This window comes from Caloenas nicobarica, chromosome 2, assembly GCF_036013445.1.
Source record: "Caloenas nicobarica isolate bCalNic1 chromosome 2, bCalNic1.hap1, whole genome shotgun sequence".
In the NCBI taxonomy this organism is placed as follows: domain Eukaryota; kingdom Metazoa; phylum Chordata; class Aves; order Columbiformes; family Columbidae; genus Caloenas; species Caloenas nicobarica.
This window is the reverse complement of record NC_088246.1, coordinates 104,234,389-104,306,477: the sequence shown is the minus strand read 5'-3', so window position 1 is coordinate 104,306,477 and position 72,089 is coordinate 104,234,389. Positions and strand designations below refer to the sequence as shown.

Here is a 72,089-nt window from a genome sequence, read left to right as displayed (position 1 = left end):
AAATTAGCACGTCCCACCTCACCCTGGGGATGGGTGGCTCCTTCAGCCACCATGTCTCAGTTGCACCCAGTCGTGTCCATAAGCCCTTCTGTTTTTGCTGTCGCCATAGAAAAGGTGATAAGCAGAGTCTGGAGCAGAGGTCTATAGCAATGGAATAGGATGTTTTTACGGCATCGTTTAGCAACAGCTTGTATCGGATGTTTGCAAACTCCCATGCACTGCAAGCAATTGAAAAATTTGAAAAAATTACCAAATTGCCTGAGGTCACCTGTATAAACCGTTTAAGTTGCACAGCTAGTGCTCTGCGGGTATGCTGGGGAGAAGGCTGCCAGCAGACAGCAGTGAGGACCCACCGACATCATCACCTCTTCCCTTGGTGCACAGGTCAGGAGAGGATTTATTTCCATGGCCTAACAACTGAAACTCCTTAGTTTTAAGCCCCGCTCAGACTCTTTAAATCCACTCTGATGTCTTTAACAAGTCTCTTTTTCCAGTTCTGAGTTCCCAATGTGGTAACTGGATTAATTGGTGTTTACACAGAGCTTTGTGATCGAAAGAATTGATAAAATGTGTTCTGTAGATTTAGCAGTGTTAGGACTACAGATTCAAAAAATTGCACTACGAAGTTGCTTAAGGGTCCTCATTCAGGAAAATACTCAAGAGCATGTTTAACGTTAAGGATTTGGGTTAAGAACTCAACTAATTACGAGCCTAAATTTATTAATTTCTTTTATAAAATAAGCAGTTTTCCATGTTGGCAGGTATGCCAGATTTCAACCATGTTTTATTTAAAGTTGTAAGCAAATTACATTTTTGTCAAACATCTGTAAATCCTGCTGAAAACTTGTCTGAGTTATTTTGCATAAGTAATTTGCAGACGTATATTGGAAGATTCACAATGTTTGGAGACAGATGCCTGTTCTAACTCCCTGAAGAAAAATTGAGAATAAAAGTGTCTTTAACTGTTTAACACAGATGGTAGGGCAATAAAAGTGCTGAAGAGCTATAAATCAAGCACCAGAAAATGACATCCATCAAAGAACAGCCAGTAGCAGTGAAATGCACAAGTACAGATACTAGAGAGAAGTTAACTTAAGAGTAAAGAATGAGACCTTTTATCCCACATGTCATATTCTTTCAGCCTCTATGTCATTTTGGTCATCCTGATGCCAGTCTGCCATTGAGCGGTGAACAAAAAATACAGTTAATTGCTTTACTGGAAACAGGTCCAGCCATATTCAGCATTCATCCCTCACGAGCAGCGGTGGTTGTATGCCGTACATGCAACTGATTTCTTCACTTTACAAGTGCTGAAAACAGTGAGAATTTTTTGCTGTAAATTCCAAGTATTCTATCACACTGGTTTTCCTGCTCTTCCCTGTCTTGTGCTCCGACTTGTCCTGGTACAACTTCCACGCAGAACTGGAAGAAGCCAGGTTACCCTGCCTGGCTGTTCAAGGGCGACATTCAGCACCCGAGGTGCTCACGTATGTGTTCATTAATGATTGCATTAGCACAACTGGCTGTCTCTCTGCTATCACCTGACCTTCTGTGGCTTACGGCAACTGATTTTCAGACTTCTGTAAATAGTATTTTAGTAGTTAGTAAAATTATTAATCATTACATTATTAATTTTACAGTTACCTCTAGCACTCCAGAGCTTAGTGAAGAGCTCTAAAGCAGAACACTTCTAAACTTTTTTCTACCTACTCTGGAAGACCACTAATTAAGTAGGCTATTTGACAAGGTAAATGGTTTCAGAATTTTTCATTATTTGTTATCTTCAGACTTTGAAAGTGTCAGTAGAATTCTTAGGTCCAGCCTCATCTATTCCAAATACCCAAGTGTCTCTATAGGACTTTCTTACTTGGTGGCCTTGTTGCCTATTCAGATTCCTCATGCTCCACATAAATCTTGTTGTCTTCAGCTGTTTGACTGAAAACTTTGGAAAACAAGAATCTCCATAAGGAATAAATGTTATGTTTCAGAGGACATTTCTAGATTTTTCAAGCCAAGAATTTAAGACTTTGAAAAAAATAAGCCCCTTTTATGAAAATGGAGTTTTATCAACACTAACACATTTTTTTAAATGAAGTGATTGTTTTAATTTGTCGCAAACAATGATGCTAATACTGCCTATTCACAAATTTATCATCCTTTTATTTTCCTTATTTAGATTTGGATATGCTTTGGATTAAATTTTAATATACTCTGATTTTCATCACAGTCACAGAGCCTACATGTAAACCTGTAAACCAAGAATCTTGGATAAATCACTTGGCTCCAGAAACAGAAAATTTATGCACACCTCTTCAAAAAAAGAGTAGCACGGCAAGTAAAAGTCTGTAAATAAAAGGGAAAGAATAGTTAATTTTTATTACCCAAGTTTAGTCAAATTCAAGGAGTAGATAAGAAAATAAAGTAGGAAAAATCTATTAGATAATTTAAGTCTTTCTTTTTGATATAAAAACTCTTGGTATACAAGATAAGGATTATTTATAACTGAAAGTATAGTTTGTTTAATCCTCACTGTTTTGGTTCCACTGAGAGTGATTAATCCCATGTATTGCCCATGGAATGGGTGTCTATGAGGCGGCACAGAGCAATGAAAATCTTATGGCAATTCCTAAAGATGTGGAGTTAGGCCGCTTCTTTCTTGCAGTATAGAACATTTCTAAGTTCCTTTCTTCCCTAGAAATGGAAAATTCTCTTCCCTTTGGTGGTTTCTTTAGAATTTACAACATGCAGATGAAGGCTTGAACTTCATTGACAGCAGGAGGGTTCACATCAACTGAGGGTACACAGTGATGCCTGCTGCCTCAGACCTCCCGATGCTCCATTTTCTTTGAGATTTATCACCACATAAAAATCAGACCTGTGAATTATGTCTTTGCTTCAAAACAGTTTTGTGGTTATCAACCAATGCTTCACACTACATTGCAGTGTTGCAGTGACAGGCATTTTTTTCCTGAATGAAAAATAGATGAAAGGTATCTGGAAATGCAGTTTCTCTGGTTTTTTTTCTGAACCAGATCAATATTTTTTCTCTATTCATAACCTAACTTGTTCAGCTGATCTTTAGAAAAAGCAGGTATACGATTTCAGAGTGCTTTTGTCTGCATCACGCATCACCTTTTACAGACCTACAGTTACATACTATAAAATGGGAAAACAGGTCCCGAACAAGGCTGACAAGTTCACAGACCTTTCCTGATGACCAGCAGACTTGGCTAGACCTTCGATATTTTTCTTTCTTTACTGTATGCCAACAAACTATGACTCATATCAAATTCACGTAGCCCCTAAGAGGATAATATTAATTCCGGCTAAAGCCAAATAACTCACCCTAAGTTTTTGTGTCTGAACGGGAAACAGATTCAGCACAAACCGTCTGTTATAACTGAGATTAACACAGCACGAAGGGGCTGTAGCAGGCAATGGAATGAGCTGTTTTATTGGATATGCCTAACAGTTTCAGAGAACTGAAGAAGTATCTTTCAGAGTCCATGGGTAGTACCTTAGAGTCAATAAGTCAACGGCAAAACTCCTACTGACTTTGCTGAACTGCCTCTGACTGGATGGATCTTCCCAGACATTCAACTGCAGACTTGCCTGTAATTCATCCCGGCAGGTCAGCCTGCAGGGACCAATCCCGAATAACATAGGAACAAAGAATTTCATAGAATCATAGAACCACAGAATGTCTCAAGTTGGAAGGGACCCATAAGGGTGATCGAGTCCAACTCCCTGCTCCTCGTGGGACCACCTAAAACTAAACCACATGACTCAGAGCATCATCCAGATGCTCCTTGATCGCTGACAGGCTTGGTGCCGTGACCACTTCCCCGCGGAGCCTGTTCCAGTGGCCGACTGCCTTCTCAGTGAAGAAAATTTGAAATATGGAATTGCTACATTGGCATAGATGCAAACATACTGATTAAAATATGTTCATTGCACAGTAACCATCAAGAATGTACACAAGAAAATATAGTAACTATTGAGAAATAACTACTATTAATCCTTCTCTGTCGGGGTGCCACTAAAGCAGAAGTAGCCTGTTAGTTCAAAACATGTGCCTCTTTTCCAGTGTAGATGCAAAATGTTTTAGCATATCATGGCAAAATTAAAGAGAAAGTGCACACCAGTTTACATGATGGTATAGCCAATGTACAACCTCTGCAATATTTCTTAATGGAATTCTTAGTCACTTAGGAGAAAATGTTAAGAATATCAAATGATATCACAGTAGCTTTTAGCACTTGTACAGTCCTCTGCAAGTTCCCTGAAATGCAGTCATCCATTTTTCAACCAGCCAGCCCCTCTACTGTACACTCAAAAGGGCTTAAAAAGAACACAAAGCACATATACGCTGAAGGCGTGTACCTCCTGGTGTATTGTGGCAGCATGTAAAACTAAGGCTGTGTCTTCACTGAACAACACAGTACTGGAGAGACCTCTGCAGCAGCTGAGACAGCTGAAGCAGCACAGGTGTGTTAGTGTCGTGCCGTGACGATGTTGAATCACGCTGTGGCTTGGGCCAGACATCATACCCGCTCAGCCCAGTGCAAACACTTTGCACTGTATAGACAAAACCTCAGAGAAAATCAAAATGGACTTCAGTTTAAGAAGTTACCAGCACCCACAGAAACTATGGTCAACAATTTTCCTCCAGCTTTGCCAAAAAGCCTGTGCAGACCCCGTGTGAGGTCTGCCATTTTTGCACGGGGCAGGGAGGACACCCAGAATGTTTTCTGAATCCACAGACCACACGACCAGCACGTCTGTGATTCAAATCCCTCATAGCTATGGCTTGCCTCAAAGACTTTTGCTGCAATCTGCTGTTAACACTGCCTTTGACCTTAATGCTCAGACTCGCATTTGCTAAATTCATCATTACAGGCAAAAAGTAGCTATAGAACCTCACGAGGTCAGTGCAACCAAACTATGTCAGAACAACGTATGCAAAACGCCAGGGTATGTAACCCCACAACAAAATCTGGTCATCACACACTGCTCGGTGCCCCAGAGAAGGTGACAGTGATGCCCTCGCCCCTGCCCCCTTGCTAACGCATCCCCTCTGCTTTGCAGGCACCAGCCATGGCTCCTCTCAAGTCTGATTAAGGCACTTACTCAGTCTCTTCTGAGCAGCTGTTCTCAGCGTGGATTTAACTTCACAAGTTGCCAAGAATTTAAAATCCAAAGACCTTTCGCTGTACTTGCACAATAGTGGGTTTTTTTTCAGAAAGCCAGGGCATGCATACCTACCATTTCAGCTTCCACCGTATCCCAAAATTGTGAACCATGCTTTTAGACCTGAGGAGTCACGAAAGAGACAGACTTATCAAAGTAACATGAAGCTAACACATCCTGCACCCAGAGCCAGCACTGCCAATATCCAAATAAATGGTAAAGGAAAGCAAGTGAAACAGAAACTGTCGAAAATATGTTGTAACTAAAATGTCTGCAGCATGTTTATTAGCAACAGCTAGGGACTTTCCAGAAATGTAAAACAGGATCATCTTTTCCCTGAAGAAACTAATAAACAAGGGCAGATAAATGTTGGGGGATTCTTATACCCGAGGTACACTAGAAGGTTACAAGAAGTTATTTAATTAGAATTTTAAAAAAAAAATAATTTTTGTTAACAGTGGGAAAGGTCTTAAACAACCACTGAATACAATTGAATTATTTTTCACCTGAAGTTACCCTTACAAAATTTTTCATTACATGGCATAACTTTGAATAAATGACTGAACAGTATTTTCACATTAAAAAAAAATACCCCAACAAACATCTGAGATCGCAGGATAATTCTGGTTAGAAGGGAGCTCAGGGCACCTCAGTCTAACCTCCTGCTCACAGCAGGACCAGCTCTGAGCTCCAGCCAGGTTGCTCAAGGCTTTGTCCACTTCATCCACTTCTTACCACAATGGATTTTTTTCCTACTCGAAGTAAGAGAAAAAGAAAAAACATCATGGGAAGAAGCTGTACTGATTCAAACCAAGGAACCACCTAGGCCAGGATCTTGTCTCCAGTGGTGCACCACCAGTTGGGGCGCCAAGAGCTGTCTTAATTCGTGTCCTTCACAATGGTCCCAGGCAGCTTCACCTGATGTCCCACTGCCGTACTGGGAAGGAGGGTGGTCAGTCCTTCTCTAACTTAGCCACACCCACCACAATTTTGTACTGTAAGGGAGCCACATCACCAGAATTCCTCCTTTCCTTTCCTTGATTGTTCCATTCCTTGGTTTAATTAAAAAATACTCATTAATGAGCCCATAGACCAACAGTACCTGGTGTCTGAGCTTTCAAATACGACAGAAAGGACATATTCAAACATGACTGGATTAAAAGCAGGCAAATAATTTCCTAACAGAAAATAACACAGGTCTGGAAAAATGTAGGTTCTTGTTAAGACATTCTGGGTGAGAAGTCTGCATGAAAGGAACATATCATTTTTTTTTTCCCAAAAGATGAAATTATAAGAATGAATAAATATACATGCTTTGGAAACTTTACATGATTTGATATTAAATTGGGTCTTCCAGAAAAATCTAACCTGCCATGTTGAATAGCAAAAGGGGGCATTTAAGCTTAAAAATGCTACTAATTTAAAGTTCATCAGTACATCATTAATTGCTATAGCAAAGGCGCCTAGCATTGTTGCAAAATAAGTGCTTTCGAAGGCCACAAGAGAGGTCCTCCTTGAAAGCTGAAGCGAACTGGGGAACTGTACAACCACAGTGCTGTTCAGTACCTTCTCTAGGATATACGCAGCATGAAACAGATATCTCAGAACCCCTCTTTTGCAAATACCAGCAAGCTCACTCTGCTTGCATTAGTTTCATGGAGGATACTAGCTTCTGATCTAGTAAAAATGCTTGCAAAAACTCTTTTTATTTACAAAAATTAAGTCCCAATAGTTAAGGCAACTCATTCTGGCTGCAAAATCCATGTATGTATATTGCTGTTACCTTAAATATTTTTGAGCTGCAGATACAGACTATTTTTCCCCCTGGGTTTGAGAGAAAACACCCTTTCAAATTTGCCATTAACTCATATTGATCAGCAGCTTATAGATGGGCCACTTGTGAGACTGGGCTGCTGCCCAATCTACTGCCATACTGCGAAGAAAGTTTTGACAGCACTTATCTCAGCCATGTCCTTTGAGTTGATGGGTTGTCCTGGATCACTCCCAGCTCCCACCAAAGCCTGGGATGGCAGTTTGCTAACTGCAAATAAGGGAAGAGAATAAATCTGAAAGAAAAAGAACTGCTGGCCTATTTTTACATGCAATTTATTTGATAGTTCCAGGCAGAGTTCCATTCCTTTGTATGTTACTAGCAGAAAGTTAATCACCCCTTTCTTCTGCTACAAGGGCAACAGTGATAGCTGCTTGTTTCTCAGCTTATTTATCAGGAATGAGTTCAGATGAGGAGCATTTTGGATCCTATTCTTTAGCTGAATAAATCATGATTAATTCTTTTGAGACATTTTAGTCTGGTTGTGTTTTATATCCTTCTCCAAAACACACACAGTGACACATCTCTGGAAGCTGCTTATCTTTACAGGCAGTTTTGTACACCTTGCCTTATAGTACTCTGACACGTGAATATCCACTGAAATGCACTTAACAGCTTTCCTCTGCTCTTATTTATATAAAGCTTTTGCGGTCTGTTTTTTTTCTGTCATCCCCTAACACAGGAGTTATCACCACACTACGCAAAGCTGCATTGGCATCTTACTGCTAAAATGTAAAGCTGTAAAGCGCACAGAAATTTGAGTCTCTTGATTTAAGGATTGCTACCCTGTGCTTTAAGTCAAAATGGTTATAAGAGAACAACTCTTGGCTTAAAGAAACCAAAATCATACAGCATTGTGTAGAAGGACTTAAGAAAAGGTACAGACACAAAACAAGGTATTTTGGACACAATTCAGTAAAACAATCAATTTGATCAAAATCTACTCAAATACAACCTCTGATACAGTTTTTAATGAAGGTTTTTATATACCTGAAGATACAAGTTCATTTTGAACAGACAGGTTTTAAGCAAGTACGGCAATGAAGGTGGGCAGCTGCACTGTCTCTCAGATGCATTTTAAATCTGCTGAGTTTACAAGGTCAAACAGCTCTTACATAGTCCTGCAAAGCCTGCCAGAGAGCTGTTAAATCAGGGTGGGTTTGGTTTCTTTTTTTTTTTTTTTTTCATCTTCATTAATGAAGGTCTCACAGGAGAGAAGGTTTCCACGTTCCAGCAGCAGCAACTGTATCCTGCTCTTCATTAAGCTATTTCAACCATGCTGAAAACTGTGAAGTGGCTTGGCAGTTTTTTACTGGCTTCCTGATTGCAATGTAACATCAATTTTGGTCCCCAGTGCACTTGCAGGAGAAAAATGATTTGTTCTGAGCTCTGAGGTTATGGGTCTTGCCTACATTAGGGATTTTTTACACAAAAATCCCCAGTTATCGTAAGTAAAGCTGAGTAGATACACAATTTCCTGCTGAAAAAAAAACCACAAGGTGCCCTTAAGTTTTGTATGGCAATATATCCAAAATTAACATTTGAAGATGTGATTTCATTAGAGTTAATGATAAAGATCTAATTACAGTTGGGTCTTTCGACTTCAGTTTTGTGATGCTAACAACTCTAAAAGACATAAATAATTTATTTTAATTTCTAAAATATGCATAATTGACTTCACATGCAGCCTGGATGCAAATTTACTGACACAGAAAACACTGTTCTTGTTGTCATGTGCAGCAGAAGAACTGCTCTTTAAATATAATTAAAATCCTCAGAGAGAGAAGTTTAAATATTTGATGATTTTCAGGTCTTGCTAAAGCGATGCTGATTATTTTTCAGATTCAGCACCTTTCCAGCTTTGGGAGATGTTTTTCCTGTGAGTGTTATGTGTTTGTGTAAATACCTTATTACCATTGAGACTGAAATTATCAGGGTGGTGGGTTTTTTTCTAATTGTAATGACCACAGCGCACAGGATGTGCGTAATATCTGGCAACTATAATGTTCCTCCTTCTGCCACCCCAATTACTGATTTTGCAGAAAATACTGCCTTTCAAAATACATAAAGAAATCAGTGGAAGCTCTTTAAATATGTGTTAACCCTGTCTTTCTGCACATGCTGAGTATTCTGTGGATGAAAACACGTTAAATAATAAGAACATAATGTGCGTGGAGAGAGATGGGGGCTGGGGAAGAGACAGATTACTGAAGGATCAAACTGGAAGGAAGAAACGAGGTGATGTATCATGGCTGCAGGTAGACAGCTGGTCCCTGTCTGCTGATGCTGTCTCAGCAATACATGGATTTCACGCAGGGGTGAGGGGAAAGCACACAAGAAAGGGCCAAATGTGACAGCTGAAGGTTGCACAGGGGACTTTTGTACCTTGCAAGGCCAACAAGGTCTGGGGATCCACCTCAGTAAAGTCCTCTAAGGGGGAGATGGTCTCAGTAGTAGTATCACAAATAGCAAAACTGAGGTGGGATGCAGCAAAACTGGGAGGAATGAGGAAAACATGATTAGGGGAAGGCTGTTTATCTGGGTGGAAATAGGGAGAGGTGGAGAAAGGGATGTAAAAGAGCAGCTAAAAAGGTGATCAAGAAATAAGAAAAAGGAAGAAAAAATATACAAACAATGTGATCTGTGTGGTCTGGAGGCACTTATAGAGCAGCCCAGCACTTGGTCACCGGGATCACAGGACCATTCAGGCAGAAAGGGAGTTCAGGATGCCTCAGTTCAACCTTCTGCTCACAGCTCTGAGGTCAGACCTGGTTGTTAAGGTCTTTCTCCAGTTGGGTCTTGAAAACCTCCAAGGATTGCCAAAACCAGGGTGCTTAAACCACATCAGTTGTCTTGCCCACACAACATCTTGGCCCTATTGCCATGGCCCGGAGGCTGGGGGATGCTTTTCCCCCCACAGCTGCAGGTGGTCCCTGGGGGACACATCAAGTGTGGACCTTCCTTACCAAAGCTGCATGTTATGGCAATGCAGGCCTCCAAAACTGTGTTTGGCGTGTCCCTGATGGATCTCTGAAAGCTCTTTATCCCTTCAGCCCTGCCTTGCTCCCTCACACAGGTCAGCTCGATGGACACAGACATAGGGCAGGGTTTAGCCAGTGGTGAGTGACTGTATAACTCAGAGTCAACCAAAAATTTGTTTGCAGGTAACTCCCCTTTAGCCCTTTGCATCAAGCCTTTCCTACAGAACTAAGGATAATGCACAAAAAAGTGGTTTTAATCAGGATTTATGCAAACCAATCTAAGTATCCAGTGTTTCAACATTTAGTAATTGGTGACTCATTGAAAATTTTGGCACCTAATTGTTTAATCAGTCAGTTCTCTGCACTCATCAAATTAATCAGGACTAGAGATGCCCTATTTCATTACGTTTCATTTTTTTATTGGCTCTTTACATTAATCACTCTAGGACTGCAATGCCAACGCCTCTTGCTCGGGCTTCAGAAATTATGATTTAGCCACAGCAAACATCATTCATGTAGCCATAAGGCAATAAAAGAAGAGCTCAGCTAATTTAGGCCTAGTTTCAAGGCCAGGGAAAATTACACCTAAAAATAAGCTGTCTAACCTAAAGACCTTTGGCCATGGCAGCTCCACCATCACCCATAAAGTCTCCTTCATTGCTTCCTACCCTTGCTATGTTATTGCAGCACTCCTGCACAGTGCCTGCAGTCCCCAAATGTCCTCTCATCTTTTCCTGCAGAAGAGAAACAGCTGTTCTCTGTGCAGTGACAGTACTACATGATTCCTGCCCAATTGTACCACCTTTCTTCTATCTCCATGATGAAAATGGTCCATATCTCCGGTTTCTCAATACATTTTAAACTCTGACTTTGTTCCCCTGTGTTCACATCTTCTTGTTTCCAAGAAACTCTGCACAAGAGACACCTTGAGCAAGGCATAAATCCCCTTTTCTCTAATCAGGCATGAGGCACTACTGAAGGTATCTCTGAGTACTCTCATGGGCACTTTGAGTCCACACAGACTCTGCTCCTACACTGTTGTCCCTCAGAACGTGCATTAATAGCTTTTCCTTTGTAGCTGGCTAGATACTTTTACAAATAGAGTCAACATTTAACACCTCTGAAACCTTTTTCCTACTGCCAAGTTTATTTGACAATAATAGCCATCAATTTCAACATTTTTCAGGGGAAATAATATACAATTTTGATTCCAAAAGTAACAATCCTTTAGAAAATTATAAGAGAAAATGATGGGTTAATGCATTTTGTGCTCACATTAGGTAAATCATTTCTTCAACAGCTAAGCAAAATTACATGAACGCACACCTGAATCTAACATTTTCAGCCCTGGAACACCTATTTCTGCTACAGTTTTTAAATCCTGGCATAGGACAACAACTCTTAAAATAGCAACAGTCTCAGGCCTGGAAAAAATGAGGTATTTTCTAAGCACTAAGAAAAGAACTCATTAAAGAGTTACCTGTTCCATCAGAAAATGCATTATGATATTCATCTTGCTTTCAGAGATAGTGGTTTTTTATTCAGAATAACAAACCTGATGTGAATGCATATTTAGTGCACAACATTGTTTTTAATTAGAAAAAGGTTTTTTGTTGTGGTTTGGTTGGTTGGTTTTCTGTTGTTGTTTTCTTTATTGTGGTTTTTGTCTGGATTTGGTGGGCTTTGGCGGTGGTGGGGCTTTTTGTTTTTCGGTTTGGGGTTTTTTTGGTGCTTTTTTGTGGGTTTTTAAATTTTTTTTTAATTATTTTTTCTTTTAATGGAAAAGAGTCCTATCGTTTATGCTTTGAATAGTATTCCAGATCAAATAAACTTCTGGTTCTTTTTTCCTCTCTCATCAAAGTGGCTGTTTGGAAGAAAGAGAGAAATAGCTACTCCTGCTGCACCAGTACTTTAGATATGTAGAATAATCTGTAGTTGACATATTTCATCACTAGAGGGAAATCATTACAGTGCTCTGGTCAGTAACACTGGTAGGCACACTATTCTCCAGAGCTGCAAAATGTGCAACAGTCTTGAGTTTGGACACCAAAGTTGTAGCAACTGAGTATGACATAGGGAAGAATGTTTTTCCCTTTCTCAGAAGGATGCCCGGGTAAATTGTCCTTAGTCTCATCACATCACATCGGAAAATAAGAAAGAAGATTGTGGACCACAAGGGTTCCCAGGAAAGAGAAAATCCCAAACTGGGCCAGCCTCACCAGCCCAGTTGTCCTGCAACAGTGTCTCCAAGCCAAAACCAAGACAGAAAGCTGTCTCCCCAAGGGGAGCACAGGAAAGGAAACGGTGATGCCTATTTGCACCACCAGCCCTCAGACCACAGATATTTGGGAAAATACAGCAGCATTTGAGACACTTCTAAGTACCGTCTCCAGCTGCTCTTTCTCTAGCTGGTCTCTGTCTTACACCAGAGCTCGCGTGGCTGTTGGCCATCAAACAAGATACTGAAGACAACTCGTTCTGTCTAGTTTCAAAGGCTGTGTCTCTGGGACCAAAAAGCCAATTTGGAAGTTAATGGTCACAAAAAAAAAAGCGTGGCAAGCGGCGAGCTGGGGTGCTGCAGGGGCAAACCTATTGCACTCTGCCTCACGGCCTCCATGTCCTCATATGTGTTCCTGGACTTGATCTCTGCCTGCGACACACGCCGCAGGCTCTGAGGGCATGACCACGTAGGGTGTGTACATCCCCGTGAGGACCTCAGCCTCGCTCCTCGCCACCCCCAGGCCTGCTGGCTGACTCGCCCCCGCTCCTGCCACCCACGCCAGTGCAACCAGAGCTCCTCGAGGTGAAAGTCCCAGGTTGCACCAGGCCCAGGCACTGCTCCAGCCCTTGCATCGAGGAGGGTGATCCGCGTCGCTAAGAGAAAGAACGACATGAAAGAGAAATGCTAATGAGGGAGCAAACCTGATTTTCAGTGCTGGCTCTTAGGGATTTTATAGTATACTTTATCTTGGACCTCATTTGCGGGGTGTCAAAGCAAGCCGATGAGAGAATAGAAAAGGATGGCATGAGCTGCTGCCATTTTGCATCACAGTTTGTCCGTTACTAGTTTAAATGCTTCATTTCAAGATAATAAATTGAACTCATCTCCAGAAATGCCATTTCATGCTGTTTTAATAGTGACCTTCTGCAGAAAAGCACTATAGAAATCAGTATTGCCTGTGTAGCTGGTATTAATTATGCTCCTTTCAATCAAAACCTCATTTTTAATGAAACACAGTCACCACCATTCAATGCTTACTACTTTTATTTTCCTTTTAAAATAGTGTTACACTCCTTACCATTCAAATATTGCATCTAAATATCAGGACATTATAAACCCTGAACTTCATGCTATGAATGAAATAAATAATAAAGAGCTGTCTGCGTGATTTCTTGATAGACCGATCTTCATTGCCATCCATACTTTCTGTTTGTTTGTTTCTTTTTTTTTTCTCTCTCCACTGTAGTGGTATACACTAGTAACTATTTTGCTGCTCTGGCATCCTACACACAGATGCTGAAAGACAGAGTAGATCTTTGGATCAAGACGGGGTTATACTGACTTGTACTGGCAACATCCTCAGCTTTGATCAGCCCTCTATGTAATTTCCCAATTATATTGTTCCTTTAACTCACTGCAAAGTGATTTGCATCTTCTTACACAACTTACTTTGAATGCAGCTGAGAATTAGATTACAAGATTTTCAGGCTTCAGAGAGAATGCCTGAACTTAAGAATCTTCAAAGCCTTGGAGATCAGACTGAAGAAATACTTGCGTAATTCTAGTTTTGAACAGCTGTCAAAATCGATTGAACTTTCAAAGTTTCTTATTTTGTTCCAAAAACTGGAGTAGCTCTGTGTTTGCACATGGAACAGCTGAAAAAACAAGCAAACAAACAAAACCCTAACACCACACAAGAAAACAAGACACATTAATACATGAGTCCTAGGAAGCTTTTTCTCCTAACAGTATTTTCTTATCCTATGAATATATATTTTAGCACACATATTATGGCCATTTTAAAAGGACTTATATGGGATTTATGTGCTATTCCTAGATGATAGCAACTGGCAGAGAAAAGAAATAGATAAAGTAGACCAGGAACAGAAGAAGGAAAAGAAAAAAACTGGGGAAACCACAAACAAGTGAAAGTGGATCAAAATTGGTTGGAGGAGACACCAACAAGCCCGTCTCCACCCTTAGGCTGTGACTTCCATCCAGTGGCTGCAGGTCACTTTTTGCTGTGGGGACAAGCAGGACTTCTAGATTTGCCTGTTTTGGAGCTAGAAATGCCAAAACATCCAGGATTCAAACTTGTTTCTAGATTTTTTTTCTTCCAATAAACAAGTATCTTGGGAAAAAGAAATTTACCTTGCAGAAATCCATAAATTGTAGCCCCTTACTCACATGGGTTTGTTGCACTATAGCTCGTTTTCCATAGTTACATGCTTCAGAATCACAAGATAAATGAAAATAATTTTCTTTACTCACTGACTTTACCAGAATGCTTTATGACAAATTTCATGCTGTTTTCAGGGAAAATTATATCATTAGGCTGGAGCCAAGGAGTAACCTTTTTTCAGTGCTTGTTTGCATACACATATATACACAGGTACAGAGAAACTCATAGAAAAACTTCAGTTGGAAGGAACCTCCTGATCTCAGCTAGTCTGATCCCTGTTCAAAGCAAGGCCAACCTTGAAGTTATATTCAAAGTTAAAATTAGATGGGATTACTCAGGGTCACATCCAGTTGAGTTCTGATTATCTTCAAGGATGGACATATATGCTCTTTCCATGATAAACAAGTAGCTTAGATCCAGAGCACAGGCAGCTCAAGGACTTAACCTTTTGGACTTTATCTGCAAAATAAATTAAGAACACTAATGGAAGGTACCATGTGAAAGAAAGACACTTCATCCCATTCACTAGGCTCAGATCTGGACTTGGATTATAATCTACTGTTCTGTGACTAATTTCGCTTTTCCATTTCCAGTGTTTTACTCTCACCCCAATATCACAAAAATCACGGGTATTTTTTCCTTAAGGGGAAAAAGTTAATTATATTAGACACAAGTATGAAATTTAAGGGCTAAAATTAAAATTGTATCAAGATGTTTCCTTTTATGTTCTCTCTCACACAGAGCCTCTGAAAAACTTCCTTTACTGATTAATAGACTTCTAGCAATCAAAAAGTCCAAAGTTTTACTGGCAGGACTGAACTCTCTTGCTCTTTATCGATGATGAACCTTTTCAGAAGCTGCAAAAGTAATTAGTTAGGCTTTTTTATAAATTACCCAGGGAAAAATATCTCCTTTTCACCAGCTCAGAGTCGCCAGTAAGAATAATAATGAAGTCAATTGGCAAAAAATTAGGTTAATTTCAAGACAAGTTTCAAAATGTTGTGGCATTTGATGTGTTCCACATTTATTTTGAAAGGCTGAGGAAAATGTTGATATTTTGCTCTATAAAATGTAATTGCTTAAAAATATGAATTGTTTTGGAAAAAGTTACCACAGACAATGTTTTAAATACACAAAATACTGAGTAGCAACATGAAATTTTTTCAGCTAGGTTGGACCCAGGTGAAATACAGGACCAGATTAGAAAACAAGGGCTGCTGTAGCTTAAGCCAAAGTCATTTCAGATATTCTTGACCCCAATGAAGGTCTCTATTCACTGCTGAAGGTCGCTGAGCCCGTCGCTGTCTCCATTCTTCATCCATCACAGTCATGGCCATTGCAAACCTCTCTTTTATGAAGATGGACTTGAACTAATATGCTGATTTGTAAACTGGGATATACACAAGCTGGCACTGGCACAGAGCTGCAACCTCCAGCAGAATGGGGCTAAATCCACTGCTACATCTGTCGGAGCCATTAGGCTCAGCAGCACACAACGTTAAAGCATTTGTCCTCAAATGAAGAACAGACTACAGATTCCTTCTTCCTTTATCTGCCCCTCATCTCTTAAAAGAAAAGTCTTCCTCCACCTGTGTATCACGCTGGCCCTCAGCATGTCCACATTCTCAGAGGATACCAAGGCCATTCCTCTCAGACCAAGCCCTTGGGGACTTTAAGAAGACAGAGGTCTATTTTACAGTTCACATGATCAAGGTATCAATTTGCTTATCCTGGTTAATGCTGGAACATCTCTGGATGAACAAACAAATGCTACTGTAGTCCTGGGGGAAACTTAAGTCAGACAGAAAGATTTTTCTATGGCTATTAAGAGACTCCAGGGTTAAGCAATGCCCAAGCATGATTTTCAGGACCTTTTTTTTGGACATACGCAATACCTTAATCTGGCTTCTAGCCCCAACAGCAACAGCACATCGACAATAGGAAATAAAACAGGCCCAGGGCACAGGTTGCCACAGCATAGACCCAGCCCAGGCAGCCTTATGCAGGTAGGAGGGTGTGTGTGTTTTAAGCTTAAGGAGGGGAAATTCAGGCTAGACACAAGGAAGAAATTTTTTACAATGAGGGTGGTAAAATACTGGCACAGAGAGGTAGTAGATGCCCCATCCCTGGCAACATTCCAGGCCAGGCTGAACGGGGCTCTGAGCAACCTGATCTAGTTGCAGATGTCCCTGCTCATTGCAGGAGGTTGGCCTAGATGACTTTTGAAGGTCCCTTCCAACCCAAACTATTCTGTGATTCTATGGATGGTAAATTGAAATTTCCATTGGCTCCTCTTGTCCTCATTTCCAGGCAGAGTATCCAGCACATCAACCTCTCAGTAGGTTGATAAGTGTGATCCTAAATCCATCCTTTAACAAGGCCTCATTTCTCATTGCCTGAGCAAAGGCAGCCCTTACTGTGAGCCTAACCCAAGCCCTAGCGCAGCCAGTGCCATACTGTCCCTGAGTTGTTTGCATGCCATTTCCCTGCTGGAACATCAAAAGGCTGCCATGACCCACCGGGACACTTGTCCTGTGCTCAGTCTCCAGCCTCAAAAGCCAAAACCATAATTGCAGCATGAGCCATGTGGGACAGAACATGGCAAGAAGTCTCAAACTTGATCCCTTGTGGCTTCTTCTAACTGAGACCTTATTCTTGTTTAGTGAACTCACCCACACATCTTACACCCTGCCCCTTCCCCCACAAATTGACCTATGCTGATTTCCCATTCCACTCCCTGTCTGTCCCAGCCCTTATTCATGTCAAATGTCCCATCATTGCAGCCCAAAAGCAAAAAGCTGCAATTCCCTCCAGAACAAAATGTTACTTGATCACATCAACTTCCAAGAAACCAAATATATTTAACCATAGCCCTAATCTTTTACACATGCTTAAAAAGGCAAACCTGATCTAGCTGTCTTCCTCAACACGTTTCACTCAAGATATTCGGAGACTCCAGATTTACAACTCAAAACCAAATAACTAATAGCTCAATAATTAGAAAATTATGTCTTAAATATTATTTTATTTCCCTAACTCCCCACTTATTTAACTGAAACCGGTAATTAACTTTAACTACAAATTATCCAAGGGAACTCCTATCAGCTCAAGAGGAAAACCAAGCTAGGACAGGTGCAATAAAACTTGGGTTTTTTTCTGAATGCAAGATTTACCTTTATATTTAGACCACTGAAAAAACCTACTCCTGCAAAGTCCAATCAGACTGTATCTATTACTAGCAAAAAAGGTGCTTTGCAAGCCCGAAATAATGCCCTCAGACCATGGCAGTGCTCATCCATAGTTCGGTGTAGCCATCCTTTACACCCACCTGCTTCACTAGAGGGAAGGGTGATCCTTCTAGAAGAGGCTCAGAGGAGCAGCCCCATGAGTTAACCTAAACTCACAGTAGCCCAGGAGAGTCATTTTTTTAAAAGCAACCAATGTGTGTCAGAAGCACTCTAACAACCTTATTTCGGAAAACCTGGAGTCTGAAACATACAGAAATAAATTTAAAGCTTCCTCAGACCTCAGCCTGGAGCCCTAACATAAAAATTATTTCTACCTGCATCATCCCCCTCCAAATTGTCAAATCGCAAACCAAACCCTCAAATAAGTCTTATTTATTCTAAACAACCAGAAAACATAAACATCCCTCAAAATACGACTGACTTAGAAGAAAGACTGATCAAGGAATGATACTGGGGATAAAGTTAGGAATGGAAGTTACCAGAACAATAGCCAAATTGTTGTATGTTCATTGCAAAATAAATGAAATGCCCCCTTCCACCCAACAGGATTAAAAGTTAGTGTCTGCAAAAACAGAGCCACCAAACCCATGCTTCTTTGCAAAGCTGACATGGCAAGGAGACCCCAGCACATGACCTGTGCTGAACTTAGGCCAAAACAGAAAGAAAAGAGCTTATTCTGATATTGCCAAACCAAATGGCAAAATAATAAATGGATTGTGCAGGCCACACTGCGGGTGCAGCCTTGTAAAGACAGCACAGCTGTTGTAGGTAACCGGGCATAGGCTTTGCTTTGACCCTGGCAGAGCCTCAGGACAGAGGTTTATCAGGTTTGCTTTGCCTGAATTTGTCCAGACCTGCCTGGAGCTTTCCTTTTATCTGGTTTGATTTGTTACTGTAACAGTCGTTTTTCTAATGGCCAGGTAGCTACTCCTAACTTGCTTTGCATATCTTCATACAGTATAATCATAGCTTTTATACAGGTAGCAGTAACACACAGCTGTTCTGTGTAGCGTGAAATATTTATGACCTTAGCAGAATGATGTAATGCAGGCCTGGTATGACAGCAGAGGCCCTGAAGGTTGGCTTGCAAGTGGTGGTGCAGAGGAGTACGGGCACAGGATGAGAGCTGGGTCATGGGGTAATGCTGAGGGTTGCAAGGCCGTAACCCACACACCAGTGGTCAGATAGCAAAGTACAGACCTGGGAGCTGAACAAAACCCGTCTCAGGAGTAACAAAAAGAGTAAAGAACAGGTTTCTAACATAGGTAAAATGCACCATATATAATAAATTTAGATGTGATGTAGAATTGCAGACTGATGAAGAAAGACAAAGCACAAAACTTGTTGGGAAACATGAATATGACTGTAACTGGATCCTAGAAGAGGAGGAAGAAACCACCCCACCACACTCCTCCCAGCAAAGGACTCAGGATGCTGTTGCCTTGTCATACCTGCTCCCCCCAGGCAGAAGCCATCTACCCAGAGGAGCACTGGAAGGGTGAGCAGGACACCAGGGAAAAGCGGTAGAGCTTAGACAGTGCGTGCATAACAGTTTTGAATCTATTATTATTATTACTACTGTTACTGAGGCTTTCCATAAATGATAATGTTCCTAATATTTTTCCTCTTTCTTCCTGTTTTAAAAAACAAACGAATCAATCTGCATAATAATAATTATTTTATTAGACTGCTAAGACTTCAGTTATACTAATACTAAATTCTCAGCATCCCCTGCTCTGCCTCACACCCCCCTCCCACCCCCACAGGGATTTGAATGTCACAAGGCTTAAACAAGCACGCATGTATTCAGGTGAAGGGCAGCAAGGGCTGCTAGACTGGCTGAGGCTGGAGTCAGAGTTTGATTTCAGGTTGGGTTCATAGCTCAGGTCTGAAGGGGCTCTCCCAGAAAGTGTAGAGCTTGGGCTCCGAAAGGTCTGTCAGGTGTGGCTGAACTCAACCAATGTCATTCACTGGGATCCCTTCACATCTGCAGCTACGTTTCTGCAGTCATCCCTAACTCTAACAAAATCATCAATCCTTGTTGAGTGACCCTGAGCAGAGGCAGAGTTCAGTGACCCATGCACGCATCAGCTGACAGCTTTTTTTTAACTTATCAGTTGCCCCGGTGTATCCCAAATCCCAGCTGCAGCCAGATTGTGGGCAAGGATGATGGCTTGGGCTTGCATACACCCATGAGCAGGAGCAGGCTAGAGGTGAGCCCAGCTGGAGCTGCCAGCACTCCTGCATCCTCCTGCCTCCTCTGCCCAAATCTGGGAGCCTGAAGCTTGGAAAGGGTCACGTTGTGCCAAAAGGAGGGGAAAAGGAGAGAGGCTGCTCAGGAAGAGCCCGAATCAGTTCACTGTCCCCAAGAACAGTCTCAGCTTTCCCTTAGGCTTTCTGCCTTCTGGTGTCTCTTGATTTGACTTAGGTCTTGGGGGATTCATTACTCTGGGCGTTTTTCCTTCCAGTTTGGACACTGGACCATGACAATAGCTCTTAGGCAACAGAAATAGCTAATTAAGCAGCAAATCCCTGAATGGAGTTGTCACGCAACAGGGTCAATTTAAGTCATTTGCCTTGGACTCTGTCCCAGGACTGCTGTCACCACACAGTCCAGAAGGACACAGTCAATGTTCAAGTAAACAAAAGATTATTGGTCTGCTTGGGAAACTGGGAAGAAGGGGAAAGATAAATTGAACTGCCTGGATAACCATAAAAAGATTGATTGTTGTTACTAGTGCAGGGCAACAATAGAGGGTAAGAGCTATATCCAAGTTTTGCAGTGAAAAAAAGACAGAAAAACCACTAAGAACAAAGCCTTCCTACTTACATGAAAATTATTCTACACATAGACAATGAGTTAAAAAAGTGACTGAACGAGTAGGAAGGGAAAGATTTTTATCATTCCTCCTCTTTTTCAGAAGGAATCGAAATCAAATATGAAGACCTTACTTTAAATTAATCACTTTATATTCTTTTCTTTTTATACACTTTGTATTTACAGGTAATTTACTAAGACAGAAAAAATATTTTCACTTATCATTACATTGAAAGAAAAATTAGATCTTAAGGGGTTTTTTCCACCTTCTTTCATCTTTGGATGTTTTAGTAAATGGCAATTTTTACAGAAGACAACACTACTCTCATTCAAGATGTCATCTTCATTATGTCTCTCCAGGTAAGCCCACAGCCTGACACAACTATATTCCTCATCATGGTAGAAAAACCTTTTTGACAGTTAATCAACAAGATTCCTGCAAGGATCCCAGCATATGCTGTTCCCTTTGTGTAACTTTATGATGTCTTGCTTCTAAGGTCACTGACGTTCTTTTCATCAACATGCACTTGCATGACACAGTTGGTCCTGGCACACCTTCAAAAGAAACTCCCCAACAGCCTGTCACAACCCACAGAGAAATGTTTGCTCTGAGAGCTTAGCAGTATTCAGAGGTGCCCATGAAAGGAGTCTTGCAAATAAAACCATACTAACAGAAAGGAAAGAATGCTGCACAATAGGCAGCCCTAAAACATCACCTCTAAAACCCAAGGTCTCTACTGTTGGATATTTGTTTAAAGAACCCTCAGCTGTAGCTAATTAAACCCAGGGCCACAGAGTGAATCAGCAAGCGCAACAAGCCAGCACTGGCAAGCATTGAGAAAACACACATGAACACAGAATTTCCTCTTCTGTGGTGGGTGTGTGGTATTTCTTCCCCCTCTGAACCTTGAGTACTCGAAATAAAATCCACTAAGAATGAGGGAATCATCCAAAAACTCCCCTGGGCAGAGACCAGGCCCCTCCATGACTCAGAGCCCTGTTATTTCAGCAAGGTCAAGGGGAGTTATCCTGAACTTATGGTCAAGTAGCATTTGGCCCAAAGGTGGTTTTTTTGTTGTTGTTGTTTTTTTCTTCTGCCTCTACTTAACTTTTAATTAAAGGCATAATAAAACTGGGGGAGTGGGACTGAGTGGTGTACTAACAGTGGCCCCCCAGACACTCCTGCCTGTGTCATACTGTGCTTTACCCACACTGGGGAGAGAAAAGCTTTGAAGGAAGAAAACACAGCAGCAGTGCTTGCAAAAGCCAGGTAAGTCCACATGGCACATATTTCTGTAATTTTATCTTGACAGGGAAAAAAATTAATAGATCATCTCAACCTCTTACAAAACCTTTTGTTCCTCACTGGTTGTGTTGTCTGGCAACAGAGCAGCTCTGTGTTTGGCCTGGAACCTGTATCTGAGCTGTGTTTTGGCACAGCTACAAAATCCAGACACAGGTTTTGCCCCATGGAATAAGGCATTAAGGACTTGAGGAAGAAGGCAAAAGAGGGCTACTCATTCTCAGGTAAAAATTTGAAAAGATGTTTTCAAAAAGAATAAGATTTTTCAGTGCTCAGCTCTCACGGATGAGCAAACAAGTTTCAGAATTGTTTTTTTCTGAGAGAGCTTTCCCTGTTTCTGTTACTAACATATATCTAGATATATGAAGCTAGATAAACAATTAGGAAGATATCTAGGTCCATTCAGCAGCACAGAGCAATAATCCAACTAGTTTTCAGCATTAAGCAACCTTAAGACCCTGATACCTTAGCTTAGTAAATCTGCTTTGCTCAAGTATTGCCTGTAAACACTGTGTCTCCTTCATGGCTATGCCTCTGGTAAGAGCAGCTACCCCAGCACTAAGCTGCAAGAGGTTTGGAGTATAGATGGAACGAGTGGGTGAAGGTGGCCTTGTTTTACCAGCACGAGTCGTCTTGTGAAAGCAGCTTCACTGGTACAAAGCGTCTTTAAACTGAGGCAACAGTGCCCATTTTAGGCAGATCAGCCTGGTCAATGGAACCAAGTACCACCAAATTGCTCTGGAGGACTCTCTGACATCTGAGGAGGCTTCAGCAGATGAAGCATGGTGGCTTAGCAGAGTACAGGAGCTGCAACACTTGAGGAGCTGGGCATGAAGACTGCCAGTACTCAAAGATAATTCCAGAAATGCTCTGCTTTTGAATACTGGCACCAACAAAATGTTCCAGGACACTCAGAAGGTGACATAAGAAAAGCAACTCTTATTGAGAAGGGTTTCCAAAGGTTTTCAAATACATGTGCTTTGTTTTTGATGCTCACTGCCTGGAGCAAACCCTACTTTTATTTTACCAATTAAAACTTGTTAAACTTGCACTTCCATATTATTTTCTATTGCCAGCAATTTAAAGAGTCCTGATGAGCTCCCTACACTGTTTCTGTTTTACTGTGATACTTCTAATCTCTGAACTGCTTGGTGACATGGTAATTCACAATATCATTAGAGATTGGAGAAACTTTTAGATGCAAACTTCAGTATTTGAAATACTACAATTAAAAAAAAAGGTAATTAAATATGTTAGCGAACCTTTCATTTTTCTTTTAGAGTGGAAATCAAATTAAGTTCTGATCTTGTGAAGTCATTGACTGAACCCTATGAAATTTTTATTACTAGGGGAGAGGTATGAAATGCCTGCACTCTGGCTTGGGCACATTAAACTGTAATAATAAGACTCAAACTATTTCATGAAACTGAGAAATTGGGAGGAGAATGCTAAAAAGGGTATAGAGTACATCTTTCACTAATGTCTTAGCCACTTAAACAAAAGCCACTAAAATTTGTTTCAATACTATTTTATATTTATACTATTTATAATGCAACACATTGGTAAAGATGAAGTCTATTTTGTTACACTCCTCGGAGACAAAACTCGTCATTTGCTGAGCAGCTGCTTTAATGGATTTGTGGTCTACACAGAGGTGACTTATGCAACAAGATGCTAAGAAATATGTATGCCTAAGCCAACTTGTTTCTGGAAGAAGGCTATCCTTATTCCAGAGCATTTTGACAGCACTTTATTGCATAGACTGGGTATATCCCTCTAAAATGAACAATTATCTCAGTTTAAAGTTCACTTAAATTTAAAAAAAAAAAAAGTATTTTTATTATATAGCAATATAATTTCTGTGGAAGTCCTATTTTCCTCATTATATTCCTGATCACTGATCTCCATCACAGCCAGGTTATGATCAATAAATACTAGAACTCGTAACAGTTATATGACACTTTAAAAACCTAGAAGTCCTTTTTAATTGTGTTAATAAAACAAGTATTATAGTAAATTTACACTTCTTCTAATAACATTGTATGAGTATATTCAAAGTAAGATTAGAGGAAGGTTTGCCCAAAGACAGAATGGCTAGAGTGCAGTATGCCAGAAGAAATAGCATGCTGAATGACATGTGTACTCCTCTTCCTTACTTAGAACAAATGCTCCACAGCACTACACAGTTCATCACAATGTTCGCATGTGGTGTCTCATTTTGTGCTCAGTTTCAAGACCAAGTTTGCAGACTTAATTCATTCCGTACTTAAGATTTTTTTTAATTTGTTCTTGTAGTTTACATAATAAACAACAGCAAAAAAAAAATCTAACACTGACATGCACAAATTCGTATTTATAATGGAATTTAGACTCATCCACTTGCCTGCAAGCCCCATAACTGGTACCCTTTTCAGCAGTGTTATTAGAACTACTGAGCACTCCAAACAAGATCAGAATCTGTTTGTACTAGGTATTTTTAGACACAAGAGTAAAGTCCCTGCACCAATGGGTTTAAAATACATGGATTTTTAAAGTACAAAAATAATGTAGTTCAGTAATTTGCTATTAATGTTAACCCTCTGCTCCTTTTTTAAAAATTCATATTAGCAGTTGCAAATAAGGAGGTAATCTGTTTTAAAGGATTCATAATGAGCTCACACCAACCTCAAGATCAAACAGCAAGGTTCCCACATGGAAGTGTACGACAAGTCCGGAGCTGTTATTCATGCAAACCAGAAGAGAGGCCTTGCAGAAATCAGGAAGGTTTTGCCCAAGGGAATGATGCAGACATCCAAGCTCTCTCTAAACTAGGCCAGAGTTCGCTCAGGCTGTAAAACTTTGTCTAAGTACCAGGGTAAATATTCAAGCAATTCATCTGTTCCAGTAGAAAAAACAATGCTGGATTCATAGCAGAGAGGAAAGAGTGAAACTCTCTGCAGTTTAGCAGTTAGGGCACAGAGCTCAGGAAAATAAAAAATCCTGGGTAGCCCTTGCTTCACAGCCTGTTTCTGTTTTCTCCAGTGACTGTTCCTGCTCTTTCTCATCTGCTGACACTTGCAGACACCAACTCACTGTATGAAGAAGCATAAGTTGTTGTGAAGAGTCTGATCGTGTTGATGTGTTATATATATGATCTGAGACATCATCCTGGATCAAGACACTCACAGAACTTTGAGCAGGAAAGTTTTGTTTGGTCAGAGACATCTACTAGATGTTGAGCTTCTCAAGCATGTGATCATATATCCTTCAGCAAAAGTGGAATAAGTTGACAGAGAGTTGGGGTTGTTTAGCCTGGAGAAGAGAAGGCTCCTGCGAGACCTTGCTGCAGCCTTTCAGTACTTAGAAAGAGTCAATGAAAGAGATGAGAACAGACTTTTTAGCAGGGCCCGTTGCGATGGGACAAGGGGTAATGGTTTTAAACTAAAGGAGGGGTGGTTCAGACTAGACATGAGGAAGAAATTTTTACACTGAGGGTGGTGAAACACTGGCACAGGATGCCCAGGGAGGTGGTAGATGCCCCATCCCTGGAGACATTCCAGGCCAGGCTGGACGGGGCTCTGAGCAACCTGATCTAGTTGCAGATGTCCCTGCTCATTGCAGGGGGTTGGACTAGATGACCTTTGAATGTCCCTTCCGAACCAACCTGTTCTACAATTCTATGAAATTATCTTGCACACAACTAAGAGCAACCCATCACCAGGAGATGCCAGGGAGTAGCTAGCTTTAAATCTACACACCCTAGCTTGTATTTTAGTTAACTTATTCGCTCATATCCTCAGGTCTAGAGATCTCATCATGACAACAAAGTAGATAATAACCTGTATTACTCAAGTGTCTTTGTTACTTCAATACTTTCAAAAAGTAGTTCTACAGAATCACCTAAAAATAAATCAAAGTTGCCTCATTCTAATCCCAGAAGCTGTGACTGCTCAAATACCAACTTCCCTTTATTATTCATACATTGCTTGTTCTCCTTAGGCTGATGCAGAGAATGTTACTCATTGCAACACTACTCTTAAAATTGATACAAGTAAATACAAGTTGGGAATCCCTTCAGTATTCAAATGAAAGGACATTTTTTCTTGTTCCCACTTATCAGCCCACCACCCTGCAGGCTTCCAAGCAGCAGGCTAAGCTCTTCTTTCAAGTCCATCCTCAACACCTGTGTAGACAACACACATATCATGCTCTTATGATCAGCCCTGCAAGTCATGTTAAGACTAGATGAGTGACACTAAGAGCACCAACTGGCTTCAGGAATCTGTGACAACCAAATGTGACAGGAGAATGATCTTTCCTTATTTTCAAGACATCACTTAGGAAAGCACTCCCCTTGCTTGGCCTACGTTCCTCTAACCACCTCCTCCTACACCTTGAAGCAGTGCCCAGAACACATTCTATTTAAAGGAACCTTTTCCCACATCTGCTGTGTAAAAACTTGTATTTTCAAACAATACAAGGCTGCATTTATCCAGGACCTAAACAGGTGGAAGTCCAGAGATACCTGCAATAGGATCAGTCAACCAGCTTTATCCATAGACCAGGGTCTATGAAAAAAGGAGATATTTCTGAGGTAAGTGTCCTACCGGGTGTTGTTCCTAGACTCTGGGGGTCCATGTGAGCTCTGTGGTGTTCTGTCTGGGGACACCAGAAAAATTTCCCTAAGGTTTTCTTGGGCGCATATCTTCTTGCCTGACAGCGCAACCCTTCTCTCAGTGAACAGAACTGAGAGCTCTTGGCATTATGCTGTCTGCTTAAGCACAATAAATTGTAACACACAGGCACAGAACTCATACTACACAGGATAAAAGTAAAATTCTATTCCTGATACATGAGACTCTGCAGTGCAATCTAGTCCATTCTGAGCTCTCTTTTAGTACTTATCAAGACAAGCGGTTGCAATGCACGTCCCCAGTTTTAGAAAGCTGGTAAAGAAAATGTCAAGGATTGTTTTATGCACACCCTTACATGTAAGAAGATTAAGAACAAGTCTAACTAGCTTTCGGAAAGAACAGAAAATCCAGAATTAATCATCTACTGAGGTCCAAAGTTCCAACATTTCTCATGAATTCATGTGCTTGTCTGCCTGCCCACTTATAAGCCAGGTCATTCAAAACTCAAAATATTTCAACAAATAATGAATTAATCATGACAAGTAATGTAATATAGTATGAAAGTGAAATGAGGGAAGTAAAATTCAAGTATATGATCCATCAGCTACTAGCTTCACCTCAGATCTAGCCAGGTGTTATAGCTAGGCCTGCATGAATATCAGCTTCCTTCCTCTCCTCGTTCCTTCTATACTGTTTCTGAAATCCTGTTCTATATTCAAGACAAAACACTGTATATGATACTTTGATACAGCCCATTCGTTTTCGCTCCGGTTTCGGCTACTAATCTTTATTGCCAGCCTGCAGAAAATACAGGAAGTTTTGCTCAAAACAGCCAAGAATTTATAGGCATTCATTTACCCTCTGTAGTCAAACACTCAGAGAATAAAAATAGCACCTTCGGAATTTTTTGCCTCTGAAGAAAATTTGTCACCAGCTTCCATTTTCCTAGCTTTTAGCCCCTTGGTGTTTTCTCTCTGGCATTCTGCAAACTCCTGACTGCAGCACAGCATTCAGCACTAGAAAAAGGCACTGGAGAGAACACAACAACATACTATTTTTTTTTTCCTCATCATAGCAGAGGGAGCAAGTGAACAAGTTGTACTGGCTTTACTCCACAGACACCATGAGGAAGCCAAGGCCATCTCCATTTGAGGGAGCTCTCTGCTGCTACGCATTCTTGTGAACAACAGAGGAGAGGCAGATGAAGGCCAAAAATGTAAAGCCCAAAGAATTTATTTCAGGATACAAAGGCAGTATAAACATCGTGAGGTTGTACAAGTAAACAACATAACACAGTATCTGATGTAAAGCATCAAATACCAAAACCAGCTTCTCCAAGCAAAAATTAGTATTAAAGCTAACTGGCAGACCATTAGAGCAAATACCTGCAGATTGTACCTCAGGACAAAAGATTTTGTTCTGACAACAAAGCAGACTGTCTACTTATTGCTGTCAGACTGTAAAAACATTGACTACCCTTAATGCACTTGACTTTTTTTTCAATAGAATAGCTATTGATTCCTCATCACACTCATATACCTTTTTTCTTCCTCTCATATTCATAATCAAAAGCTAAAGTCACACAGAAACCCCCTATCAAAAGCAGCTCTATCTTTAGGGTATTAAAAAGGAAAATTATAAGCCAGCTTGTTTTATTTTTTAGTTTAACCAGTTTACATTTGAAAACCTGAAACGGTCATGTCCACCTCTGAGGAACAACTTATATCAGCACTGGTGGAAGGGAATCTCAACAGACCAACTACAGGGAAGGAGCTGTGTACATCTGCATTAGCATTTTAACTTGTATCAGCTTTGGGAGCATTGCCTGCTCACCTCCACTCACTGCGCTTTTGACTCACATTGTGGAACTTCCCTGCATGTGCCAGTCCAACTGCTTTTAGATGGGAGTTAGCTTGCTATAGGTGTTCCAGGGGATTGCATAAATAAACATCCAGTATAGGGGACCCAAACAGAGTTATACTAAAACTCCCAAAACATACACGGCATGGAGAAAAGGCCTTTTACAGCAAACGTTTTGCCTTATGGATCTACTTTGACTGCACTACCCTGCCTGCTGATGTGGACATAATTATCCCAGGCTGAAATTCTTAAAAAAAAAAAAAAAAAAAAGTTGTTAAGCTTTCTTAAGTTGCTTCCACTCGCCCCCCCAGACATGTGAGCTTAAATGTTATTTTAAAAAGTAACAGAAAATTCAGTACGTGAAACTTGATTTATGAGTCTAAATACCAACTCATAGTTAATACATACTTTTGAAAGGTTATTTGTAAAAAGTCACTAGAGCCTGAATTTTTAAACTCCGCTTCACCACATTCAGAGGAAAAGCTAGGGAAAGAACAGAACAAAATGAGATAGTGCTAGACACAATCCCCAACACTGCCATTTTTACTGCAGGTTAAGATATCTAACATCAAGAGGTTGACGGTATCTACTGTAAGTGTGCATGTATATTTGTAAACTAAATCAGACAGAACACGTGAATACAAATATAAGAGGTACTAAACACTTTCACCATCGAAGCTATATGAGATATCCTTACTTGCTGTAACAGTAAATGAATTCCCAGAAAAAGAATATCAAAATATGGAATTCTTACAGGATACCTCTATTAATATATTTTTACATATGCACAAGATTATCTCCTGAAGTCACAGCACTTTCCTTCCCCCAATTATTATTATTATTATTTTTTAACAGCTGCTGTTCAGTGTACTGTCTTTCAATTTAATTTGACTTGTCACAGGGCCTGAACTGCATGCATCTTCCCTAGAGCTGCAAGTCCTGATGGCTGTCAGGGAGGCAGAGCTTGCAGGGCCAAACCACTGTTAACTCATTACTTGGTGCTGAGGTCACGCTGATGAAAACATTCACTTACGCCAACTGCTCCAGAATACACCTTCCCACTTTTTACATGCAACTTCCCCACATAAAGAATATGTCTTGACTTTCAGGATGCACCATCAAACAGATGTCTCAATATGAAAGAACATTCCTTCCAAGGACTTCAAAAAAAGTTTGAAATGAATGTATTTGAGGCAACAAGAGTAAGCAATTAAACTTTTATTCATGATCATTTACATATGACTAAAATGTTCACCACAAAATGCAAACTTTCAGTTATCTTGTATTTAGCAATGAAAATAGTAATCTCTTCATAGTAAAGCACCAAGGAGCATATCACAGAACAGTAAGAAACAGATTCCATGTATCAGTTTTTCCCTTATAATGTACATGACAAAACTGAAGATTTTATAAAAGTCTAAAAGTTCCAAAACAAATTCTACAGTCACCTGAGTGCTTGGCAGGAACAGTATTATTTAGTAGCAGTTACATTACCTGTAGTGGGATTTACATAGCACTTTTTTTTCTGCCTTTCTTGGAAAAAAAACCAAAACAAAACCCCAATTTTTCACAAAGCCAAGACAGACATCATTGGGCCAAATGTTGGATTTTGTATTTTGCCTGTATTTTTCAATGGGAGCCAGACAGAACAGTTTGCTAGTAGAAGTATCTACAAAAACTATAAGAGCAGATGTCAACAAGAAGCAGGGGGGGGGCAGAAATCAGCTCATTATAGCCTGATCAGTAGGGCCCAACTGCTTACAGGCACCTATACCTACTCCTCCACTCAGCTTTTTCCATTACATTTAATTAGCATTTCATTCAACACACTACATTTAAGAAGACAACATGATTTTTTTAAGTTGTGTACATGGACAGATTCATGTACACACTTTTGGTAGTCATTTAAAGCTGTAAAATTTATATGTAAAGAGAGTCCTATGGACTCCATTACAGATGAAAGAAAAATAACCAGAATCAGCGTTACATACAAAACAATATTCTAACACAGAAACCAATACAGTTATCAAATCATTCATTAGAGAATAAAATTGTTATACAAAAAGAGAAATGCTGCCTTTTTATCACTTCAGAACAGCAAATAAGAAGGCAACATTAAGAAAAGTGCACAGCAGAATAGAATTGTTCAGTTTTCAGAAAAAGTTGAATTTTTCTTCAGACATCAGGCTTTTGTCTGGAAACGTACTGGGTTAAGATTGCTTATATCTAGATCAGTCTCTTCTTGCATTAGTTCTCAGCAAGGCGCTTAGTCTGACATGTAGGAACGATACATCAGGGCCACGATGATTGCTACTATTGCTGGGATCACCCAGTTGGACCACGAACTAGAAAGAAGTTTTTGAAACAGCAGTTTAGGAAGTAATAACCAGCAAGTTAAAAAAAAAAAAAAAAGAAAAGAAAAGAAAAGAAAAGAAAAGAAAAAGAAAAAACACCCACAACACCAAGTCATTGCTTAAAGACTACTTTCTTCTTCATCCCAAATACTTGAAAGATCAACCCACAGAATACCTAGGCTGGCCAGTAACACTCTAGCCAAGTAAAAAAGAAACTTGTACTGTTAAGGCTTTGGACTAGAGTTTACAAGAAGTTTGCTTACTAGAGAAGAGTAGGACTCCAGACACATTTAAAGTCATGGCATCCTGCCCAGGCCCAGAATATCATTCATTCAAAAGCTGTTTAAGAAGCAGCATCACATGATACTTTCAAGTACCCAAGCTCCCTACTCAGAGGGGCATGGAACAGTCAGCAGGATATAAATTTGTGAAGTTTGATTCAGTGGTGTCCCAAAGTGTTTTTTCCCTCCTCCCAATTCTGACACGGATTTTCCTTCTTACAGACACAATCCTTTGATATCCCTTAGATGCAATACTTGTAGTAAGTCTTAAAAGTGAGGACTACATATCAATGAACAAGTCAGCAAGAGCACCAGGTGCCTGCTGTTCACCTGATAGGCTCCAGAAAGGAAGGCTTGTGCAACATAAACCATTTGGTAGATATTGATACATATTGATGTGGGGAAAAAAAATCTGGACAGTAAGCTAAAATGCTTGTAAGGTGGTAGAGTTACCAACTTGGTCTTCATATAGAACAGAAATTTTCCTGTACCATCCTCTGACAATTAAGCTTCCAGCAGATAGAAGCTATTCAGCTTTCTAAGCCTCAGAAACATAATCATTAGGAACTTCAAGTTTGACATCAGGTGCCATACTATACCTGGACTGAGACTGAGCAGTGGTAATAAGAGTTTCCTGGAAAACAAAGCATAAAAAGATATTTACACAGGCAGACATCCCTCTCCATCTTAACTAGCTCCTCAATTTCTCAAAACTCATTAAGTGGGACTAGTTTAAAAACAGCTCAGTGCATTGCACTTGGAAAGCATTTTCTCAGATTTCCTATAACAGACTGTTGTATTAGAAGGCAGCTAGCAGCAGCTTCTGTAATCAACATTGCATCAAAAGCTATTAAAATATTATCACAAGGAATTTTGCTGCAAGTTTTCCCATGAAGCTGTCTTTAACCTCAGGTTACATTTGAAATTTTTAGTCACCTAAAAGACAAAGATCTCTTATTTGCCTAAAACCTATTTGAAAGGACTCTGAGTGTTTATTGTATGTAACCTGCGTGAAGAAAGCTACTAATTTACATCCACAGGCTTATTAAACTCAGGGTTTTTTAGTGTGGTATTTCACATTGCATAAGAATCAGTCAAATTATTACAGCTGTTTCCAATATTGATTTGGACTTTTTCTTCAGTTTCCACAGAAAAAGAAGCACCACAAGATCAAATTCCAGTTGGGTACGTATGTGCAATTTATATGAAGACTTATTAATTGGAATACTACTAAGCGCACAGGGCCCTAACTGCATTTAAAAGATCCAAGCATTAAAACCATACTTAAATTTAGTGGTACAACATCCATCACCGCAAAATGAATCGCTCCAGTATCAGAATATTTGCAATTCATTTAAAGAGCAAAAGATTCCTAACATCCTCTCACAGGTTTAAACAGGCTATGTTTTCAAGCACACAAATTATCATAGGTTTACACATGACAAATACCATGTTTAAAAGAATAAGACTTAGTGACTATGCCTATATTGGTTTTGACAACACCTCCATGAAAAACTAATCCCAAAGCCAAACAGCATGGAAGAGCTGCCCTCACCATCAAGGTCAACACCTTCTACAACAGGCTTGCCACTTCCAAGGCCAGTGGGTGGTTCCCCCCACACTAAGACAGCAAGAATATGGCCCAGCTCATTTAAAAAAATGGCTTTGAACAGTATGACATTGGACATGTACACTGAAGGTACTTTAAATACAGGGGAGAGGACATTTGAAAGCACAGGGCTTTCTGATGGCTCCCAGTGAGGCAGGGCAGAGGGCCTAACCTTGTGTTACCCACCCAGAGCACAGTGCACAGTAAAACTGTCTTATCAGCTACCGCCATGCGTCCTGCTGGAGGAAAGTGCTCCAGCTTCCCTCTGGAATGACGGAACACACACGCAGTGTAGATAACTATGAACAGTGCTAACACAAGGGAATAAGCCCAATAGGAATTCAGTAAAAAGCAATCTGCATACACCTTAGTGCTCAACTGACCACATTTTGGCCAAGCTAATATTCTAAGTGCTTCAGTTTAGTAAGTTCCTGTTAGCTTTATTAAGCGATTGTATTACTACAAGTTGCACTGGGCAGTCTGTTTCTGAGTTGCATTTACAGCTCCAGTTCTTGCAGCTTAAGTGTAAATTGCCCTGAATTTCCAAAGAAATGTGACCAGCGGATGTTAATATTGGTGGGAAGAAGCTCTGAATTCCAGTTGCCACTCCATTACATATTTTTATTAGTATACCAGTTCCAGTCCTTAATTAATAATAAAACTGATAATTGCTACGGTGACCATTTCAGTATGTATATTTTTTGTTTACTTTCTTTCCTTTAACTTATTAACATTATTGGAAGATCTTACAAAAGTGATTGTTTCTTAAAAGTAACCTCTCAAACAGCAAGAGTAATATCCTATTCCTACTACGTTTCATTTAAAAATAATCTTCAACTACTTGCTAAGTGCACTGCTGTACTGTTAAGCCAGCCCTGAGCAAACATCCTCTATACACACAGCAGCATGAACCGTACAAATTAATCTCTGATGCACTTGCTCCTTTAAGGGACATCTGTATTTTATGAGTTTGATAGTTGAGTTTCAAGACAACTTAATTCTATTAAAGATAGGGAAAAAAAAAAAAAAAGAGAAGTGCAATACTGCATTGACAGGACACTTAGCAAAATCTACTGAAACAATCAGGAAACAAACAGTATTTTCATCTTGAAAAGGGTTCACAATTGCAAATTAGCTCATCTATAATAGAGCAAGCAAATGCCTCTACTTTAATAATATATTGGTAGCACTAGTAGATAAACATCACATTTTTTTCCCCCAAAAACATTTAGTTTAATCCATTCTGTCTATAAACTGATTTTTTATTAAACCAGATACTAGAAAATCACTGATTGATTCTAGACTCGCCTTCTTGCTATAGTGTAATGTCAACACAATTAGTAACCTCTTGGTTTGGAACCATACAAATTAAAGAAAAACGAACAAACAAAAAACCAAATCCCACAAACACCAAAACACAGCTAACAGGAAGAATAAGTTGAAGCCAGATCAACACATTTAAGAGATTTATGACAAGAAAAACTATACTTAAAATAAAGCTGAATTATTTTTGCCTCTGGGGAGATACCATTTACAGACACTGTCCCTAATGCCTAAAAGAAACAATGTGGCATTTCAAGAAACACACTTACTGCTGGTTTCTGAAGCTTCCCTCTATCATCCTGCAAGAAAGCAAGCAAAAAAACCCACCATTTAGACAAAACCAAAAAATATTTGGATAACATTTATCAATAAATTCAGTTTACAATTCTGTTCTGTTAATGTGTACCTACTTTCACCTAGGAAACAGATGTGCAAAAGAGCAGATGTCTGTATGATTTTGAGCTACCATAAACAAGATCACTTCCTTAAATACTTGCCAATATACAATAAAGTGAAACCCTAGTCTCCAACATATTTCATTATTTCCTGTGCCCATGTTTTTGCATTTCCTTTGTCTCTAAACAGTACACATAACCTTAGCTTATACATTGATTACAATCATATTAGTTTACTTAGCCTACTTGTATTACTGGGCAAAGTCATCTAACTAGTTCTGATCCAATGTCCAGTACAAAGGTCCCAAACTCTATGGATCTTTCATAAACTCATTAAGTTTTACTTGACATAGTCACATTTATTACCAAAAAAAGCCCAATAGTATATAATCTTGACAGTGCTGCATTTGTACATTAAAGTATCAAGCTGTTTGTTTCATATAAAACGAAAACAGGTGTTTATCAAACGAGGAAGAACTGGACTGGTAGCCAGGTTAAGTACAACTTCACTGTCATTAGCTGCCATCTGAAATAGATTACAAGCCTGCAAGGTCACAAGTGTGCATCAGAGCTGCATTATTTCATACTAGGAGAAGCTACACTAGTAGAGTTTATTAACAGAGGACCTAAGACAGATACAGGATCAGGAATCTTACTGTGAAATACGCTACTGAAGACAGTGATACTTATGCCAAATGCAAGATAAAACATACACAAAACAGACAGAAGAGGAAAAAAGAAGCAGGGATGGGCAGTAGAGTAGAGCAGATGGGCACCATTAGGGAATAGACTGCCTTAGCATAGCAGCTAAACTAGGAGCCTAAACCTCTACCAAGTGGTTTTCAACTATTAAGATGCAGGAGGGCTTAAATAAGGCCTATCTGTAGGAAGCCAAGGCAGCAGCTCTGTAGCTAGAAATACATCCTTCAAACCTTGAGGCAGCAGAAAGGTGCTTGTTGGAAGTACAGGAGATGGTAAGCACAGTATAAAAAAGAGGAAGGGAGAGATGATTCCGTGGGAACCGATCATAAACAATCCTGACAACTCCAAGTAGGGAACACTGATACAGCTCAAGATGGGGGGAGCCAGAGAGGAGGAAGACAGAGCATCAAACTAGAAGCAAGATGCTTTCATAGCCATTTTCTAAATGCACATATCAAGAGCCAGGATTGTACTTTTGGATGCAGATGGAAGCCTGGCATATACATTTACAATGACGAAGACATGAGAGCAGCTGTCAGTAATTACTCTGCATACTGATGTAAGAAAAGACATTCTGACATTTCACTTTCAGGGGTTATAGAGTCTCATTATAAAGCTCACAGGGTACACCAGAAATGGTACGATTCCATGTTCAATTTATTCAAGAACTAAGCTGTAAAATATTTCAAAACAGCAAACTTTTTGATGTGACCATTTTTATGCTACACTAATCAAATCCTTTCACTGTGGGGGAACCTATCTCCAGTCCAGGTCCACCCATAAACAACTGCAGAGGTGGCATCCAACCAAACTAGCAGCTCTCCTTTATTTTGAAGTAAATTACCAGAGAAATAACTATACGCAAAACCACTATGGTAAACAGCAAGTATTTGTAGTCTCACATACTCACCGGATGAAGTTCCCCAACAATAAAGGTTTCTGACAGTGCCCTTGCATCTGTGGAATGGCCAACATCTTCAAAGTTCTCAGTAGCATCTCCCCCAGCTTGCTCCCTTAGGACCTCTTCACCACCTGGGTGCTGCAATTTGTAAAAGGTTCAAATTTATTACTGAAAACCATTCCATGTGCTAAAAATGGAATTGTTAGTTTCTAAATTTCTAAAAATAATAATAATTTTTAAAATGTACTTGCAAAATCAGCTTCTAGAGTTCCTAGAGCAAACATAAGCCTCTCTGAATAACTACACATTTTTATGTACTCTCTGAAGCAAAAACCAAGGAAACTAAGTCTCCATCAGCAATGGAGCAGTAAGAGGCATCACCCCTAGCAACTAAAGCATTTAGAACACTGTAGGAATCAGTCAGTCTTTTGATAGCCCAACTATTATATAAAGTTACAGTCCACGTTCTCACTTGTGCAGGAAATGTATATTTTTATCCAAACAACATTTTATGCAGCAAAAGCATAAAAGCCGAAAGCAGCAAGAACATTCCAAGTAGATACAACAGAAAGCTATTCACAAGAAGAGTAATCAGGTACTGAAATAAGTTTACAAGGGAGCACACAGAATCTCCATCCTTTGAGGTTGTCTAGACTAGGCTCTAAGAAACCTGACCTTCAAGTTAATCCTAGCTGGGGGTTAGACCAGATAACCTCCAAGGGTCCTTTTCGAAATAAATTATTGTATGATTATCTAGTAAGCCCGTTACTTTGAAACTGCTTAAGCACAACTGAAAGTTCATACATGACACTAGAATAGCAATTTGGTTTTAGCAGACTATGGAATTCCAAAACCACACTGCTGATAAAACCCTTGAAATGTTAGAAGTCATCTCCCAGTATCTCCTAATACTTCAACCCATCACCATTGCCTTAACCTAAATCCCCGTTCTTCATTGATTTTTATTCTTCCCCAGATGCACTCTTGGGATTGCATTAAGTTCCACAATTCCACCCATCAAATAAGTCAGTCCGTATGTACTGCAAGATACGGCACATCTTCTAGTTCAGTGAATTTTCTCAGCTTCAAGTTACTCGTTTATATAATAGATAAGTAACATGCCATAAAAATTCACCACTGAACTTCTACATAGGAAACTACTACATAGACACTGGGAATGATTAGATAAGCAAGCTGAAATCACTGTATTACTACCGCCTTGGATTAAGGCAATCACGAAATAAATTCTAACACAAGAAATAAGGCTTTGGAGCCTCAATTCCACTTTTAATGCTTCTGACTACTGGATCTAAAATGATGAAAATAAATTAAAATTCTATTATTTAGGGTCATGCTGCCTGGGGTACAGCTGAACAGCAAGGCTATGCTTAGATACTAGATGAAAGAAATGGCATAAACATTTCTACTAGTCTAGGCAATCCAGGTTAGCATTTACTCAAATCTATCGTGTTAGCCTCCTATAGATCCCTCTCTTTCAACAAGACTTGTTCATACAAATCATGAAAACACTATTACTGCCAGTTTCCAACAGTACCAGAACTCCAGAACTTGGACCTCTGTATTTATTTTTAATAGATTTAAAAAGTTGCTTAAAAAACCAAAACAAAACAGAGACTCAAACCAACCCAACACTTTTTTTTTTTTAAAGAGTCAAGATACCACAGCTAGAAGAAATCCCTACCATGACTAAGCAAAAACAAGTTTAAGCAATTGATAGCGAGATTAGGCACAGCAGCTGAGCCAAAAAAGGTTAAAAGAGTGCATGAAGAGTAAAGATTATGCAAGCAGACGTGCAAATATGGCATGCTCACCCAAATCCTGCCCTTGAATCCATTCTGATAAGTACTTAGGGAAAGGACTGGACAAAAGTTGAGGGATCACTCAAGTTCAGTGCCTTGAAATGCATGAACTTTTCATTTAGACAGCACCTCTGCTTAAAGATGCAAATTTGCAAACCCTCTGCAAACAACCAGCATGTAATACAAGCAATTAATGAAAAGACATCACCTCCCCTAATGAGAGGAGCAACTGTAATGTCTCAAAGGACAAGAAGTGACTTTTCTATCAAAAGCTGAGCATTTTCCATGGTTGGATGAGTTTCTCGAAGTTTGTTTATACAGGGCCTTTGTTCACACTTTGGCATGGTAAACCAAGCTTGCGACCAGAATTTCTACTTTAATGAAGAGCCTCTGGACAGACCCTGGGACTGGAAGCCCACAAGACAATATACAGATGACGACTCCTAAACTGAAATCCTGCCGGTACAAATAACTAAAGTGTTTTTGCAGGTAAAATTGTGGTTCAAGAGAAATGAAAAAGCTTTTGCTGATAAATTAAGCCAGTCTAGCTCAATCCTAGGACATTCCCAATATAATAACATAAATATTTAAGTTACACCTGTAACACAAATGTGCACAAAGCCAGCACTGATACATAGCATTGACTAATTCCTAACAGAATCACATTAGAAAGTTTTATCTAAAAGCAAATAATCAGTTAAATTCACTGCTCTCACCGGGATCAGAAGACTGTGATTACTTCATCCTGAACTCCTATCACCTCCCCTTCGCTAGTCATGCAACTTCCTCAGTGTCATAGTTCAAGACTCTATTAAAATATAACTATCATAATTCACAATTCCTGCACCCTTCCCCTTCCCATACTGGCAGAATCAAATCTAGGGTAAAACGTAACTTTCAGGGAGATTAGCAAAGGTCTCTACCACAGGCAGTCTCATAAATTCATGTTTTGCTTTCTGCACTACAGGGAATGAGAAGCAGAAAGGACCAGCAGAGCCAAAAAGACCCACAAAACCTCTGCTTTATTGTGCAAGACAGACAGAATAATGCCTGTTTGTTTTAAGGACACTTTCAGGTAGTCTGAAAAGAGTCCTCCCAATTATCTCCATCATCTCTTTAAGTTACAGGACGGAAATTCTGTACTTACGTAAAATTCTTGGAGCCTAGGAGAGGCTCCTCCACTCTCTTTATGAGAGTGTATTTTTGAAAACCATTATTAAGGTTTTAGATGAAGAGCAAAAGAAATGCCCAGTAGCTGGGCACCCAGTTCCCTGCCTATGAAACAACTACAGTTTCCAGTATCTTGCACAAAAGACTGCTAAGAATTGCTATTTTTCAAAGCATTTTCAAATCTTCATTCAGTTCTTCAGAGCTTAAGGAAGAGATAACACTGGTTTTGATCCTTAGACTGCAAGGTTCTGCAATAAAAATCGGCATGATACACTAACAGACAAAACGTGCTAGTACCAGCACCTTTCAATGTAAGTCATTCATTACCTTCTACATGGAAGGTGTTAACGCTGCTCCTCCACAACATCATCATACTCGATGAATATAACTTATCGCCACATAGTGGGCAGAACATTTTTCATTTCAACAGAGTAAATCAATATTTGTTTTTCTGCACTTTATTTGATCAGAATTACAGAACAAACTTCGTGGGAGCTGTCCGTTCTGTTTAGAAAGAGCACTACGAAAGTGCAAGTTCACACCTTATGAAAAATCCATTTTCACTGGCCATTAATATTTTCACTAAATTATGAAACCACCAACAAGTGAAGTAACAAAAAAAAGTCTGTATTAGATGAATATTAAATACAGACCACAGTTAGTTTCCAGAATAAGGGATTTCTCTCAGGTAGAGATGTTCCTATTCTTATTAGCTTCTCTGCCTAGCTTAAAGAATCCAATCAAGTTTCCACAAAAGCCATAAGGTGAACTCTCACTACAATGGGAAGTGGATCAAGACACTGATCATTTCATTCTTATTTTTATAGGCCCAAGTACTCTTGTTTAGCTCATTAGATTGATGTAAGAGCCTGACTAGTGGGATTGCTTTGTTAAACTACGGAGAAATACTATCAAGCATTACCAACATACTTAATCTATTAATTGACATTTAACACCATTCACATATGTAATTACAGATAATTACATAAGATGCTGCTGTGAGTACACATGCATTTCTAGTAGCTATTTTCTGTTAAATCATGTAGGACTTGAAACTATGAAAAAGCTTCAGAATTTTTCTGTCATACAAGTCTGACAGCCTTTGAATGAAAAAGATGATATACCAGTTTCTGGTCTCAAGAAGAGTCTTTCATGCCAAGAGCTTTCAGATACTGCACTCCAAAAGCTGAGGTCTCTGGATTTTCTCTTCTAGAGGATATACTTTAACAATCAAAGAAAATTCAGAGATATATATTCAAGTTATAAAATTTTCCTAACAACTGCCATATATATATATATATGTACATAAAAATATATAAATTGCTGGAATCTTCATCTTCAGTAACCCCTAAGAAAAGGTGTCAAAGTACACAATCCTTTCCTCCTCCAGCACTTGATCTCTATTTCAAATGATCTTTTTTAAGACTTGTCCTTAGAAAACCAAGCTATATGGCCCCACTGTGCAATGCCTCCACTCCCTGTCAGCCTCACCGTTCCCAAAGCATATACATCACCATCCCCAGTCCACTGACTATCTAACTTCAGTTAAGAACGAACCAGCAAGAGGCTAGCTCCAATTTCTCCTTATCTGTTACATGTAAATGCCTCAGTGCCTGGCAGTATCAAAAGAATTATTGCATCATTTGATAAATTCACCAGGTATAAAAGACATTAAAAAATGGTAAAAAAAAAAAAAGTGTCCTATGAAATGAACATGACAATATCCAAGAGCCTTCCTTAGGACTGTAGTGTCTATCAGAACCATTGTTGAAAACAGTTACCTAATCTCATTTATTTACCATCTCAGAATATGAACCAGAAATTTCAGCTCCATAACCAGCCATTGAAAGCTGTGAGACTAAATTTTGACCCATGTCTACCAGAGTGCATCAGACATCCCACAATTGTCCAAGAAACAACTATTTAACTGCTTAAAAACTGAATTCTTTTGATATGCTACTGAATTAGCAACATTGTTCTGAAAACTGAAATGAAAACTTTCATGGAGAAATTCACACATGGTGGTGCCTCCTTTCAATTTCACCACATACTAAAGAAAACGGCTGTCAACTTGTTTGCGCAACTACTTAAACCCAAAAGCTCATTAGATCACAGATTTTTTGCCAAGTGTGTTTTTTTTTGTTGTGCTGTGTTAGGTTTAGGGGGTTTTTTTGGTTGGTTGGTTGGTTTTGTTGGAGTTTTTTGTTTGTTTGGGTTTTCTTATTTTGTTTTTGTAGGTTTTTTTGATGGGAGGTCCCTCCCCAGTCTGAAAGCACTCACATAGTTATGTATCAACGAAAACTTATCAAGTTTCCAAGAACAGCTACTTCAATTTCTCAGGCTGCATGAAAAACTGCATTATCCTCTAGGGCTTCTATAATAAAATTAGTCTATAATAAAATCTGCCTTGCTGAAAAGCCAAACAATATGTGCTGGCACATGGCTTAAGAACCAAATACTACTTGTGTCAACAGTGTCTCTGAAAAATTGTTCGTTGACCTCTAATTTGCAGAATGCTCAACTTATACTTTAAATTTAAAGCTTTTACAACCACAAAAATCAAGATGGGATTACAGAACTAGAGAGGCTTGAATTCTGCCATGTCACTACCAATCTGAAGTGTAGTCTCAAAGCAATTAATGAAAATCTGTAATCACACGTTTTGATTGGATGCTAGATCTCTGCAGATAATAGAGGTGTGGGAGAAAACTCAAAATATCACTAATAAAACCTAGCTACACTTAATACTGACAAAAATGGCTCAGTACTTGCATTTATCATAGAATCATAGAGTGTTCTGAGTTGGAAGGGACCCACAAGGATCATCGAGTCCAACTCCTGTCCCTGCATGTGACAACCCCACAGGTCACACCATGTGTCTGAGGCCTTGTCCAGTCTCTTCTTGAACACTGTCAGGCTTGGGGCCGTGACACCTCCCTGGGGAGCCTGTTCCAGTGCTCCACCACCCTCTGGGGGAAGAACCTTTTCCTCACGTCCAACCTAAACCTCCCCCGGGCACATCTTCCTGCCATTCCCTCGGGTTCTGTCATTGGTCACTAAAGAGAAGAATTCGGTGCCTACTCTTTCTCCTCCCCTTGTGCGGAAGCTGTAGATTGCGATGAGGTCTCCACAGCATAATGTTTTGGTCCACTAACTAAAATGTTTCTTTGTTAACCATGACTATCAATGATTACATCAAATGTTCACTACCAGCAAGTGACCAAGAAAACCAACCGTTAACTGGGAGGCAAAAAAACCCAACAAACACAAAAAACCCCAAACAAACAGAAAACACAACCAAAAAAACCCCACCAAAAAAACCCCAAAAAACAACAAAGAAAAAAAAAACAAACAAAAGGTGCTCAACTTGACCGCTGTATTCTACTAGAGTTTGAACGTTTGCAGCTCCGCAGAACGGCGTCGCACACCCCAGCAGAGCGCCTTAGGACAGCAGTGAGAGAACAAAGCCTCCGGAGAACTTCGGTTTCTACAAGAGCAGAAAGTTTAAATGCCGGGGAAGGCAGACAGCAGCTCCTAGCAGCGGATCACACACCAGCGGGTCCGGCACACCGGGGTTCTCCCAGCCCGACAGGCGCCCGCTGCCCCGCGGGGAAGCCCGGAGCCCACCCGCGCCGGTACAGCCGCGACCCCGCCCCCAACGGCCCCCAACGGCCGTTTCTCCAGAGCAATACGGCGGCAGGCCGAGGGCGCCATCCCGCTGTGCCGCTCCCGTCCCCGGTCATGGGGAGGCCGACGAGAGCCCGTAAGGGGCAGCCCCCACCCCGCCCCGCCCCACAGCGCGGGGAGCCGGGAGAGCCAGGCGGCGAGCCTGCACCGCCCCACGGGGCTCGGGGGGGCTGGTACCCGCAGCGGCCCGGCAGCGCGGCGCCGGGCTCCCCGCTCCCCCTTCACCGTCCCCTCCCCGAGCACTCACCTCGTCCAGAAACTTGGTGACATCGTAGATGCGGTGGTGCAGGATGATCCAGGTGCTCTGGCTGTTGTTGTGCTTCTGCACCTCCTCCAGCCGGTAGTACCGGCCCCGCCACGACTCACCCCCGGCCTCGCTGGAGCCCACCATGTCCCCCACGGCACGACAGCACCGACCCTCTCAGCCCCGCGACAGGCTATGGCCCCGCTCCCCCGCGCGCACGCCGACTGCAGCCCGCCCGCAAGCCTATCGCCGCCCGCCACCGCCCCCTCCCCTCCGCCCTCCCCCTCCTTGCCGGCTTCTCATTGGCGAAGCGGGACGCCTTTCAAAGAAGGCGTCAGGCTGGTGCCCGAGGTGGCCCCGCGGGGGCGGGACTTGTGGGGCGAATCGGCGGCCTCGTTGCTCTGCCCTCTCTCCGCGCTGCGGGCGGAAGCGGCGCTTTCCACGTGATCTGCCGCTGCGGAGGGGCGGGTGACGGGCGGGCTCTGAACCCGCGGGTTCCTACCACACAGCCTTGCGAAACGTGCTGCCGGGGGAGGTCACGCCAGCGCTCGTCACCTTTGGCAGCGCTTGGCCGCGGTGCGTCCCGGGCCGCGCAGCGATGAGCTGACCATTTGCTCTCGCCTCCTTTTCATCCCGGCGGCTGCCGCCGGTTTATCTCCGCAGGAGCGGCGGAAAGTGCGGTCGGGCGCCTCCCGTGCCGGCGAGGAGCACCGTGCCCTTCCCTGCCCGCTTTTCCACCCGGTCAGGGACCGGCCGGGAGGGTCTCACACGCCCCGGTGACCCCGAAGAGCTGCCGGTGAGGCCGCGCGGGGTCCCCACAGCGCCGGCAGCCGCCCCGCGCGCAGCCCCGCCCCCTCCTCGCGCGCGGCCGTTGCTCGCGCCGGAGGCGGGAGGCTCGAGGCAGCCCCGGCGGCCCGCCAGTCCTGTGAGGGAGCCCGGGCGGGCTCCCTGAGGCGCGTCCCTGCCTGCCGGGGCTGCTGCTTTCGGCTCCTCTCAACCCCCCGGCTGGCGCAGGAGCCCCTCGCCCGGCCCTGGGAGAGCTCTGCCGCGGGCCTCGAGCCGGGGCTGCGCTGTGACAGCCTCACCCTCACATCCCCCCTTGCTGCCGGGCGGGCTGAGGGCACAGGGAGCAGCACCTTTCCCCGCGCTTGGTGACGCCCTTTCACCCAATGCCCACCCCGTTTTCCTTCAGTTTTGTTTAAGGTAAAACCTAGTTCATTTGCTCTGGTCTCAGATGCGTTTCATGGCTTTGTTTGCTTGTTGGGCCGGAATGGACCTCCCTGTAGTAACAATTTTCAGTGCTCCGAACTATTGCTACCGTTGTGGCAACCAGGCTGCAATTATGGAACTTGATGATACTCTAAAATACACCTTTTTGCAGTTTGATCCAGCGCTGCGTAGAGGTGAACCGCATGTTACTCATCACGCCCCAGACTACTTCCTGTAAAGAGATTTTAGACCCGTACAGTTTTGCCATGAACCATATGTTGACCTAAAGAAAATGGGAAGAGAAACAGTAACTCCAAAGTGTCGGAAAATATTTAACATTCAAACTTGTTTTCACATGGACCAAAAGACATGCCGTATTCAAATACAAAGCCTCTTGTTGTCAATAACTGACCACTTTAGAGTGAACCAGTTCATTGCATGCTGGAGCAACATTGTTGGTCAAGAAACCAGTTTCTGGCATAGCACTATTTGTAGTTACTTTTGCTTTCTCTGAGAGACTGCAAATAGTAAGATGTAGACATTAACACCTTGTGAATACATTTAATTTTCCATTTAGCTGTAGCTTTATTCAGCATGACTGTAGATAAGAGTAGCAGCAAACAATCATTGGACCTTAAAGAATATTTTTAAAATAAATACCAAGGTCTCATATCTGTTTAATTTAATCGTCATGATTTTTCAGGGCAGCACCCTCTGCTGTGCTACCAGTACTGGGTCATGCTCATACATTCCTTGAGCGCCTCAACTTCATTGGCCTTGTGTTGTACACGCTTCGGCTTGATGACACACTGAGCATTTTTTGTGGGGTTTGTTTACACCATAACTTAAGTGGCATAAAGTTTACCCAACATGACCCATGGAGACCCTTTTACTTGAAGCTAGTGCTTTGGTAGGGGTTTTTTTGTACCTGATGCCTGTGCTGGTTTTTACACTGTTTCCCCGAAAATAAGACAGGGTCTTATATTTTTGCTCCAAAACTTATTACATTTTTACATGTATAGCTGGCTGGACACTATTTCAATTGACTTTTTAATGAACTGTACCTAGGGCTTGTTTTTGGAGTAGGGCTTATATTTCAAGCATTCTCAAAAATCCTGAAAAATCATGCTAGGGTTTACTTTCAGGATAGATCTTAGTTTCAGGGAAACAGGGTATCACAAGACAGCTCCGTACTCCCTCACTGAATGCCACCATGATCTTCTCCAGTTTGTTACAGTCAGCCTAATGGGCAGAGTAGGTGCTGCCCCACACAGCTTGGTGTACTTCTCAGCTTTAATAAGGTCGTTACTGAAAATAACAAGTATCGCCACAAAGTTCTTGTGTTTTACCTGCCTGTTCTGACACAAAACCAGCAGTAGCCATTCTCTGATATCCTGTTCAGCTTAGCAGGAGCTTTGTGGTGGTTTCAAGTTCATGTGGTGTGATTATCAGCATTTAAAGATGTAATTTCTCCCACACGTGTTAAGTTCTGCTTATACAGAAGGCAGTTGCGTTTATTTCCTATGATTTACAACTGGAAGATCTATGTTAACTGGTAGTTCTCTCTTTATCCTCTCCCTGAAGAGAGAAGCTTTTTGCAAGCACTCTGTCCCTTTAGTTTTTAAGATGGCACGCTGAACACAGTGAGTGTTTCCCACAGGGGATTTGGTCTCAAACAGCAAGCAGATCACTGGAGCGTTGCAGCATGCGTTTTACAACATCTTCACCACAAATATCCCCCAGTTGGCAATTCAGGATTCTTTTAAACATTATGAGAGCTGAGGACCCAGGCTTTATTCTCTATGTTTGTGAACGGACAAGTGTTTTTTTCTCATTCGTTTAAAATGGTCCTTTCCCTTAAGCTGTAGCTTTTGGAATTCTCTGATGAAGAGATAATCTTGACTGGCATTTAAAAAAAATCTGCTTTTCATGCTTGCTAGAAAAAACTTCAAATATGTTTTCCTTAAGGGTAAGAAACAAGGAAACATTTTATTTTAAATTACAGTTATAAAACACTGATCTTCTGATTTTTCTAGGATATGACCGAAGTTAATCTTTTTAATGTGGTACACTGTAAGCAAGGGAAAGCAAAATCAGAACAGCAAAGTTGTCTTTAACATTGTTCCTCAAAAAATGTTTCCAGTTCATCATTTTTGGATCGCGATTTGCAGAATTTCTTTTCAGGTGAATACCTGGTGATTTCATAACATTTGGAAACAAAATACTTATTGCTATCTTCACAGCACTGGTAAGATGATTTCCCAAAAGGGTTTTAAGTTTTGAAGGGGGGACATCTATTAATATTAAACAAGCTTTTTCTGGTGCGCAGTGTTTGTTCCTGGCTTTTCATAACAAGCGGAATTTCTACGTGCCCATTTTTCTTTGAAACATTTTGAATGAGAAAAGTGCTGTGGTTAAAAGGTGTTATTTTCTTTAAATAATGAAATATTAGATTTTTTTTTCAATAAATATTCTGGTTCCTTTACACTGACCCTGGCCTGTGCTGCAGTACATAGGATCGTACAACAGGCATCCAACAGGCTGGATAACAGCCATAATTCCAATATTATTCACATTCAATTTGTTGGTATTGCATGAAAGGATCACATTCTCAGTCTGAAATTCTGGGGTCTTTTTGGTGCTTTTTAGGAAGTTCCAAAAATGCTGGTGTTGCAACACATCTGCTCAGCGGTATGGCAATGAACACACAAGTACTCTCTGTATGCTAACTTCCTGTGAAATATCAGGTCATGTGCACTTCAGGATAATGGTTGTGGCCTGAGCCTCAAACTACCTCATACTCTTGAACACAAAATATAGCCAATAATTTCTGTTATAAGGCAAAGCTTAAGATGTGAGAGACAGCTTTGGTAGAACCACTATATGTCTAATCACATTCCACTCTCAGTGCCAGCTACGTTTTCTCTCATCTTTTGATAAATATGTAGGAGTGTACCTATTAAAAATTCCCTCCAAGACAAAAGACTGCTCTTCATTTATTTCTCCTTTCAGAACAAGAATGGGAGAACAAATTGTCTTTGTTCATTATTAATTATATAGCTGAATGCAGTTCTGGATTAGTACAGCTTTCAGTCTGCTGTAAGACTGTACTCAGTTCTGCATAGGTTGGAATACGGTGTTCACCTGACACTTGAGAAGAGAGACAGATTTAAGCAGGAAGCACCCAAGTTCCTAGTACCACTAGGGAGCCTGGTGTGGAGAAAAAGGAAAATATTTCTAGTGTGCCTCCATATTTCTGTGGTTTTCATTCTCTCCAACAGGCCAGCCATGGTTTTTGTATGATTTAGTGAGGACATAGCTGTTGAGCTCCTGGGAATTAAACTTTCTGCCAGATGGGAGGAGACCAACATTGAAGAGCGATTCCTTAGCTCTTGCATCCCAGATATATTCCAGCCTCAATCTAGACTGAAAAGAAGATGGAAAGGATGCTTTTGTCCTTTTCTTTACTCTGAATATTTGGATTCTTATAAATAATTATTTTTTCAAGTATAATGCATTATTTATAGCAAAAGTATAGAACTGTCTGTTTTAGTTGACCAGTTTATGTTATATTGCTTACCTAATCAGAAGATTATTCATTTACCTGATACCATATATTTATAAAGTTCTGTAAACAAATATCTGCCTTACAAAAATGAATTTAAATTTTTCTTTTTAAGGTCCAGGTGGCACTTCGGGGCAACAGTATAACATGAATGACGCTAGGCACCAGTCTCTTTTTTTTGTCAGTCTGCCAGAGTTACAAAAACTCTGTGCCACTACAGTAACGCTGAGTTCTTGGATACCAGAAACTGAGACAAGGAGTACACAGATAAAGATTTGCAGGTAAAGAGTTCTGAGTGTTATTATTTTCAGAAGCTGTTGGTGGCTGTTATTCAAAGATTTTATTAGCAGTACTAGAATTAACTGTAATAAAATCAGCAAAATTGTTAGCAGCAGCAGCAAACAGTATAATATTGTTGAAAATAAGGGTAGGTTTTTTGTGGTTTTTTTTTTTGGTTGGTTGGTTGGTTTTGGTTTTTTAGGGGGTCTTGCTGGCTATTGGGAGAAAAAATAAACACATTTCTATTATGTTTTAAATGTCATCAGCTGAAACTAATAAGGCCACCTCCTTCGAATTAATAAATAGTTAAAATTAATCTGTGTTCACATGCAGAATTGGAATGCTTTAGGTACATCTTTTGAGCTATTGTATTGTTTTATAGCAGTGTGCCCAGGTGGCCAAGAAGGCAAATAATGCCCTGGCTCGTATCAGAACTAGTGTGGCTAGCAGGACTAGGGAAGTGACCGTCCCCCTGAACTTGGCGTTGGTGAGGCCTCGCCTCGAATCCTGTGTTCAATTTTGGGCCCCTCACTACAAGAAAGACATTGAGGTGCTGGAGAGAGTTCAGAAAAGGGCAGTGAAGCTGGTGAAGGGTCTGGAGCACAAGTCTGATGAGGAGCGGCTGAGGGAACTGGGGCTGTTCAGCCTGGAGAAAAGGAGGCTGAGGAGAGACCTTATTGCTGTCTACAACTACCTGAAAGGAGGTTGTAGCATGGAAGGTGTTGGTCTCATCTCCCAGGTGACAAGTGATAGGACAAAAGGAAATGGCCTCAAGTTGCACCAGGGGAGGTTTAGATTGGATATTAGGACCAACTTCTTCACGGAAAGGGTTGTCAAGCACTGGAGCAGGCTGCTCAAGGAAGTGGTTGAGTCACCATCCCTGGAGGTGTTTAAAAGACACATGGATGAGGTTCTTAAGGATATGGTTTAGAGGTGGACTTGACGGAGTTAGGTTAACAGTTGGGCTCAATGATCTTAAAGGTCTTTTCCAACCAAAATGATTCTATGTAGGTTGAGACTCACCAAAAGTATACTTGGAAAGCATATGTATGCTCCTTAGTGTTCCTTGAGAATTATGTCATTCCCTTTAATAGGAAGTGTAAGAAATCAGAAATACTGACAAAAGGAACACTTCTGGAGAGTCCTGTTCATGTGCCAAGGGCCTGTAGTCCTTGTCCTAGACCACTGTGGGTGGGTTAAGAGCAAGTAACTTGGACTAGTCTGATATATTATACTGAACCACTTGAAACTGAAAATGGAATGTATTATGTTTGCAGAAGGTGAGGAAAATAAATTTAAGCTGAAAGAACCAAGTATGGAAAATTATTTTTGAATTTTTTTCTATCTTTTTTTTTAAATAGACAGTTGTTATTCCTGTATCAAGACATCCTTTCTGCACCTGTTATTGGAACGCTAAATCAAATTTCAGTTGTAATGGCGGTTAGTATCATTGTGTAAATAAGTATATGTAGTTACATACTGTTGTAGATGAGCAGAATGTACCTCACTCAAAAGAGAGAAGCAGCAATATATTTTCTTGAGGTAAAATAATAATTTGACAGAGTTCACTAAGTCCGATGTCAAGGTTCATCATATTAATTACTGCACAGATGACACATACAAAAGAAAATTGAGTTAGAATGACTCACACAAGAGACCGGAGGTGCAAAGAGTAAAGAGGACCCTCCCACTGAGTCATGAGCTTCAGAGTGCACCTCCTTGCTTTCTAAACTCCTTTTTGGAGCCTAGATGTGGCTGGATCCAATCTCCGTCTCAGACTTGGTCAACTGTTCATGTCTAATGGAATTATCCATACAATGTTTATAATATCTGAGTAGCCACATCAATTAGTAATATTTCATAATATTAATTCAGCATCTGTCAGTCATTTACCAAGGATCTGTCGTGGGTAAGGGATCTGTCCACCTTGGGTAAGGAGGGATCTCTTAGTAAGGAATTGTGAACCTTGATAGTTGTCCCTGCTCAAGGGGAGAGTCACCTGGCGTGCAGTCCAGCTGCCTGTCAGGGAGAGCTCAAAATGGATCCATCCTGATTCTAATATTTATAGGGTGAAGTAGTTGGCTGCTAGTCAATAGTGTAGACAAGACAGATGTCTTCATTTTAGCTCTCATATGTTGTTCTGCACTTTGGTTATCTTGCACTTTTGGGTTTTGAAACCACCTTTCAAAATTTAAGACACTTTCACTCACTTGTATTATACATGAGCCAGGGACTTTCCAGCTCACAAGTTCGCCCCAAGGACATGAGGCCTGTTGCTTCTTGGTCAGCTTGAACCAAAGTATGGCTAAGTATCAAGTGTGTCCATCACATGTGTATGTTTCTCTAAGAAGTGTTTTGTTTGAGGATCAAGGATAAGTAAAATTATGTCATTTAAAGCCAACTTTTATTTTTGTGCATTAGTAATGTAGATGACAGCTTATATCTTCTACTCTTTCGACGAAGTAGCCTTTTCAGATGGTGAACCTTTTGTGGAACAGAATGAACTCAGTTGGTAAGATGCCACCCAATTCACAATGGGAGCTGCAGGGGCAGAGTTCTGTGATTCTGTTTTGGGCAGTCTTTTGCTTGCTTGTTAATCTGTCTTCAGCTGGAAATGAAATTACACTATGACAAATGCCTGAACTAATTTTAGTTATTCTCCTTTAAAATACAGGATATGGTGTCTGCTTTAACTGTTCTTCAGTGTGTTTTTCTGAGGCAAAGTCACTTGTGGACCAAAATTTAATTTATGATTTGTTAAAAAACCCCTTAATTTCAGACATGCGTGAGGTTTTTTTAATTTATTTTTAGATACCATTCTACAAATCAGGAATATGTCAAGCCTACATAGAGAGACAAGGAGCTACTGTAAGTGCTGAAAGATGTCCCAGTTCTTAAGATTGTTACACTTGTCTGCAATTGCTGTTGCCAGAGATGAGTATTTTACATAGAGCATGCAATTTGCACTACAGAAGCCAAGTTCCAGGGTAAAAAAGTCTGTCGCATAAACAAAGTGTCTCTTACGAATCTGGATATAGTAAGAATACTTTGTCAGTCAGAAGTTTTAAGAAGTTCCTGAGCAATTTCACTAGATGTCTCCGCTGCAGTGGGATCCTGATCCTGTTCAGGGGCATTGGGGTTTGACCTGGAGGCAAGGACAGACCTCTCCTTTGTGCCAAAGACCTGCAGCTCCCCTGCTGGTGTCACCCCCTCTGTGTGTGCCCTATAGGTTCCATAAGTGGGGATGCTCACACAGCTGAACTGTCTCCCCATTCACATTTTGGGTTTATCCAGCCTGTGTAGGACAATCTCAGAGAAGAAACCTAAAAACATAGAGAAGAAGTTGAACCCATGAGCTTAAAAGCTGACACATTTTTAAACCATTATGCAGTTGGAGGTATTTTATCTTTGTTCTAAGAAATGTAAATGCACATCTGGTTTATTAAGACATACACCGTTCAGATATGCTTACATTACAAAACTGCTTTATGTTGATATGTGTAACTGAACTGCCATCACTAGATTTTCCAACACCAGCAGATTAGGAGCATGAAGTATATTTAATAACCATGAGCTGCAAGCAGATCCTTGCAGGATCTTGTTAGAAACATTCTCTTGGAGGTATATTAGTTAACTCTTTTTAACTCATTGTAATTAGTGTATTTTTCTTGACTAATGCTAACTGTCAATAGAGAGCTATGCAGGACAGACAAGCAGTCAGGTAAGTAGTACTGCTGGGTGAACAAAGCTACATTTATTTACTTTTCTTGTGATTGGAAGAAAATATCTCTGGTCTTGAGCTTGACAGTGGAGTTAATATATGTAAATTTTGGATGTTGTGCCTATTGTCTGGACAGAGATGCGCATCTAGTAAAGTACTCCAAATAGTTCAATTAATCTTTTCTCCAAGTCTATTTTCAGCCTTGTGAAAACATTAGATGAATTGTAGTGCAACTTACTTGGATGATGCATGAAATCTAAATGCCTACATCAAATATTGTGCTAACTTCCTCTTGCAGCTAGGTAGATGAAAAGTAAAGATGTGTAACATATACTAGGATTTGACTCCAGTAGCAATATCTTTGATTAAATTTTGATTGAAGCATTTAAAAAAATGTGTTAAGTTATTAATACTGTATTTTTCTTTTTCACTGATGTTATTAGCTGGAAGCACCACAACCAGTTAGTCCAGCCATTCTCCAAACCTGTCTCTCCTACACGCTTACAGCCAGACTAGCACCCAGGTGGAACAAGGCTGGTCATCTCTTGGTGCAAGGTATTTGACTCAGCTGGATCAGGGATCAAGCATTTAGCTTTCCGTTCTTTATCGTTGCATCATTTTCAATAATTTAATTTCCATAATTATTTCATTTCCATCATTATTTCATTCATTATATTCAATTATTCTTTCATCCTATGATTTTTTTTTTATTGCGTTTTTATTGTTCCTTTGTCCAAGTGCAGTGATTCAAGTTAACAATCTGAATGAACATATCATTCACTTTTTCATCTTCCTCCTCATGTTTGTAATAGGTGAAATAATTATTTCCACTGAATGCAACATATAAGATGAACAATTTCCAAACCAAATATCGCTGGGCTGCAAATGTCTTCTAAAAATTTGGCCCCTTTTTCAGATTCATGCTTTCATTGGTGTTACTTTTGCACATGGTTTACATGCTTTTCTAATGTGGAAGTGTTTTTCTTTCAGACCGTCTTCTTGTACCAAGCTTTGTCTTTTTAGATGGCAGTTCCTTTATCTGACATTCCTTTGCTAACTCCTGTGTAGGATGAATGTGAATTACCAGAGTATGGAAAATCAGATGTGTTTCAGCTAATGTTCTTCTTAGGCAGAGCAATGGTATAGATCATTCCAAATATACATTGAGAAAAATGTATATGTTATTATCTTCAAAATATATAGCTCTCTGAATGAAATAAACTTATTCAGGAATAGGAGCTAGAAGTAGAGGGCTAGATGATAGCTGATATAAAACTGGCTTCAGTGAAAGGTATTGACTAACAGCAATGTGACCCTGGTACGTGCAGCTTGTTTCATCATATATGTTGCTAAAGCTGGGCAAAACTCATGACAGATGGCAAAATATGTAGTAATATGATACAGATTTGCTTTCAAACCTGAGAAATTTATTAACTGTTAGTCAATTAATAGTAGTTCTGTGTATAAATTCCTTACTGGGGGGAACGACTGATGTATAAATTACTGTCCACCAATATACTTTCTTTTTTATATAAGATGTTAATGAATCAGCGCAAAGGTAATTGATAGAGGAATTTTTCTCTCCGTAAAAGGAACAAACCTTTCAGCATTAAAGACACACATAAATGAAACTGTATGATTTCTCTTTATTTTGCATAAAGACATTAGGCATATGGTTTAGAAAATAATGTCTGTCTATTTTATTTAAGGAAAAGATTTTTTGTCTCATACAGGAAGGCAAAATGCTGTTGGTAAGTATAAAATTCTGTTCATGGTAAACTTGTGAGAGCAAGGCATAGTTATGTGCTTTCATACTGCCATGACATTGGTATTACCAACACAATGTATTTTCAGTTTTCGTTCTGAAATAATCTCTGTCAAAGTACACTTGGTGGCAGATGATGCTCTGTGCGTAATAGTTGTCAGCTCAACTGCACCTTTGAAAAATTACCTACAAAAAAGATAATTTTTCTACTATTAATCTACACCCATAGATGGAAATTTACAATTTTAAAGTTACAATTATTACAATTAAATGCACTTGCGTCAAATTATGAGTCTTGCAACTGATGCAAAAGTTCTATAATAATAGATAGGAAAAAGAGCTAAAGTGACTTTCCTGTATGAACTGTATTTGCTGTTCACAAAAGTTAAGTCACAAAGCACGCTGCTTAGCTATTGCAAAAATTACAAAGTAATTTTTTAATCTAGCATGAAAGTTAAAGATTACATTCGGGAATATCGAAGGCTAAATTTGTGACAGGGACATATGTTGAGGAACATAATACATTCAGTCCCTGCGCTACAGCTTGCTCAGAGCTGAGTGGATGTTCTGGAGATGTGTCAATAAATGCTTATCTTGTACTTAGAGTCTTTCCTATTGACGAGTTCTGGGTGCATAATACTGGGTCAGATGACTCAGTACAGCCGATGGTTATAATAACTCTATTTGGTTTGAAAATGGGTGTTTGTGTATCTAGGATATGAGTGTCAAGTATCCAGCTGCATGGACAGCCATGTGTTCCTAGGAAAGTGTACTGTATGGATAGTAATTCATTATTATTTTAAATTTTCACAGTTAAAATGCAATTAACTTCAATTTTCATGCCGAGGTAGTCTAGCCTTTTGATTTTCAAGTGCAGCATTTTGACTAACAATTACTTTAAATGAACATTTGGTTTAGCCTTCTAACAGATGAACTGCGGTTAAAAACAGGGCTTCATGGTTTGTTTTTGTTTTAGTTGTAGATCTCAATGTATCAGAGAGACAGCTTTGCATCAGTGTGGAGCCTTGCTCGATTCGGTTGCCACCCCCTGAGGTATAAAACAATTTTGTATGCCTGTATTTGTCTTACTGATTTTTATCTTATTTTCTGTTAGGTGACTTGCAATTAGCATGATGGGGATAGAAGCGCTTATTTCTGATTGTATTAAGACAGTAATCTTACTCATTGACTATCTGCATCTTTTATAAGTGCATAACATCCATATTATATCTATATTCATGCATTCTAGCAAGCATTGTAAAACTGAGATTCTAAACTAATTAAGAGACCTTTCAAAAATGCTAGCAGAATATAGTAGTGAACTGTCTTTATGATTCTAGATTTCCTTCTAGCAGTGTTTTCCAGAAGCCATTCACTGGCTCACTGTAATACATAGATAGTTTTGAGCATCATCTTAAAAGTGAAGCTACAAGTAAGTTGTCAGAACTATGTTTAAAGTCGCTGTATGTAATTATTCTGGAATCTGCTTCATTTTCTATGCAGCTTCCAAAATACTGCAGCAGCCTGGACTATATTGCTTTTAAGCATAATTAATAAATTGATTAAGAAATCATGGTTGAGGTTGAAAAATTACCATACTTTCTGACAGCTGTGTCACCTTTGTTGAATATGTACAGGGACATATATGTTAGGCTTGCTGGTTTCTTCAGAAATAAGTATTTCTGATCTGAACTCTTCTTTGTTAGAATAGAAGAATAGGATTTCTTCTGTGACCTAGTTGGACAGTGAAAACGTTAAAGCTATCTATAGGAATCCATTTCCAAAATGACACAAAGCAGTGATGGAAGCTATCATGATGTGGCTTCATTATCAGTTTGATCATTTTAATACTTTCCTAAAACAGAAATGGCTAGACTTTCTTGTCAGTAAATAAGTGCAAGCCCTGGTAGACTATAGACAGAGAAAATGTTTCTCAAATCTCAGTGTTTGATTGGCCCCTACAGTCAAATATGTGAAAATGTGTGGTGTTTTTTGACTTCTCACAGGGTGAAACTGTATGTCCTGTTAATTCTGTTGCTTGGATCTTTGCACTTGTTTAGGCAAGTTGGCATACACAGTTACTGGACTGTCAAACATGGGTTTCTGATTTGAACTTTAAAAAATACGCATGAAAGTGAGACAGTTCTTAGTTTGAGAAGTTCCTTTTGTACTCTTACTTTACTAATAACCTTTAAACCTTGTACTTAAGTGTTGGAAGTGTAGGCTCTAACAAGATAGTGTACAATTTGATGATGGGAATATCTCCTGGAATAGTCAGTCTGTGAAAGCTGATAAAAGAATAATAATGTATAAGCTTCAGTATACTGTGATACACAATTATTTTTGAAAATTTTGATTTCGTACTGTGTAGAAGTATTTGCAAATATTTTTTTTTCTGTTTTAAGCTGGAAGATTTTGATATTTCGGCAAACACCTTAAAATTGTTTGACAGCAATGAAAATACAGTTATTCACCAGCATTCCATATTAAGTAACTGGTGCTATGTTTTGCCAAGGTAGGAGTCTGTTTACATTTCAGCAGAACCAAACATTTCCTGGAATGCTTGCCACACAAACTGTGGATTTGATGTTAGTGATAAGAACACCTCTGTTTTACAATCTGTTTTACATTTAGGAATCTTTCTTTTTTACTTTTATGATTTCAATGTTATGGAAAATGAGAAAAAATAATCAGTGAATCATAAATTGCACATTTAGTTATTTGAGTTTTGGTATTCACTCTGCTACTTCTGTCATATGCAAGAGCATTACTTCTTCTCAGATATAATTTTAGCAGAAAGTGTCAATTAAAAAAACCATATTTCCACCTTGGCCACAAACTATCTCTATTTTCATCTATGATTTTCATAATAAAAATATGAGAAGTAATGATATATTTACTTTTGTTCTACATTCACTGGTAGTGAGTATTACAGACAAGAGAAGTTAGGCTTGTAGCCACCAAGTTCTTTTCCATACTTCAGGAAATATTGCTATTGTTCTGTCATAAACTTAGGAGCTAATGGTATTAATCCAGAAAACACAAAAATAGTCCGTAAATACTTTGAATGCCAAAAATAAGATTTACTCTTTTTTTCGCAAAAGTCTGGTATATTTTCAGCTGAGTTTTATGGCACCCTGTCTAAGCATCCCTTCTTTACCTATGCGCAGCATGAAAATGGGTCAGATCATAAACATCAGCCACATAATTCCTCCAGAATCTCCTTTCCATTCATATACAGAATTTCAGATGCACTGGAAGAATCTGGTAAGAAACAATATACATTGCTTTCTTTTTTCCCTTCCCTTTTGTGTACCTATTGAGTTTGTATTTGTAATACATGTTTGTGGTTTTTTTAAGTATGGATATATTCTTCCAGAAGATTTTGAAGAGAAAAAAATATACTTCAGTGTTTACTTCAAACCAATAGGGGAAAGGTTCTTTACGTATCCTTTCAGAACATTTTTGTTATGTTTCCTCTATTACACTTCTAGCGAAGCTCTAAATTTTCATTTTTGAATGTGCCCCATTTTCTTCTTCCATAATTTCATAGAAGTTAGTGGAGAATTGTTTCACTAGACAAATTGGAACAAAATATTTAGTCAAGTCGCTTTGTCTTAGTATTGCATAATAGTAAGTCAGATCAGTTTGTTTCACAGCTTCTGTAAATATGATAATGCCACTCTAACTGGTGATGTAAAAGGAATAATTAAATTCCTGTAAAAATATGGCCAACAAATATCTGTTTTAAAGGTAATTTTCCTGCTATGAAAGACTAGACTAAGGATTACTTATATTGAGTGAACTTTACTCTGGTAGATTAGTATGGTATAACCACGTCGAAGTCCTGTAACTTGATAAGCTTCAGACCCTTAAGCAAGTGCTTTTGTTCACCTTTTTGAAAAAGCTTTAGATGTGTTCCTGCTTTCTTCTCAATGAAGATAATTCATAATTCCGGAAATGTAAAGAAACTTGCTATGTATCCCTGAACACTTATTCAGGTACCCTTTAAGTTGCATTCGAAGTCAGCCAGTGCAGTATTTCCCTAGAACAGATTCAGAAAGTGTGTTGAGCTCTTTTCTTTCTGACATGAAGCAGAATCTTTCACATCTATGTGGATTTCCAGTAAAGATGACAAGTAAAGCCCTTTATGCTACACAGGAACTCTCCAGGGCTCCGGTGCGTGTAAGGTTTTTTTTATAAACATATTCATGGCATTTACTTTCTTCATGATATGAAGTGGTCTTTATCACATTCAGAATGCAGTAAGAGAGTAAAACTATGCTTTTTGTGACAAACAACTATCAATCATGTAACTTTTAATTACATGTATAATTAAATATTATATTGCTATTTGCCATTGTTATGTTGTTCACATCACAAATACATTAAAAAATTGGACTTAATGTTAATTAGTTGCTGTCAATATTTGCAGTTCTGTAGACCTTATTTTACAGTTACACTTTCTCACACTTCTTCCATAATAATAACAATAACAACAACAACTATTATTGTTACAATTTATTTTTTAAAAAGCAAAAAGTTCTGTGGAATTACACATTTAAGAGCACTCAAGCTGTAAGATTTACTTCATGGCTGGTGGTGGAAAGGAGGCAAGCAATCAAAACTCCTTTAATTTGTGGTTGTGACAAAGGCTGAGACTCAAATTTCTTTGGTAGTAGTGTGTGAAAGAAGAAATGAAGTAATTAATTCTGAACAAAGAATAATGACAGAAATTGCAGAGATTGTAAAATACTATAATCCCCTTTCAGAAAGCAGTTCCTGTTTATGTCTCTTCAATGATCAAAGCTAGAATGGCTCCTCTTTGTCATCTGTGGTTTTTATAGACATTCAAACTGCCTTTCGCTCATAATACAGATGCCCTTAGAAATCTTAAGAGACGAGGAGCCCTGTTAGTCAAACTCTCTGCAGACTCCTTCAAAAGGGGTAGACATTACCCAGTTGGAAAACACTAAACCAAGATAATGACAGTCCTTTAAGTCTTTCCTTCTGAGAAATATGATATTCCAGCACACTTTATAAGCAAAGAGCTAGGAGGAGGAGGAAACAAATCTTCATTTATAGTGACAACAAAATATTGTTTAAAAATATAGTTAATTCTAATTCAGAACAGGAAAATGTATTGTTGTATATTGTGATGTGTATTAAGTAGATATCATATACCGATGCATTAGGTGACACTATCAGATATTTTAATCCAGTTCATTCAATTTAGCAACTGTCGTTGTATTGCAGGAAATAAAATCTAAGCATATGAAACTGGCTGGTGAGATGGTTTGTGTAGTATCTCTAACAGAAGCTCCCCGAAGAAAACAGACTTTGCCTAAAATTTCTTCATCGTGCAGTATGGAAAACAGCCACTGGATGGAGCGTTTGATCAAAGAGCCAGATACACACACTCTTTTGAGTAGCCGTAAGGGTACAGAAGAGGTTGACATCGAAGCAACAGGGAAATCAATGAATAATAGGCAAATACCAGGAGTACCAGAGTTACCAGTTGTGAAGTCTTTAGGAATGCCTGTAAATTCAGCCTTTGAACTCCCCCCGCAAAAAGTCAGCAAAATTATACCAATTTTCAAAGGAAAGTTGTTGCAAATGAATGGGAAGACCACAAATCAAGTGGATGGGAAGAAAAGAGAAAAAGCTGAAAGGCATTCACCAATTAAAAGTATGGATGTTTCCTCTTCTATGCTGAGTGTGTGCAAATCCAGCATATTTCAGGTTTACAAGCCAGTTAAAAATATGTCAGTCAAAAATCCTACTCATAGCAGCATATTTCAGGTAATGAATGCGAAAAAATATGCAAAACATGATATACCTGTATTTCAATGGAAAACAGGGTCCGGTGGACAAACGACTAATTCTGATTTTTCTGATAACTCAGCTTCAGGTGGGAATTCAAGTGAAGTCAATCACAAAAAGCCAAATTCTCCTTCCTTTCTTAGGAATGTTGGGTCAGTGCTTCAGAAATCAAACATCAATCTGAGTTTGAATACATGTGCATCTCCTACTTCCAGTGCAAGAAGAGGAAAAAAGTCTGCAAGTCAAAATACTATGCAAGTTCTTGAGAAACACCACCAGTCAAAGAAAGTACCTTTGCAAATTTGTAAATCAGACAATGAAATGACAGGTTTTGGTTTATCACAGCAACAAACAAAGAGATCAAATGGAGGAGCAGAGTTAAATATTCATGAATCTGTCTTAAATGATACAATGTGCATTGCCAAAAATGAAGGAAATAAAGCAGCGTGCCATTCTGAGGCCTGTAGTGCTAAGACAACCAGTCATCATTCCAAATCTAACTTTGAACAGGTACGGTGAATAACAAGGCTTATTCTCACTGGTTCTCACAAATTCGGTAATGTTAAGCAATAAAGAGCATGACTTTGATCATGTTCTACCATCATTCTAAATACAGTCCTCTAAAATTTCTACCGGATAAGTTAATGTTTGCAGCCACTGCTGCTTTTTTTTCCGAAAGGGAATGTGATCTACTGTGTTGTCTGAGATATACACTTTTTTTAATTTGGGACTTTTAAGATGGAATGATTAGTTTTCCTTCCTTTAAGACAGTTTATCAAGATGTGTGTGAGGTGAAATTCACATGGTGAAATTTTTGGTGTTTGACCTGTCTTCATATAACACCACATTAATGAACAGCTGGAAGGAATCTCAAACCTCATCAGTTGTGTAGTGCTGACTGCAGTGTGTGTAAGGCATTGTGCTGTTAGACAAATATGGAACTTTGACAAATACAAGTTTAATTATAATTACAATTAATTGCAATTACAATTTCACTGAAAGCACAAGTTGCAAAAGGAAAAATTGCTGCTGGGCAGAAGGAAAAAAAATCTTCAGAGTGAGGGTTGTTAAGTACTTGAAGAAGTTGCACAGTGAGGTTGTAGAATTGTTATCCTCTCAGATTCTCAAAACTTGATTGGATGGGGCCCAGATCAGTGTGATCCAACTTTGAAGTTAGCTGTGTTTTGAGGAAAAATTATGATTAGATGACCTCTAGAGGTAATTTGCCACCTAAATTTTCTATGATTCTGTCTGCATTTGAATAAAATAAACAGCTGAGCTGGTTTCAGTGGAATTTTCATGAGGATGCTATCCCACAGATTGGGCACATGGCTGAAATCTATTGTGCTTATTGTTTTTTTCACCTAAAAAAGGTAATTTGGTAGGTTGTTTCAACTTTGTGTTATGAAGGCACCTTTTGAAAAGTAGATAATTTTAACAAATAGAATGATACTGGCTATTTTGCTAATTGATATATACATTTCTGTGCTTTAAGATGATTACAGGGAACGATTATCTGAAATGTGAAACCTTGACCTCAAAACCAACTTCCTCAATCAAGGAGAGCAACCTGGAAGTATCTGTAAAGAAAGGTGGTGCCAGAAAAAGACAGGTAAAAAACCCACACATGTACACCCCTTAATCCAGTCTACAAGGACCTGAATGAAGAGATAAAAAGGAAAGTTTTTTTCATTTTAGCGTGTTCCAGTTAAAGTGAGGAAACCAAGAAATCTTATTGAGACCACTCTGGATAAAATGAACCATTGGTTATGTTACTGTTACTTCAAGTGTGCATTTAAAATATTTGCCTCCTGCAAAAGATACTACTAAAATGAAAATGTTTAATGATGTTACCTAATGTAAATATCTTTCTGAAGCAGATTTTTGAATTCTACAGAAAGCAGTTTTATACTCTCTAATATGACTATGGGCATTCTCATTGGCTCTGTAAGTGTCTCATCTTAAGTGCTTGAATTCAGCAGCATTCCATATAAATGAGTTCCAAAAGGCTATTTGGAATTCATTCTCGGCCTTTAAAAGGTGTATTCTCTTAATTATTTAATGTATTTCAGTTGCTATTCTTTTGCTAGAGGGGTGAACAGCAGGGCTTGTATGGGTTCCTAATACCATTTGTGGGTTTTTAATACTTTTTTCTCTGGATACTTCTCTATCATAGTAGTGTATACTGTTAAAATCATCTTTAAAATATTTTTTCATTATTTTAAAATATTGCTTTGATGTACCACTGTGCTACACTTCTGTTTCTAAATATTAATATGAGTTCTTTAAAACTCAGTCCTTTAAAACTCAGCTGTATCTTCTGTCTCCTTCTCCTTACAACCACTTTCTTAATGTTTTTACTATCTAGAAATTAGGTGGATTAGAAAGAACAGGTCCCAAATTCCCGATGCTCAGTATAAATGTATTTTCTTACTTAGATATGTATGTATTATTTGTGATAATAGCCAACTGAAAATACTGTGCAATAACTCTAGAAAATAAGCCAGAAGGAGGAAAAGTTGCGTGCACTCAATATGCTTTTCACCCAGGTCCCCTTGCCTTTTATATTTCACCTCAACTATGTGACCATTTGAGGTCTCATTACACATGCTCAGTCCGAAGTGCCTTTAGTGAAGTGGGTGTTGGTCTGTTTTCCCAAGTAACGAGCGATAGGACAAGAGGAAATGGCCTCAAGTTGCACCAGGGGAGGTTTAGATTGGATATCAGGAAAAAATTCTTCCCGGCAAGGGTTGTCAGGCGTTGGAACAGGCTGACCAGGGAAGTGGTTGAATCACCATCTGTGAAGGTGTTTAAAGGACGTATAGATGAGGTTCTTATGGACATGGTTTAGAGGTGGACTTGGCAGTGCCAGGTTAATGGTTGGACTCGATTTTAAAGGTCTTTTCCAACCGAAATGATTCTATATAAACTTACCATGTCAACAAATGTCATCATTAACTGTTCATTAAGAACTTAAGAGTACATATCCATAATTCAGATACTTCCCCTCAGTTTTCTTTTTTTAGCAGATCTTATTTGTCATCTTTTTGTTAAGGCCAAATATGAGACAATTCTGCAATATTTAATGGTAGTTAGAAGAGCACAGTCTGTGCTATCCATGCAGTTCAGAAGGAGCCATTAGAGCAGCTTCAGGGCCCTGCTGCAGGAGCACACACCTACCCTGGAGCTCAGGCTGCAGCAGGGAAGAGAGGGGCTGCTGTGGGAAATGCCAGGGAAAGGCCCTTCCTTCCACAGGGCCACAACTTAGTCCCTAGTTAAGACCCAGCACAGTGGTGCTACAGCAGTACAGTCAGGAGTCAGTCTCACAAAGAAGAAAAGAAAAAGAGCAACTAAAAATAACTGTGGTTATAAGAATAGCAACCCCAAGGATCTTTGTAGTGAAGAGACATTTCTACCATAATGTGAATTAAGTGCTGAAGTCCTTTGCCTGCCACTGGGAATGACTCGTTCACCACTAGGGCTTGTGAACCTGGGCAGACTGGACAAGCAGAGACCTTGCAGCTGGTCTGGCAGCACTGATGGGATGGAGAAAGGGCACTGTCCTGTCCTAGTCATGAGTGACAAGTGCCCCATGCCAGTTCCTCTCCCTCCAAGCAGGCTGTGAGTAGCACAGGTACCAGCCTGAGCCCTGTAAGCTGCTTTTAGGAAGCGTCACGAGACAGCAAGTTGTCGCTGTCTGCCACACTGCCAGTGCAGCACTGGCACTGCTGGAGCCAAATGAGGTGGATGCACAGCTCTAGGGAAGTCTCAGGAACAGGAGAGGGACTTGTCCCTTAACTGGGGTAGGTATGGACTCTCCAGTGCTCATTAGTCTGATTCTTCTTCTCTCCAGATTAAAATACAAAGGTTCTGACTGGGGACACCGCTAAACACTTCTCTGAAGCCTTTGTCATTATCTCATGTTTGGACACCCAAAGTGATCAGTTGGTTTTGAAAGTCCTGGCTGCCAGCATGTAAAAGGGTATTTTCAAAATGGCTCTGGGTATAATTATTTACCCACCGTACATACAAACATACTTTAAATTATGCTGGAAAATAGAAACTTCTGTGAATTACTTCTCATATCATTCAACTAATCTTTTCACTCAGAAACAACTTTTTAGTTGAGCTGGTAGCTTAGTATTACTGCTTTGTTTGCTTCACTGTTTTTTGCCTTTTGTTTGTTTTTTGTTAACAGAAAGAAGAAGGTTATTTAAAATTAAAGAAAGCCAAAAGAAGTAAGCCTTCTATTTAGGATGTTCTGGAGTACTGAAAGAAAACTCCAGGTGTGTTCATTACAAATTTTAAATATTTTTTCTTTATTAAAATAGTATCACATCTATAGTAATTTCTACTCTTTTGCATCATGATAATGGTATTGCCTGTTTCCAAAGGAATCACTTTACTGAACAAATGGCTCCTAGAGCAAAATGAGAAGGTAGCAGAAGCTAAGATTTCTTGGGTTTATTGGACACTAGCAAATAAAGCTTTGATTTTTTGTGAAGCAAACAACATTAAATACAAAGGCATTTTGTACTTAGTAAAACTCAGAATTTGGTATAAATGTGTATTTTGATTGGCTCATTTTCTTTCAGACTAAAATAAACTTGGTTTTTGTGCTGCTGAGTTTCATTTGAATCTGAGCTGAAGTTAAAACCATAAACCATTAAAGTGAAGCTATGTGTATTATTTAACATCATTACATGAAATGGGGTGGCTAAATGCTTTTGTGGTGCTAAAATCTAATCCAAGGACAAAATGGTCTGTCAAACAAAATGAATCAACTTAGTTTTGTGACCAGATATTTCAACCCACGTCGTGGGTGGTTGTTGATAGTAGTGTTGCAGGATAGAACAAGGTTTTCCTTTGAATATTCCTTTAAATATTAACAATACATATGGCATATGAAAAACACTGGTTTGATTGACCTAAGGCCTATCACACATTATCAGCAGTTAAACATGCAGGAAGGACTAGCCTATACAGTTAACTGTTTCAGAGATAAATAGAAGTATATTTATTCAGAAGAAAATATTGATGTAAGCAAGAGGGTCACACAGGCACACCACCATAAAAATGCATATTGTACAAAACGAATAGAAAAATATAGCAATAAAGAAGGAAAATATAAACTGTGCACCTTTTAATCTGGCTTTTGGCTTCAACATAAGTGATAGCAAGTAGCCAAATATGCATTTTGTTTCAGAGATGCACTTTATGTCCTTCCCTTCTTTGCGTGGATAAATTTCCTCAGGTGAACATGTATATCAGTTGTCTGCTTTCCCTAAAGGAAGTCCATTGTATGGATGGAAACTTTCCACACAGAGCCTTTGTACTCCAGTATTCAGCATATCCTGTTCCTGGGTCTAGCATTTCATCTCTCCTGCTTCCAGCCAGGCAATTCAGGCACAGTCCTTCTGCAAAGGTGACCTGTTCTAGTGGTTCAGTATACATATCTGTAGGTCCATATCTGTGACTTTCACTGAGGACAGATGGACAGAAATAGTGTCTCTGAGCATGGTCAGAACTTGATTTTTTTTTAAACAAAAAAAATCTAACTTTTTTCTTCTTTATGAGTTAGATACCACAGGAACCTTGATCATGGTAGGTGATGCTGAAGTCCTAGAGAGGAAATAGTGTCTTCCATAAAACATTTAAAATATGCTTTCTAAGAATCCCATTGGTATGGGCTCTTCATTGGTGTTGATGATTTTTAAAGAAAACTAGAGCTAAAATAACTTCTGCAATTGGATCTGTGCCTACAATTTTGACCTTGACAAGCTTTGCTCTGAATGTCTTTATTATGTATTACTACACATGCATTCAGAGTGCATGTTTTCATTTGAACACTTGAGAATTACTTTTAAGTTTTCAAATTTACTGTGTAGCAAGATTTATGGGTGAGAAGGTCTTATAATGGAATTCAATGATGTAGTCAACAGGAAGGTCTTGGATCTATAATTCATGGCAGTAAAAGCATTTTTTTACAATTATCTTGCAAAAAGGGTCAGTTTTTATGACTAATGTGCCAGATTGCACAGCTTCTTAAGTTGTCCAGGAAATCACAGCATAATCCAAATTTTCTTCTTTATTTTGCTGGTGAAAATAGTGAGTATGTTAATAAAGCAACGTGAGAGAAGTATTTAACGTTTTAAGAACTTGGACATTTGATTCCAATACTAAATCATTCTCATTCATTCTGTTTTTACTTATGCGTAGACAATCCTTCATTCTCTAGGGAAGGACTCGGGCTTTTCTTTGGCATAAAAACAGTACATAGATATTAAGCATGAGTTTGAGATACCTCCCTCCTGCCCCCATAGTTAGGGGTCTGTCTGGGTACATTTTTCTGTTTCAAGGCCATGCAGATTGGGCCAGTGGAACAGGGAAATCAAGTATTTACAAGATAGATTTGCATCATTACAAACAGTGGTGCTGAAACAGAGATATACAAAATAGCAGCGCTGAAGTTCCCAAGCCTTTTCTACTCATCCGCGCAGCTCTTCCTCTTGCTTTGCTCCTGTCTTGTCATATGATACTGACCTTTGCTTTTAGTTGCCAAATTTCATTTAGCAAATGAGAAGCTACAAATTCATCACATATAGTAATAATAGTATTATTTTACATGAATGTAATTGCTGCCGTTACTGTAAGGGTATTGTATGAACACAAGATTAAGGCAGGGGATCCACACAACTGGAGTTAAGTAAAAATTAGCAGCAGTTTTGTATAGAAGGGCTAGAGATTTACTGAACTGTTTCTTCTGAAAGGTGGGTTGCCCCAAGCCAACATTTAGGAATTTCTCTTCTAATTAGAAGTCTACGGTACCGCAATTTCAACAAAGACATCTTTCAAATGCTTTCTTGATGTGAAATATTAGGTTAAAATAACACCTTTTAAGATACTGCATTAATATAATAGCTTGAGCTGGTTTTGTGAAGAAACAGTTTTAACTTAAGTTTGAAAATATTTGCATGGAAATCGTATGTGTTTCTTAAGATTCTGTCTCTTACTTTCTTGTAGCATTAAGAATGTGGTTTGGCTGCCTGATCTCAGCTGGTTAAGAACATGTGAACAAACTTCTGCAATTGAAGTTCCTTCCTCCAGCACCACAACTGATTATAATATTTTGAAGGCTTTAAAACTGAAAACCTCAGAGGAAGAATAAAGCTGAGCATAGTATCATAGCTTTATCAAGGGGATAATTCTTTCTCGTTCTGTGTAAAAATGCAGACATTTAACTTGAATGCCCTAAATCCAAACTTTGTAGACAGAATGCAAATACAAATATGGAAATACAGCAATGTATGTTTGCATATTAACCATACAGTTCTGAGTTGTCTTTTGGTTTCTTTGGTGATCTAAACTTTTTTCCTCCATTAGATTCCCAAGAAGGCATTAACATACTTGAGGATCTCTGAGCTTTGTGAATTTTACTCTTTTTATTTCACAGCTTTGGTACCTGTTTTTGTATGAAAAACTGAGGGTTAAAGACATACAGTCAAGTGAACCCATGTATCAACAGCTTCTCCAGACAGTTTAGGTTAATAAGCCTCTAATGAATTTGAAAATTCAGCTAATTGCTTAGTTTTTGAATGACATTATATCTGTGTTAGTACTTGCTTACACACTTAATCATTCTTCCAGTTACTTTGACGTTTCAGGTCTGTCTTTTTATGATACAATTATATTTAATTCTTAGCAACAATGTCTGGGCCTCTTTGTTTCATCAGTAAAACATTCCTAAATAACTTTTCCATGTCAAGTCAGGTGGTTAGAAAATAAGCAGTACATTTTTTTTCTTAGGGGAATAATCTGAAGGCTGGATTTGATTCAAGCTTCATTAATTCTTGTTATGATTTTTAATGAATTTCCATTTTCAGAAATGAAATTGCTCTGTAAAAGATTTTTTTAAGACTAACAGATAATGCCATTCTTTAGCAGTTCATGCAGAATGTGTATAGCTGCCCTTTGAATAATTTTATTAGCATAAATGTTATCTTCAATTACCTACCTGAAGGTATAGTTACAGATATATATGATTCTTGCCCTATAATTGCTCTTTTTAAGTGAATATTACTATGTTACCTGGAAAAATGAGAATCAAAGGTCACACTAGCTCCTAAACTCAAACAATATAGAACTGTAGTTTGACACTTGCTTTGGATATACATTTGCAAACTTTTTTCCTAAAGGAATTGGTACAATGGAAGTTTATGCACTTATTGAAAACCTTTTTAGGTTTATATTGCCATGGCTGTATTTTTATTTACCTCAGTTTTCAAAGCAGGATTTTTCCCTACTACAATGACAACTTTTGTTTTGTTTTTTTCTTGAATGGCGATTGTTAACATAGCTCTAATTTAATGGTGGCAGTGCTTAAAAGGAAGTGGGTACTTCAACAACATGTAATTTTCTCATATGTAATAGAAAAAATACAAACCAGTGCAAATATTACAAAAATTAGAGCAATATGCTCAGCAAGAAACAAAATTATATTTACATTTTGTCTGGAAATCGGTCTGCAAAGGTACTTTTCAAATGCTGTTGATTAGTTATTCTTTCAAAGGTTTGAGTATACATAATTGATCTTTTTCTTGTCTTACAATATGGAAAAGCTTGCAGAGCATTTGCCTATATACTGTGCTATATAAATGAGTACTTCAGCTGATCTGTTTCCTGTTGTTGCTGTTTAAATGCTGCCGGTTGCCAGCATTTGCCTTGTATTATAACAGAAGTCATTTTGCATTATTCGTGCATTTTAAAATGTTTACATCATTTTGTGCTATCTATTCTAGTACTCAAAATACAGAAAATGTAATTATTGCAGATCCAATTATTCCATTTAAAATAAACTACTGAATTATTCATTTGTGCTAAATTGCCGAATACTTCCTGGTCTGTGCTGTGGGGAAGGACACTGTTATTCTACCCCACCCACCTGCTCCTTGTAAATGTATAGTAAGATGTTGCTAGTGAGTGGAAACGCACTGGGTGTGGGAGCGGTGGTGGAAATGCCACTAAGGAGGAGGAAGAGTTAGTGCTGTGGCTGCCTTCAGAGGATTTGGCGAGGCTGAAGAGACCTTCACTGCTGCCTTAGTCTTCACTGGAGGAGTTGTAAGAGCCCATCTCACTTTCTCCTTTCGATCAGTGCGCAAGATCCCCTCGCTTCTGGCAGGTACACGAAGCTGTCAAAGCACAGGAGCCCTCAACATCCAGGATCTGGAGCCTCCACTTCAGGCTTGAGTTCTCAGGGTTAAAGGAACAGACCCATCTGCCCACCCCAAATTACAGGGTGTTTCAAAAAATGGATCCGATTTGATGTTCTGCTGCTTTGAAATGGGGTCCATCTTTTTGAAACGCCCTGTATATAAATGTGGAACAAGTGGAAATGTAAAAGGTCAAAACAATCTCCAGGTGTGAGAAACCAGGAGGTCAACTGGCAGAAGAGATCACCTGCCCTTTGACACGTGCTGGGTTTTATAGTGTTTCATAGCCTTTTTTTTCAGTTTTCAAATAATCTGGTTCTATGTCTGTGTTGATTCAGATTTACACTGGAGAAAGCCTTTTTTGGCCACCGTATTAGAGGATTCAGAAAGCTGCACTTGAAGTATTTGTAACGAGTTCACATTATTTAGTAAATATGCACTTCCAGAGAGTGATCTTTTCTGAAATATTTTCGTAAGTTGACAGTGTGCTTTTCCTCCCTAGTCTTCACAGATGTAAGCCAGAGGGACTCCTTACATACTTTCAATTGGCATACACTCAAACTCTGTGTCAAATCTGAACTTAGAAGCTTACAAATTATTTTCTAGTTGCTTATAACAGCAGTGGAGCTTGCTGTTGAGTTCCTTTGGTGCTGGTTGCATACCAGCCTGTGGTTCATTTTCAGTTTAAAAGATTAAGACCTCTAAAGGTACTATGTCACTATATCACAAAGTAATTTACTAAATACAACAATTTAACGACTTTGGGCGGCATGCTGGTTTGCATCAGCATGCTTGTCCCAGCTTCACGGAGAACCGGGAACTGAAGAATTGTGGCATCTCTTGTACCAGTTCAGAAAAACTATTTGTTGCAGCCCTGAGACAATAGTGTGTTCTGTCTCTTCACAAATGAGTTCTGCTGGCCCATGGACAGCACAGAGCAGCAGCTTGACCTCTCACCTAAAAATTTGTGGGCAGGATGAGCAAGTATGTTTTCCCTGGGATCCCTTGATGCAACCTCTGAACAGCTTAATCCCCCCAGGGTAGCATTAGAATCTGGGACAAAGCAGTCTAACTTTGCTGGAAAATATGTGAAAATTGTTCCCAAAGAACTTGCCATTCCGTCAGGAACACACGTAGCCTCTTACTTTTTTTTTTTTAATTGTTCAAAATGGGGACAACAAGTTTCTTAAATAAACCCAATATGTAAAAGGGATTTAAGCTTTTTCCAGCAAGAGAGGTTCAAAAGTATTGGAAGCTAATACATCTGATCTTCTTGCAGGATGAAGCTCCTTGTCTGGGATCAAATGATCACTTTCGGGAACAGGTACCGTTTTGTTCCAGTGTGAGAGTAGCCCAACAGGTGTGTAAATATATATGTATACACATATGTATGCATGTTAAAGCATGTGTGCACATATAGACACATACATACATATATCTATGCTTCATCACGTGTTTAAAAAATATGCAGAGTATGTCTAATGCAAAAAATGTTGTTCTAGTACAGACAGTTCAGATTGGGCAGCAGTGTCTGGTAGATTCCTGTTGCCAGGTGCCACAGGATGATGTGTGAGGGATAATTTTCATTTTGCCATCGCAGTTGCCTTGTCAGAACCCATGACACAAAACTCCATTTACATCGAAGGGAACAGGCTACCAAAGCGTAGCTGGTTTTAACTGTGCTGTCTCTATCAGCGTATGGGCTTAATTAAATACTACTAAACCATTGACTACTATTTAAATAAATCAACAGTTAACCAAGTGCCCTGATAGTTGCAGCTGCAGTGTGGCTGTGGTATGAAATCTTGGGTGATGCCAACTTAGCAGTGAAGGTAAAACCTTTATTCTTTTCTGTGTGCCAGGACCTACCTGTTCCAACACACAGTCTGCACATTGCAGGTGTGCCTGAGGGTCCAAGTGGTCACCTGGACAGATGATCCAAACATATTAGGAAAAACTTCTTCATGGAGAGGGTTGTCAGGCATTGGAACAGGCTGCCCAGGGAAGTAGTTGAGTCGCCACCCCTGGAGGTGTTTAAAAGATGTGTAGATGAAGTTCTTAGGGATGTAGTTTAGAGGTGGGCTTGACAGTGCTAGGTAACAGTTGGAATTGATGATCTTAAAGGTCTTTTCCAACCTAAGTGATTCTATGATTCTATAAAGCACATGATGATGTGCTTTTCAGCTTCCACAGTCCAGTAAAATGCATTTTCCGTAATTATGCATCATATCACAGCACGGATTTTAGCCAGAATAAACATTTGTCTCACAAATCAGCTGGCCACCTGTCTCGGTTCAGCCAGTGAACAGTACCAAGGAAATCAGCTAAGGCTGCTCAGTGCCAACGTGCTTTCTAGAATAAAAATAAAAAGGGTTATTCCTCTGCAAAGTGAGAGAGATACCTATGCCTACACAGCCAAAGTAGATGCAGATACCTATATAACTTTTTATGTTATATTTTTTATTATATGATGCAGTAGAAATATTTGTATTGCACCTGGAGCTGCATGGCTGTGGGATATTTCAAAGCAGATGAGGTAAATGAAGCAAAATTCAGCCTTTGCTGCAGAGGGGAAAAAGGGTGATATTCATAATTCAAAAAGATAATGTGTAGTTTTCAGTCTTCTAAAGAAAAAATTATCAGAAAATTAATTTTATTTCTTTTTCTACCACCCATATAATGGAAAATAATACGCAAAAAGGAAAAAATGGACTCTCTGTAAAGCAGATATCATTCTGCAGCTTACTGTGCATATTTTAACATATGTGACCAGCATTGTGAAGAACTGAAATTTGCATAAATTCGAACATTTGTTAACCAGGACATTTCTGTAGTGCTCTTTCTATTGAAAGAAAGACTTCAGTAAGACTCAGAACCATAAGATTTTATTTCCTGGGAGAACAGATGCTTTGAAGGCTGACAAAAGCATTTCATTTTATTTCAAATCTCACAGCTCCTTTAGGAATGCCCCCACTGAAGTGACACCCAGACAAAGTGAGCACTTTGTCCTACTGGCCAAACCTGGGTTCATATTTTTCAGTCTTATAGTACTAATGGGTTATTCTGCCTCTGTAGGTTTTTTAATTCAGGAAGAATAACAATAAAATCTGAATTCTGCATATCAGTGAAAGTAAATGCATTCCACTAATGGAAGAGGCATAGCTCCCCACACCTGGGCACCCGGCCAGCCCAGCTTGGTATTCAGCATCCATCTTCATTAATTCTCATTTAGAGGTGAATCAACTGGTGTTAGCAGTGTAAGCTCGAGTAGTGTAAACTGCCATTCAGATGTAAAAGAAAAAAACCATCGCTTTGGAGATTTCACCCGTACTGGGAATACTGGTTGTGCATATATCCACCAGCTATTGGTGTGCATGCGTCTGCCAAAATCTGAGGCCCCAGCTGAGCGAGGGATGCTAAACTGAACTCCCTCATGTCCTGCGATCCGCCAGCAAAGCCAAATCTGCCGGCCTTTGGGTCAGAATGCTGATTTTACCTACTTTCCCAGGCTTTTTCTGGGTTGGAGGGAGCTGACTTGGTGGGAGTGGGCAAGAAGTTGTGTTAAATCACAGAGACACTCCTTTAGAAAGCCGATTTGCCTGTTCAGCATATGACTACAGAGATTAGTTAATTTTAAACAAGTCCAAATTAAAAGACTAAAAGCTACTTACTTTCTTCATTGTTCGTTGGTGATGACAAGCCGGTGGGAATTTATTATAACAATCACTCTGGGAGTTTACATACTCTGAATGCTGTATACATCTTTATGGAGGAATGTTCTCATC

The 72,089-nt window shown here is 39.5% G+C and overlaps 2 protein-coding genes across 2 annotated transcripts; one reads left to right on the top strand and one right to left on the bottom strand.

Annotated features, from left to right (window-relative positions):
* Positions 1-29,480: 29,480 nt before the first annotated feature.
* Positions 29,481-42,937, bottom strand: LOC135985629 (cytochrome b5). Its single transcript, XM_065629140.1, has 5 exons — positions 42,737-42,937; positions 35,822-35,950; positions 34,084-34,113; positions 31,482-31,516; positions 29,481-30,592 (listed from the first exon to the last, which is right to left on the bottom strand). The coding sequence occupies exons 1-5, from the start codon at positions 42,878-42,880 to the stop codon at positions 30,514-30,516; spliced, it is 417 nt and encodes a 138-aa protein (XP_065485212.1). The 5' UTR covers positions 42,881-42,937; the 3' UTR covers positions 29,481-30,513.
* A 918-nt stretch (positions 42,938-43,855) lies between these two features.
* On the top strand, positions 43,856-66,167 carry C2H18orf63 (chromosome 2 C18orf63 homolog). Its single transcript, XM_065629588.1, has 15 exons — positions 43,856-43,936; positions 47,623-47,788; positions 49,148-49,226; positions 50,598-50,654; positions 51,951-52,062; positions 53,217-53,258; positions 54,249-54,325; positions 55,678-55,787; positions 56,443-56,539; positions 56,633-56,718; positions 57,274-57,457; positions 58,529-59,605; positions 60,591-60,707; positions 63,294-63,381; positions 66,119-66,167. Exons 2-14 carry the CDS (start codon positions 47,655-47,657, stop codon positions 63,348-63,350), a joined length of 2,229 nt encoding a protein of 742 aa, XP_065485660.1. The 5' UTR covers positions 43,856-43,936; positions 47,623-47,654; the 3' UTR covers positions 63,351-63,381; positions 66,119-66,167.
* Positions 66,168-72,089: the final 5,922 nt, after the last annotated feature.

Coding starts and splice junctions, on each gene's coding strand:
- LOC135985629 (XM_065629140.1), bottom strand. CDS start 42,880: ATGGTGGGCTCCAGCGAGGCCGGGGGTGAGTCGTGGCGGGGCCGGTAC. Junction 31,517..34,083: donor GGAAGCTTCAGAAACCAGCA/GTAAGTGTGTTT, acceptor TTTGTTTTCCAG/GAAACTCTTATTACCACTGC. Junction 30,593..31,481: donor ACTGCTCAGTCTCAGTCCAG/GTATAGTATGGC, acceptor ACTTCTTTCTAG/TTCGTGGTCCAACTGGGTGA.
- C2H18orf63 (XM_065629588.1), top strand. CDS start 47,655: ATGAATGACGCTAGGCACCAGTCTCTTTTTTTTGTCAGTCTGCCAGAG. Junction 50,655..51,950: donor TAGAGAGACAAGGAGCTACT/GTAAGTGCTGAA, acceptor TGATGTTATTAG/CTGGAAGCACCACAACCAGT. Junction 54,326..55,677: donor TTCGGTTGCCACCCCCTGAG/GTATAAAACAAT, acceptor TTCTGTTTTAAG/CTGGAAGATTTTGATATTTC.